At 56.3% G+C, this 69,414-nt stretch overlaps 2 protein-coding genes across 2 annotated transcripts; one reads left to right on the top strand and one right to left on the bottom strand.

The window, feature by feature from the left end:
• Positions 1-15,237: 15,237 nt before the first annotated feature.
• On the top strand, positions 15,238-21,233 carry SLC19A1 (solute carrier family 19 member 1). Its single transcript, XM_062506712.1, has 6 exons — positions 15,238-15,323; positions 17,749-18,048; positions 18,734-19,481; positions 19,739-19,931; positions 20,004-20,145; positions 20,245-21,233. Exons 2-6 carry the CDS (start codon positions 17,836-17,838, stop codon positions 20,431-20,433), a joined length of 1,485 nt encoding a protein of 494 aa, XP_062362696.1. The 5' UTR covers positions 15,238-15,323; positions 17,749-17,835; the 3' UTR covers positions 20,434-21,233.
• Positions 21,234-21,866: 633 nt separating this feature from the next.
• On the bottom strand, positions 21,867-39,873 carry COL18A1 (collagen type XVIII alpha 1 chain). Its single transcript, XM_062506663.1, has 42 exons — positions 38,775-39,873; positions 33,866-34,410; positions 31,134-31,214; positions 30,983-31,042; positions 30,663-30,801; positions 30,460-30,563; positions 30,348-30,374; positions 30,086-30,256; positions 29,962-29,988; positions 29,807-29,869; positions 29,627-29,713; positions 29,427-29,480; positions 29,199-29,348; positions 29,015-29,077; positions 28,794-28,838; positions 27,734-27,874; positions 27,590-27,652; positions 27,451-27,477; positions 27,324-27,368; positions 27,140-27,202; positions 26,752-26,787; positions 26,592-26,681; positions 26,424-26,453; positions 26,288-26,314; positions 26,067-26,129; positions 25,850-25,924; positions 25,722-25,757; positions 25,550-25,603; positions 25,281-25,346; positions 25,043-25,114; positions 24,815-24,848; positions 24,622-24,684; positions 24,492-24,535; positions 24,275-24,397; positions 24,035-24,179; positions 23,804-23,877; positions 23,596-23,724; positions 23,385-23,420; positions 22,835-23,095; positions 22,554-22,751; positions 22,163-22,278; positions 21,867-22,080 (listed from the first exon to the last, which is right to left on the bottom strand). Exons 1-42 carry the CDS (start codon positions 39,781-39,783, stop codon positions 21,867-21,869), a joined length of 4,950 nt encoding a protein of 1,649 aa, XP_062362647.1. The 5' UTR covers positions 39,784-39,873.
• Positions 39,874-69,414: the final 29,541 nt, after the last annotated feature.

Genomic DNA, 69,414 nt, shown 5'->3' with positions numbered 1-69,414 from the left:
ATTGATTGATTTATTTTTATTATTTTTTTAAAGGCCACTGAGCAAATCTGGATGCCTTGAGGCGATGAGGATGAACCAGCCAATGTTTCCAACATGGAGGAGAAGGGATCTCAGCATGAGATGAGCTCCAGTGCGCTGCCGATGGGCAGGGGGAACTTTGGATACATTTTATAGGGTGCCTGCCCACCCAGTGCAGGGCCAGAGGCTCCAGGAGGGACAGGAGGGCTGTGCTAAACCCTCCATCTCAGAGGCAGCAGCACAGTGGGAAGGACCAGGATGAAGCCCTGCCTGCACATCCCAGAGTTCAGCTGGCTCCCTGCAGGAAGGGGATGTGTTACAACTGCTCCAGATGATCTGGTGCCCCAATGTTTCTCCTGACCATTCCTCAGCTGTTCCCATCCTCTGCTGCCCTCCTGGCTAACGCACCAAACAACTGCTCCAAGAGATGACAATCTTCTCCTCTGGAGGCTGCTGGAACAGCTTTCTGAGAAGCTGGACCAAGAGCAGTGGAGGAAGTGTGGCAGGTGGGTGGGTACCACCTCTGGGTGGGTACCACCTGCTCCTACCAGCCCATGGCCACTCCAGGCCCAAAGGGTCTCCTCACAGACACTCACCCAGCCCAAAATACAGCACAGCTCTGGGGATCCCAAAAAGGTCCCTGAGACCTTGTGGAGCATGGAAAGCCAAGTCACTGCTCCCAGTATCTGATTTTGACTGCTGGTGGGGGTGTCCTCCTGTCCCAGCTCTGAGCCACCACATCGTAGATGGCCATGGTCTACAGGCCAAGCATGTCCTGGCCCTTCCCTTGGTAGCCAGGGCAAGTACCAGCCATTCGGTGTCCAGACATTCAGTTTGGGAAAGACAAAAATAACTTTTGGAGTCCTCAGACATCCTCTCATTTTGTCCATCAAAGCTCAAGCCCATTGGTTGCACCAGTTGGAAGCTGCATTTTTCTGGCAACCCAGAAAAATGGCTGTGCCAACCCTTGGCTGTGCCATCTTTCCATGCCAGGGACACACCTGTTCACCTGAAATCTCCAGCAAAATCTACCTTGGGCATCTGCCCTTGGACGTCACTTCTGCAGAGCAGCTGTCCTAAGCCACCCCATCAGCCAAGGGCTGGAGCCCTTCTTATCCAGTGGTGGCACCTGAGGCTCCTTGGAGGACCAGCTGAGCTTGGTGAAACAGCCATGTCCCAAATGCTGGTTCTTCCTTGCAGATGTTCCCCCTCCATGGCTCTGCACAGGGACGGGATGCATCGGGAGTACACCCCCTAATTTCAGATTCTTCCAGAGGCAAGACTGCCTCACCACACTGTTCCCAAAATCACAAGTATGGCCATAAAAGGCCCCAAACAGTGTAGAAAAGTGCAAAGTCGCACCCAAATCCTCTCTGGCTCGGAGAGTCATGCTCCAGCCAAATCATGGGGAACTCAATTCCAATAAATACACATTGAGGGAGAAACTTTTCACACTAAAATTTTCAAATGCAAACTACGGCCACAGCCCAAAGCACCCAGCTCACTGCTTGCCCCTCCCATGTCTTCTGATGGCTACAGAGGAGAAATCTGAGCACCCTGGGACAGAGGAAGGTGTCCCTGCCCACGGTAGGAGGTCAGAACGAGATGACCTCTAAGGTCCCTTCCAACCCAAAGCATTCCATGGTCTGTGATTCCACGAACCCCCGCCCCACCTTTCCACCCCTCCCTCCTTCCCCTGCAAAGCTAAAGCTGGCTCCCCAGTAATCTTCCCAATAATTATATAATAGAGAGGCAGGCGGATAAATCATTTCAGCCCGCTGTGCCGATAGAAAGCAAGCTGGATTAAAAGATCAGACCAAGCAATACTTAGATTAAAATGGTTTGTTATTTTCAGCTGCAGGAAAAAATCTGTGGCTAAAGCACAGAAGACCTGAAATGAAGGCGCATCATCTTCTTTCTCCCCAAAACCCGACCTTTTCACCTATTAGCCAAGACAAGTTCTAAGTTTCCAACCTCAAATCAGGTTTTGCTTCCCAATAGATAAAAAAACCATTTGACAGTTCATATGACATTTTAGCTAAAGACTGAGAAATGCTTCAAGTTGTATTTTACCCCCGTGAAGGTATCAGAGCCCTTAAATTGGGAGAACCAGTGTATGGCTCAGCAGATAGTGTCAGTGCCTACAAAAAATGCGGCTCCTGGCACAATGGGCACCAACTCCTTGGCCTTGTCCCATGCCTCCCCACACCCTTGAGCTCATGGCAGGCAGATGCCAGGCTTACCGACAGTGCAGAGGTGGCAGTGGCAGCTGGGAGAAGCCCATCAGACAGTGGGACAGCTCTCTACAGGGAGCTATATGTTGTTCCCCTGGCCCCCAGCAAGGCCGGTGGCCTGGGGTGCTATGCTCTGACTGATGGCTTTGGAAAGGCGTGAAGGGGAGGCAGGAACAAAAGGGGGAGAGAGGGAGCTGGCGCTGGGGGCTGAGCTCTCCGCAGGGCATGGCACTCATCGGCCCAGTTTGGATCGATGGGTGAGCTCCGCTTGCTCACCTTCAAGTTCAGATCGAGCAGAAGGGTCAAACTGGGAAATGGCTTGGCACTGGCAGACACGTCCCCATCAGCACCCTGCAGCCTCATGTCACAGTTGTTTGCCTTGCTGGAATGTACAAATCCCACTCCACAGCATCCCCAGAACCAGCATTCCCACCTGAGCACATTGCTAACCACATAGAATCTCCATCTTCCAGCATCAGCAGTGACCACTCATCCCATCACCTGGACAGGAGATAGAGCAGCAGTTTTTCCAGCGTCATGTCCCAGAATATGCTGAGTTGGAAGGGATCCACAAGGATCATTGAGTCCAACTCCTGGCTCTCCACAGGACAATGCCCAGAATCCCACCTTGTGCTCTTCCATGTGTCTCTCTCAGCTGTAGTTTTTCTATAAAAACGTCACGGTACCACACACACAGGATCAGCCTTGAGTTCTGAGGATGGAATCCCACAGGGCAAGAGGTCCAAGACACAACCTTGGGGAGGGCTTGGACAGAGACAGGCACCAGGCTCCTCTCCCTCCTGTGGATGTGGGAGAGGGGCTGGGACATAGACCTGGGAGAAGGGATGGGATGGTGGACAGGGAGCATGAGAAGGCAGAAAAATTATGTCAGAGACCTTCCCAGCGAGAGATGGGAGCCATGAGATTTGTGATATTCACCCAAATTTAGCCTTATATTGCAGGAAAGTGTATTCACTAAAGCCAGAGAATAAAACACACTTGCTGGACAGGTGATGGCAGAAACTTCAGACCAGACATAACCAGTACCCACTATATCACCAGAGACCATGGATAAACCTCCTCACACGTTTCTTTTTGCAAGTTCTTTCCTTGCTGCACTTTACTGTGTCACCTGCAGCCCCTCTGGGAAACCTCCATCCCCCTATCCAAAACACACCCTTGTGTTGCAGGTGCAGGCTGTTTGCTCTGGCCTGTCTCTCCCAACCTTTTCTGTGCAGAAAACAGGGATATGTGACACTCAGAAAAGGAATGGGAGAAAAGAGAAATGGGTCTGTCTGTTGCTACAATGCTTCTGCTTTATGGAGCTGTCTTCTCCCTTGGAGATCTGCAACCTCCTCTCCACTAATGGAAAATGTTGCCCTGCCATCCATTCGTGCCAGTCAGTGCCTGGGACAACAGGATGGCCTGGGGGGATTCCGGATCTATTTTAGTCACAAAAGCAGAGTGGCTGATGAAAATCACCCTGTCTCTGTCTCTGCACTTCCCAGCTTAGCTCTTCCGCTGGTTTTAATGGAAAGGCCGGTGTGGCCAAAAGCAGGCAGCGAGGGCGGAGCTGGTGGGATGGGAGACCTGCATGGATGCAGGAGAGAGGCCCCAGCACACTCCCTGCAAGTGTTTTACAGCCGAAGGAACCTGCAAAGACCCCTCCTCCCAGGATTTGGCCAGAGAACCTGTGGCTGCTCCATCCCTTGAAATGTTCTAGGACAGGCTGAATGGGGCCTGTGGAAGGTGTCCCTGTGGAACAAGATGAGCTCTAAGGCCCCTTCCAATCTGAGCCATTCTGGCATTGTATGACCTGAAAAGGACCTTACCTTACCCTACAGGACGGCCTTGGGCTCCAGAGCGATTCCTGGGAGGGTCTGGCTGCACCAGAAAAGGGCATGCTGAGTGCAGGGAGGAGCCCAGCAGTCCACGGCAGGAGCCTGCAGACCAGGACAAGGCAGAGGTTAAGGCATGGCACAGAGGAAAGACCAAACTTAATTAATGTGAACTTCAGACAGAAATCAGACACAGACTGGGCTGGGGGTTGGGGGAGAATGATCAAGAGCATCACCTCCAGGCTGTGTTTGGGGTAGGCAAGCAGAACTTCTATTTTTCTCTGCACTGCAAACAGGTTTGGGAAATCATCCTGTGGAGGAGGGGATTCCTGGGATGCCAGAGAGACTCCTTGGTGACCAAAGCCCAGCAGTCCTCCTCTGTGGTCACCTGCCTCTGGTTGTGCCCAGCTGTGGAGCCAGGAGCCTGCTTCCTGCAGAAATCCAACAGTGGTGGAAAGAACCCAGCACGTTTCAATGCCATGGGTGCCGGATGCCAGCTGGACTTTTGCTGCTGCTCCCAATAAGTTAACTGGGGCGTGCACTACCCATCAATACAATCAATGGAGCAGCCTCAGCCACTAATAAGCCAAGTGCCAGAGGGCAGGAAAACCTCTCCCACTGCCCAGAATATTCCCTAGGCAACAGGGTGGGTGAGCTGCAGACCCCTTGTCTGGACTTGGTGCTGCTCTTAGTGTGCTGGGGCACCTTGTATGTTAACAGGGAAAACCTTCCTCTGCTGGTGACTCAGCAACCTTCGTGCTCATCCCCAGTGACCTGGGCACTTTTCTGCCGTGGGAAGGAACCTGACAGTGAGGGGGGAGCCCATGGGACCTCCTGAGGTCCCCCTTTGGGGCTGAAAACCTCCAAGGATGGAGCATACACAACCTCTCTCAGAAACCAGCTGTCCTCAGAATTCATGTTTTTTCTCTCAATAGTTCCCTCTATGTCCTCCAAGGTAGTGGCTACATCCCCAGCTGGTGTCACCTGCAGGCAGCACAGGTCCCAGGATGGACTCTGAGGGATTTCCTTCCTCTCCACTGAGCCTACACAAGCCAGATAAATTCTAAATCCCAGTAATTGTTGCAGTTGCAACATCCAGTCCCATGGGCTCTGCCAAAGCTAAAAAACTGGAAAGGATGGAAACCCCAAGATGTGACTCACCTTTGGAGGACCCACAGGGACAGGTCAGGGATCCCGTGGAGCTGGTGGTCAGCAGTGCAGGAGGCAGAGAGGGATCTGGAAGACAGCACATCTCAGTAGCCCGAGGAGCTCAGGCAGCCCCTCCCACCCAGAATCCACAGAGTACCCTCCTTGCCCTGCTGCCCTGGCCAAGGGCAACACAGGGAACAGGGAATCCCAGGGGCAAATTAGAGGAGTCCTTGGTAATTGTTTTATTCCAATCAGTACCAGTTGCTGGTCACTGATTCCAGGATTGATAGTAAGAAGGGAAAATCCTCATCACAGCACCAGTCTCATCAGCATACCTATGAAAAGGGAGCTCAGGCAAGGATGTGGGGCTGCTGGAAGGACAAGGGGTTGCAAGGAAACCCCAGTCCTTCTTCCCAGGGCTAGTGTGGGCACAAATCATCAATCCACATCCCACAAATCCATGGGGGAAGAGACTTGCACTTATCTTCCAGGTCCTAGGTTTGAGTTTATCTCAAGGCAAGGCTTAGCATCCAGGGAATGCAACATTAAGGAATTTGTTAGCAGTTTTCTTAATAAAAATCACATCCATCTCTCAGCAGCTCTGCTCCTTGTTATGCCACACCCCTTCCACCCACCTAGCTACACTTGAGCTGGTGGTACTTCCACGTGGGAGCAGCTCCCATGCCTGCTCCCACAGGGCTGTAAATACGTCCTGCTTTTGTTCAGGCAGAGTAGGATGCCCTATCCTACCACCCCAAATACCATATCCTCTACTCCATACCACTCCCCTTTCCCAAAAATACCAAAACCTGCTGCGACACCCCATCCTGCCTCTCCTGCAAACTCTGGACCTCAGCTCCTCCTCACTAATGAGTCTCTGGCTGTTTGTGACCATCAGGAACCTTCATCAGGATGTTTGGAACCGTGGGGCATCTGTGGGAGGTCCAAGCTCTGCAGAGAGTGTGGAGAGCTTGAGAGGTCCTATGGCTTTGCTGTGACCTTCCAGGAAAAATTCAAGGTCTTTTGGAAGACGTGCTGTGCAGTGGTCAGGGAGGGATGGGATGGGATGGGACGGGACGGGACGGGACGGGACGGGACGGGATGGGATGGGATGGGATGGGATGGGATGGGATGGGACGGGACGGGACGGGATGGGATGGGAATGGCTGGGATGGGAAGAGGTGGGATGGTATGGGGAGGAGACAGGATATAATGGAATTAAATGGATAGGATGGGGCAGGATAGGATGGGATGGGATGGGATGGGATGGGATGGGATGGGATGAGATGAGATGAGATGAGATGAGATGAGATGAGATGAGATGAGATGAGATGAGATAGGAATGGGGATGGGATGTTCCACCATACCACCAAACCCTGATCTATAGTACACCCCACAGACAGTGAGGTGTACAGTGTTCCACCCCACAGAAATGTCAGTGAGATGGGTCCACCTCTATTGTCCCCCAGACTGCCAGCCCACTTTGTGCAGGAGGGAACTCCCCTTCCCTCCACTGGGGATGCAGCAGCTCCTGCATCCCCGGGATCCGCTTTGTTCTGAGGCTCTGGGTGCTGCCGCTCCATGTGCAGGGAGAGAAGGATCCTCCCCTGACCTGTGTTCCCATCATCTGCCTGCCCGGGTGTTCCACGCAGACAGAGGCAATGATTTTAATGTCCCAGTGAACAAGCTGTAAGGATGCATCAGCCTCAAAGGGCAGCCTTCAGAGCTGCCTTCTCCTCCCGGGTGCTGCCTGGGCAAGGAAAACCAATTCCAGCTCCGCACACACATACGCATATCCCGTGTCACCAGTGTCTGTGATTTTTCAGCCTTTTAACTAAAAATCCTTTCAAAATCTGCTGCTGAGGAGGGAAGGCAGTGAGCCCAGAGTGGGGGTAGAAGGGAAGGTGCCGCTGAGCTGGCAGAGAGGCAGCCCCAAGGGCAGAGCCCAGTGATGCAATTGGACCACAGCCTGCGGAGCCATCAGGAGCCTGGGCAGGGATAAGCTGAGAAAAGCCATGAGCAGAGCTGACATCTGCCCCCTGGGAGGGTACCTAATGAGCAGACACATTGTCCATTTGCGGAGACAAGGGAACGTTGAAAGATTTCCGAGCTGACACCTGGCAGCCTCCATCAGTGCTCCTGACCAAAGAGCAGGGAAGGGGAACGGAGGTGGGGGAGTAGAACTGGTCAGCTCCGGGCTCCACAGGGGTGGGTGAGGTGGATGGCCTCGGGGTTGACATCTCATCAGCTCATCCACTCTGCCCAAATCTCCCCTGTTTGTAATTTCTGACACCTTAGAAGAGAAACTGGTGCTTTCTGGGAGCTGAGGGAGGTCTGGCAGGGTCCCATTCGGCCCCATGCCTCAGGAAAAGGCAGCAGCGTGACAGGGAGCACACTCCTGGGTCCAGCAGCACACCAGACGTGCTCTAGGCTGGGATCTGGGAACAGGCAAAGGCTCCTTGTGTCCAGTGGTCTACACATCCCGGGAGTAGGACGGCACTCAGCAATGCCCCAGCCCCCAGCATCACCCAGCAGCCCCCTCACGCTTCCACAAACCTAGTTCCGTCAGTCCCTATAAATCCAGCCTCCCTAAGCCCACTTGTCACAAACTCTTCCCTAACTCACCTACCTCCAGCCTCCTCCTTACCCACCACCTTCCATGGTGACGAAACAGAAGCGATGGAGCAGAAGACGAGAGAACCCTGTATCGCCCCTATCACGTCCCAGCTCTCCCCTCGGGAAAACCTGGCTCTAAAAGTACTTGTGAACCACCAAACACCCCCATCCCCCCCAGATGAGATGCTCTTCTCTCCACCTGCCTTGCCTGCTTTCCTAATGGCCACGTGGATTTACAGGAAAATCATCTCCCTGCAACTATCCTGGCTGAAAGGGGATCCTGGAGCATCCTCAAGCCTTTCCACCAGCCTAAAAAGCAGCTTAAAAACATTGACATTACTCCACATGGTTTTCACCAGCTCCATCAGCAGTCTCAGGTCTTAACCCCATTACAAGCATGACTTTCACCTGCCTGGCTCCAGAGATTTTTGTTCCTTTCCATCAAATATAGCCAGAACTACCCAAAAGAAGGGTGCAGTCTTTTCCCTGGGATGCCTGGAAGTGCAAACAGCAGCTGGGCTCAGGCTGCTCCTCCCTGGCACCCGCTGACTTGCTGGGCTCAAGCAGATGGAGTAGCCACAAATTCCCCCGTAAGCCAAGGAAGGGACTAATCTCCTAGAGGACAAATAGGTTGGCAAGGGGGGGGAAGCTCAACATTCAACCTTCTCCTCCCTCCTCTGGCAAATCCAGCAGCACCCAGCATACCCAGAGAGATCACAGCACCCCCGAGGGCAGAGAAGGCACCAGGAATTTGGGTACCTGGTGGGGACCTGGTTTGGGGACAAGCAGATATTTAGGTCACAGCAAGCTAAGCCTTACATGTCCTGTGCAGGCAGCTTACATGTCCAGACATGGCAGCTGGCATCTCTGTGGGGAAAACTACATCTGGTGAGCTCTTAAAACTTCCAAAATGCTCCCCAGCCATGAAAGGCTGAGGCTTCTTCAAGACTAAGAGGTCCTTGGTGGGTATGGGAAGCTGGAGGAGCAGCCACTGGGATGAGGTGGATTACCCACAGTGAAATGGTCCTTCCTCACGGTTGGAGGAGGATTAAGTCCACTGCAGTGGGCTAGTCCAAGTCCATAGGATGGGATCTGGAGAGCCAAACACACTCTGTCCAGAATACAGGCATCCCCAGAAGGATTGGGAATGACAACGCGCCAGTGTCAAAGCAGATCCCACTATGGACATCACCCCCCAGCGACGCCCACCCCATGTCCTTCAGAAAGGTGTTTCTGTCCCAAAGACCCCAAAGCAGAGGTCAGCCCAAGGACTCACAGCCTGGTCCTGCTCCTGGGGCCATCCACCAACCCTCTCCAACTCAATTCCCTCCTGCTCCAGAGGCCATGGAGAGTGAGAAGGTCAGCAAATTTCGTGCCACCCTTCATTCTTCAGGGTTGTGGGTTTTTTTATCCTCTCCTCCTTTCTTTCTTGAGTCCCCTCTTCCCCTGCCTAAAGGCAGGAAAACTCCTCCTGTGTGCTGGCAAGGGACAAATGTCTCACCAGATATTGTCAGCCCTACTCAGAAAACTCTGAGGCAGGAAAGCTGACGAAAACAGGCACAAGAGATCTCAGAAATGCTTGGAAGGAGGAGGCTGCAGCCCAGAGGAGGATGGAAAAGATACAGGCTGGGATGTGTGGCATCCGGGTTTGGATTGCACCCTGCACCTCAGATGGAGGATCATGGATGACCAGCAGAGCCTGGGGAAGCCCTGATGAGGTGAGACACCCATTGGTGTGGCACAGCATCAGTGCCACATCTCTGAGTGCCACTGGCATCCAAAGGAACAGCCTGGGAAAGAGGGTGAGCCATTGGTGTGTCCCTAGGGACCACAGCCACTCAAGCTATGCAGTCAAAACAGGCAATTTCAAGTCCCTCACTAATGCATCCCCATGCCCTGAAGGGGAGATCTGGGGAAAATCCCAAATGTCCCTGAGGGAGTCACAGAAAAACCTGTTTTCCAGGTGAGAAAACTGAGTCACAGACGAAAACCACCATGGACAGGCTTGCCTGCCCCATGGAGCCACACTCCACACTGTCCCAGGGAAGGGCTTCATTCCCCAAATACCCTGGGCTCATGTCATAATGTGCTGCCTTCATGTTATCAGTCAAATAAAAGCTTTTAAACAGGGAATTCTTTTGGTATTTTGAGGAAAGCTTAGAGACACAGAGCAAGTGAGCATCTCTGGAGGTCTCTGGCCCAACTCCCATCCCAAGCAGGGTCACTCCAGAAATGGATTAGGCTGCCTGGCATGAAATGTCTCCACCCTGAAATGTCAAAACTTTTACCAAGTCCTCCATTTTCTCCCTGCACCAAAAGGACATGTTCCCTTGATGCCCTCATGCACTGCCATCACCAAAAGGCCTCACTTTAACTCTCTGCAAAACACAATGGGCAGCAGGAGCCTCATCACAAATCATTACCTGCATGAAAGGGGACCACTCCATGGTGGTGCCCACAGTGATGATATCCCCATACCCGTGGTTGTGATCCCATGCCCAAAGCAGTGCCCAGCCCGGAATGGCCACCAGCCTGCATGACCTGTGTCGGAGGGAGTATGCCACCATAACCCCAAGAGTCCCCTGGACAGCCCCAGGCTGTGGTGGGGCCAGTCCTGCCTCCTCACCTCCAGAGTGTGTTACAGGCACGGCACAATGTGGAGGCACATCTGGCAGTGCTGGGAGGGTGGAGCTGCAGCTGGATGGGTGCCTCCTTCCCTGCGGAATAAAGGGATGAGAGTCAGTTACAGGACAAACGAATCCTCCAAACAATGTGCTCACTACAGCAGATCCCTGTCCTGGGGACACCCACACAAACATTTGAACCTATGCTAGAGATGTCACCACCACAATTCCCTCAGGACAAGCAAGTCCTAGATGCAGCTTTTCCCAGCCCAGCTAGCCAGAGTCCTCTAAGACATGATCAGAGGCCTCTGGGGCACTTGGATTTTCAGGAAATCATCACCTTGTGCTGGGAGAGTAGGGACAAGAGGGTTTGCTCCTTGGTGGCAGGGATGCATGAGTCATCCTCCAGCCTGATGCCCTTGAAACAGAGCCAAAAAAGCTTTTACCCAAAGTCGCCAGCAATAGGATACCAGAGCAGGAGCAGGATTAACCCTTTCCTGGCAGAAGCTGGCTGGCTGCCCTCCCATGCAGATCCTTTCTCCTCCTCTGCTCAGTGCTGGGTTATCCCACTATGTGCACCCACCATGCTGGTGGACACGATGCCAACACTGCCCTGGCAAGGGCAGGGAGGGAGACATGCCATGAGACCCCAGTGATGGGCTGCTGCTGGACGAAATGGGGTAGGAAATGCAGGCCCGCCCCAAATGGGGAACAGCATTTGTCTTCCACATGTCCCACCACAAGGCCTGCCCAGCAAACAGGACAATGTTTCAGGTCCACCAGAGGGAAAACACCACTCAAAAAAATAAGGTGGAAAATTTGAAGCTCTTTATTTTGCTGTTTTGGGGGGAAGGCTCTTGATTCCTGCACTCCCGAGTCCCTGTTTCATCTAGGAACCCACTAACCATCTGCAGCTCTGATGGGATAGTCATTGTCTGGTGTGCCAAGATTTGATGGGCTTTCAACAAACGGGGAAGCAGCCTGCTGGAGAATCCCATATTCCCGCCTTGACAGAAAACAGCCCCTTGTGGACAGGTGGGAATTTCTGTGTTAAAAGGAAGTTTTCCTCCCTGCAGGCAGCAGAGAGATGCCAGCACCCAGCTCTCCTGGCAACCTGATGACAATGGACCTATTTCTGCAGCATGGAAAGGTGGAAGCTTCAAACCATAGGTGTGGCAGTGGGCACAAGCATTACTGAGCTGGGACAGGGCAAGAAGACGGAAGATGATGCTCCTTGCCCAGGGCTGGGAGTGAAGGGACCACCGAGGAGTGGCTGCAGCACTGCAACCTTGTGTACAAGGCCCCAGAACATCCCCAGCCTCTCCTGGGGCCATCAAAAGGAGAAGGGAAAAGGTGCTGGGGGTTATACTAGTACCCATTAACCTGGGCTGAAGCCTCCTGCCACAGCCCCATGGAGCCAAGCATCACTTGCACCACCCCAGCAATCTTGCAGTGTTTTGGTATCTGCATGGACCTGTCCAGGGCATCTAAAGTGAGCTCAGACAGGGATTTCCCTCTCATATCCTTCCACAGGCCTCTATTAAAATGCTTCTTGAAAGCCTGGATTAGGTCACGGAGATTTTGAGTGGCTTGTTCACCTTCCACAGCATTCTCCATCCCCAGTTTGCTTCCTTACAGTCTGCAGCAGGGGCTGATGAGCATCCCCTCCACTCCGGGCATCCCCGTGCCCCTGCCAGCCCACACCAGAGCCTGGGGGCAGTGTCCTGTGTCTCCCACCAGGACCACCCTTGTACTGCATCCCTCAGGATGCACCGATGCTCTCTGCTCTCCCAAGGAGGGCAACGTGAACCGCCCAGGCCTGGAAAGCCTGGAACACATGCTCCATGCCACAGCAGTGGGCATTCCCCACGCCCCCAGCACCATGGCTCCGAGCTGCCCCATCTGCCCTGGCTGCCTGCAGGACTGGGGGAATCCCTGCAGCAATTCCCAGGGAGGTCCTGCAGCATCTGCATGGGGTGGAGATCTCTGCAGTGTCAGAGGATGCTGCACTGGCTGGGCTGCTGCACAGATCCCTCCCCAGGATGGGTCTCACCCAGAACCTGGGAGGACCTGCTGAAAGGAGGTGGGCAATAAATGCTACCCCAGGAGCCAGAGCTGAATAAACTGAGCCCTCTTGAGCCCACTCCATGTGATGAGAGGTAGGGGCTCCAATGGGGAGCAACCCCAGCACAGGACACCCACTGCTCCCTCGAGCCACATGCTGAAGAACCAGCTAAGGGACTGAGTAAGTACCAGCCGTGCCTGTAGCTGGGGCTTAAAATTGCATGGTCTATAAGGTCCCTTCCAACCCAAAACATTCTGTGATGATTCTGATTTCAGAGGAAGGACAGAAAAGTCCTGCCTAGGGAAATGGGTTCCCAGGAGATATCCACCCATCTACACGGGAAGTTTGGAGGCCTGGGACCCCTTTTTTCCCCCCAGCACTGATGCTGTGGCACCACTTGATGACAACCACACCAGGAGCACGGGCTCATAAATGACCACAAGGCTGACACTCATGAGACCCCATGGGTGCTAGCACCCAAAAACCAGCAGCCAGGGCTCAGAAACACACCGTGGAACCCCCTTGGGATGTTCCCACCCAAAGCCATACAGCATCCCCACTGTGACCCATCCCCCTTACACACTTCTTGCAGTGGCGAGTGGGGAAGGTTGGAAAGCCGCTCCCCTTGGAGACCCCTACTCATCCCCGAGCGGGGACAGCACTTTGGGATTATTTCAGCAGAGCCCGGGAACCTCCCAAGGTTGGGAGCCAGAGACCGAAAACTCCCAAGCAGCTTGGCAGAGCCACCCAGCCGGGAAGGTGGCAGCACACGGGGTCACCCCCTGCGGACGGGGGGGACACGGGGACAGGGTCGGTGGGTGCCCGCCCTACGCTCCCCGGAGTGATGCCGCACCGGGAGCCGCCTCGCCCCGACGTTGCCGCCACCACAGCCACCCTCCATCCCCGCTCCAGGTGCCGGGGTGTCCCTGCGGGACCGGAAGCTCCATCCCGGGTCCCCCATGCCCAGAAGACACTCCCCAGAGAAGGCAAAGCCCTACCTGTGTCGGGACGGACGGACGGACCGACGGCTGGGGCAGGGCGGGGAGCGGCAGGGCTGGCTCAGGGGCGGCGGCAGCCGGATCCCAGCGGGAGCGCCCAACCCTACCCGCCACCCGCCCGGTTCTGCCCGGCCCCCCGACTTCCTGCCCCTGCCCCGTCCCTTCCCGTCCCAGACCCAGTCCCTATCCCTGCTCCTGTCTTTACACCGGCTCCTCCCCTGCCCCATCTCCTCCTCAAACCCCTGCTTCTACCCCAGCCCTCCTGTCTTCTCCCTAATACAGCCCCTGCCCCTGTCCCTGTCCTTACACCGGCTCATCCCGTCCTAGCTCCTGCTTTTCCCTCTACTCAGGCACTATTCTTGCCCCTCTCCCTTCACTGTTCTCGCCCTACTACAGCCCCTGCTCCTGCCCCTATCCAGCCCCTGCCGCTGCCCTGCGGTGGTCGGGGACAGTCCCAGGTGACTCTGCCCCAGGGTGGCTCTGCCCCAAGGGGCTGGCATTGCCCAGGTGCCCAGCATCGCCCCGGACCCACACCCTGCGGAGCTCCTGCACCCGAACCCGGCTGCGTTTAAGGGAGGGACATGCCCCTGCCACCATCCTGGCCATAGGAGATGGACAGACAGGTGCCACCTGTCCGCGGGACAGACAGGGTGGAGACAGGGAGGTGGCGGACACGTCTGCTCTGGTCTGGTCACCCTCCCCAGGACCACCTGGGGGACTCAGTGGGGCTGAAAGCCTCTGGGTGGGAATATCCAGGGCTGCCTGTACCTTACAGGCTGGATTGGGTGGGGCGGGTGTGTGTGTGTGTGTGTGTGACAGTCCTCGGACGTCTGGAATCCTGCTGCCGCACTTCCAGGCGGGAACATATAAATATTTCAGCGGAATAGCCGAGCCCTGTCAGCTTACATTTGCTTCTGGCAGGGTGAGCGCTAGGAAAAGGGGGAGGGGGAAAAGACGGAGGGGGAAAAGGCGGGGGGAGAAGATACCCTAGAAGATGCGCTCGGAAGATGCGTCATCTCCCGGTAGATGGGGCACCAGCTCCGGGGCCCGATTCTCGGGGGGCTCCTCCTCCTCCTCTAGGGATGCTCTTCCCTCCGGGAGAAGTGCATGGCCATGCTCCAGCCCCTCCTGGTCCTGGTGGCCGGACTCACCCCATAAGGGCTGCTGCCAGGCTGGGCGGCGGGATGAGAACTTTCCGAAGCTCTGCTTGGAGCACAGTGGGCAACTGTTCGGGACCCTCTGGGATGCGGCACAGCGCAGACTGGAACAAATCCACCCCCAGGAAACAAACGGGGTGCATAAATCAATCCAAACAGCCATGGGTATCATAAATCAGCGAAGGGAGCCAAGGCGGGGGCAGCGCCCCCAGGGCCCGAGCCCGGAGGTCACGGCAGATGGGCGAGGAGTGACCCCGGCTGAGGGCAGTGGGAGACGGGGTCCTTCACGCCCTGCCGATGCTTTCGGAAGGGGATTTGTCCCCGTATGGGACACGCAGGTGCCGGCGCACCTCCGTCCCAGAGGCGCCCGGACTTTTCCTGTTCCTGCTCCTCTTCCCTTTCCTCCCGCCCGCTGCACTGTGGGGTTTGTAGTCCCCGCGCCGCCCCGCACGTGCGGCGCGACTACATTTCCCGAGGTACCCCTACATCCTTCTCCTTCTCTTCCTCCTCCTGCCGCTGCTGCCGCTGCTCCGGGATCGCCGCGGATCGGGGTGGGGTGGCAGTGGGGAGTCCCGGATCCCCGCCGTGCCCCGGCCCGCAGCGCCCATGCCTGCCGCCCACCAGGTACGAGGTGCGAGGCGCGGGTGTCGCCGGCGCGGTGGCCTGCCCAGCGGGGTTCTCTGGGATGCCGGCGATGTTGTTTCCCCCGGGTGCTGGGGATGTGTGCTGGGTGCTGTGTTGTTTCCCCCCGCCCCTATTTCAGGGTGAGCGGGTGCCGCGGGCCCCCCCAACGCCCTCCTCTGCCAAATGCACCCAACACCACCCGCAGTGCCCATCCTTTGGTGCTGGGCGGTGGGAAGCAAAGAGATGCACGCACGGTGGGCGAGGGTGCCCTTGTTTTAGGGAAGGTGCTCCAGGGACTCCCGCGCCCCATTCGGCGTATCAGCTCCCCACAAAATACATGGTACCTTGGCGGCGTCACTTGTATGTCACCGACACGCGGCTGGGGGGAGGGCATTTCCCCGACCCCCAGGGCTGTCCCTTCTGCACCACGGTGGCCCTGGCTCTGCGGGTAGTGTCACCTGTGACCCCGGGCTGAGAGCCGTGAGACAGTGATCTGTGCTGAGGTCACACCCTGATAACCCGGTGATAAACAGGTTTACACGGTGATAATGGACCGGCTCTGCTCCCTCATCCCTCCACTCCCTGGCTTGCACCAGGGATGAAGGATGGAGCATTCCCTGGGATTCGTGCCCACTCGCTTCGAGCAGAGCAGCTCTATGGATGTTCGGGAGAAGGGGAATTAGGCGCAGTCAGGTGGGTTCTGGTCTGGAGTCCCTTTGTGTGTGGGAACACACATGCTGGGAGTTAGGGGCCAGTACTCCTAGGAATGGAGCAGCTTGGTGGATTCAGCTGTGTCCTGGATTTAGTGTGGATGGTTTCCTGTGGGCCAGGGATGCGTGTGTGTATCCCTCCTGGATGGACATGGCAGGAAATGAGGAGCAAGAGGGTGGCAAACATCCCATAGGGGTCATGGTGCACATGGGGGCAAGCAGCTGCTGCAGGTGACATCCACGGCCCAGCCTGGGGACAGGAGGGCTGTGGGGACTGAGGAGCCTATCATGCACAGCTCAGTCATTGTTTCATGGAGGGACAGGCTTTAGGCACGAAAAGTATATGTGCCTCTCCCAGGATTCTCTAGTTTGTATTCAAGTGTACCCCAATTGTCCCTTCCTGGTTGGCCCGTTGGCCTTTGGGCAATGGGGCAGAGTCCAGGCACTCGCAGCTGGCAGTGGCCCCAGCACGGTGCTGGGGTGGGTGTTTGGTGGGGGTTAGCCCTTGCTCCTTGACCCTTGCCCTTCCTGCCACAGCAGGGGGGCAGTGCTCCCGCCATTGCTGGACAGGCTCACTGGGCAGCGAGGGAGTGAGCGCTTGCTTTGGTCCCCGGGCATCTGTTTAGGAGTTGGAGGTGCTTTGCCCAGCCATGAGCTCTGGCACACGAGTGTTTTGGTAATGCTCAGGCACCAGTGCTGAAATCCCACAGGAATGCTGCTCGAGTGGTGGGTCCTCACTGGGGCAAATGGGCACTTGGCTTCCTATAGGTTTAGGTCACCACCAGCTTTCCTCTGCCACCACTGGTGCTCGTATGTGTCCCCATTTGTCCTGTGTTATCTGGCAGCAGTGGGGCATTATCCCCCAATTCCTACCATACAGAATTCAGTGGGACACAGACTGAGACCATTAACTCACTTTTTAATGACTGTGATTAGTTGTTCTGTGGTTATCAGTGTAATCAGGTTTCTAGACCTTGCTCCCATGACGTCTATTGGCATATGTGGAATTTCATAGCATGAAAAGTCACCTCAGTGACTTCTTGTGGGAGTGGGGAGCACTAGGAGGACACCCTGTCCAGGCCTTCTCCTGTCCCTGCCCTCATCCCGTGACTGGTAATCAGGTCTAGCACTGCCAGCTTTCCTGCAGCCAAACCTCAGGATCTGAGCTTTTAATCCCCCTCTGGACTGTGAACCTCATGGCATCTTGCGTTCTCCCTAGGCTGGGCATTGTGTCCCACCGTGAAAAGCCAAGGGGCAGTTGCTTGCCTGTGGCTCAGCTGAGGTCCTGCCAGCCACCCAGCTACTGAGTAACACGGGACATGGGCGGCCCCATGCCCGGTGTGCACATTAACTCATTTCTGCAGCCAGCATATTCCTGTGCCATCACCTCCGGAGCATCCCTCTGCCTCTGAAGCTGAGAGGGAAGCGTTGCTCCAGGAAGCGGCAAAACCCCACTGAGTCTTAAAAGGGAGGAGAAGGAGGTGATGGGAGCTGAGGATGCCCCACTGTGGATCCAGATGCTCCATGCATCCAGGCTCCGGATGCACATGATGTACAAATGCCGCCTGAAATTACTCCCCCTGCTTCTGCACAGTGAGGTGCATGGCTGCTTTTCTTCTTCCCAGAACATATCCTGGGGAGAAAGTAGTGGTATTTATTTGCCTTGCGATTCTGGAGGAATTTTGAGCCGGTGCCAAATGCTGCTTTTTCCACAGAAATTGCAGCGCCCTGGTTTTCCATGCGTCCAAGAGCGCCTGCGGACAGAGAGGGGCTGCGTGGGTCCAGCAGAGCCTGTGTAGCTGATGGCTCCCGGGATAATGCCACTGCCCTGCTGCAGAGCCATGCCCAGCAGTGATGGTGCCAAAAAGACGGTGTCGGAGACGACTCCAGACCAGCGCTGGAAGCTACAAGTCTTCTACCTCTGCTTCTATGGGTTCATGACACAGATCCGGCCCGGGGAGAGCTTCATCACCCCCTATCTGCTAGGGGCCAACAAGAACTTCACAAAGGCAGAGGTGAGCTGGTCCCCCATGCTGGTGTCCCCGTTTATGGCCATGGTCACCATCCTGGGAGTGCCCAGAGCATCCCTCCATGCTTCTGGGGGGCACAGAGGTGTCATGTCCTTGCAGTGTGTGGTGACTCGTGGTGGTGCTTTCTGGGCAGGGGAGGTGCGGTGATGTGTGTTTACGCCCTGTCTCACTTGGCTGTGAGGTCATGCTGTCCCCCTGACTCCCAGGCTCAACTTGCCCTGACATAAAACCTCGTGCCCAGGCTGGCGACTGATTTTAGGAGCAGTGTTTGACCCCTGCCCACCTGAGCAGCCTGTGGGATGGTGGGAGGGTGCTGGACTGGGAGAAGCCATGCCCCAACCCACTGGGGAGACTTTTCCATCATGGCATGGTGCACTGCCAGGCCTCTGGCAACGATGGGGTTAGACAAGGAGGGGCCACAATGTCATCCTCTCCCACCCAAGGGATGCTGGCCCCGATCCCAGCCAGCTGCTGTGCCTGTGGGAACACTGAGTTCCTGGCACAGGAAGGGGCCGAGGTTCAGCCAGACCCCTAGCCGAGCATGCTGCTGGTCACATTCCTCCCAGAGGAGGTGCTGCCATGGGGGTCAGCAGCCAGTGCCCACGCTGTCTGCATCTTGGGGGGCATCCCCAGGGATGTGTGGCTCAGCCCCTCTTTGCCCTTATGGCAGGTGACCAACATGATCACGCCGGTGCTGTCCTACTCTTACATGGCCATGCTGGTGCCCATCTTCCTGCTGACAGACTACCTGCGCTACAAGCCCGTGCTGGTGCTGCAGAGCCTCAGCCACATCTCCATCTGGCTGCTGCTGGTGCTGGGCACATCTGTCCTGGCCATGCAGCTGATGGAGTTCTTCTACGGCATCACCATGGCTGCCCGCATCGCCTACTCCTCCTACATCTTCTCCCTGGTCACCCCATCCCGCTACCAGCGGATGGCCAGTTATTCCCGCTCCGCTGTGCTCCTGGGGGTCTTCACCAGCTCCGTGCTGGGCCAGCTCTGTGTCACCTCAGGCAGCGTCTCCTTCCTCACCCTCAACTACATCTCCTTGGGCTTCGTCAGCTTTGGCCTCATCCTCACCCTCTTCCTCGAGCGGCCCCGGCGCAGCCTCTTCTTCAACCGGCCTCAGGAGGCCGGCAATACCGCTGTGCCCACCGAGCTGGACAGGATGGCTGGGGGGGATGACGGGGGTGGGACAGAGGGCTGGCGGGACATGGTGCTGTGCCGTATGCTGCGGGAGCTGGGGGCACTGGCCAGGCAGCCCCAGCTCCGCCTCTGGTCCTTGTGGTGGGTCTTCAACTCGGCTGGATACTACCTGATGCTGTACTATGCACACATCCTCTGGAACGATATCTCTCCCACCACAGACAATCGCCGTGTATACAATGGAGGCGTAGATGCTGCTTCCACCCTGCTGGGTAACGTGCCTGGGATGGGGACACTGGGGGTGTGGGGGGACACATACATCCTGCTGCCTCCTCTGCCTGGGGACACCAGAAAGGCAGGGGGCAACTGCTTTCCTGCTGCACCCCTTATGAATGGTGGTCCTTAGGGATTTTTTGGTGGTTTGGCATTGGGGATGACGTGATGATCACTGGGATGGGTCGCAGCCTAGGTACCTAGTTAGGGCAGGGGGATCCTTCAGGTGCTCACAGCATTTTTCATCCCTCCTCAGGAGCTGTCGCTTCTTTTGCTGCTGGCTACGTGAAGATCCGCTGGACACTGTGGTCAGAGCTGGTGATTGGAGTGGTGACAGCATTCCAGGCGGGATTGCTCCTGCTCATGAACTCCACCACCAATATCTGGCTGTGCTATGTTGCCTACATCCTCTTCCGTGGCTCCCACCAGTTCCTGGTGCCCATTGCCATGTGCGTGGTGCTCCTCCCACCCTGGTAGTCGGGTCAATGCCAGGGGTTCACCAGTGCTCCCATTTTCCCCAGTTTCCAGATTGCTACCTCCCTCTCCAAAGAGCTCTGCGCTCTGGTGTTTGGGGTCAACACCTTCTTTGCCACCGTGCTGAAGACCATCATCACCATCATCGTGGCTGACAAGATGGGCTTGGGCTTATCCGTGCATCCCCAGGTAGGGATGGGGGGGGCACCTGGGATGGAGGTGGTCCCTGAATGGTCTGGGATGAAGGGAGGGCTCCAAGTGCAGTTCTCCCCTTTTCCTCTTCTGCAGTTTTATGTGTATTTTGGCTACTTCACGCTGCTGGCCGTGGTGTACCTGCTGGCAGCCGCCAGAGTGGGTGTCCAGCACAGCCACCGCAGGCAGTCAGTGGAGCTGGCCTTGGCCAAGAAGCCGTGCCAGCTCCCAGTGGCGATTCCAGCGCAGGAGAAAAGCCCAGAGGGGGGCATTGTGCAAGCCTGAGCACTGGCACTACGACACGTGGCTCTTGGCTCCCGAAGTGAGCGTTGTCATCGCCACCATGCATTTGGTGTCCTGTCTCACTGCTGGTCCTGGGTGCTGTTCTGTCCAGGATGTAACCCTTGGGACAAGTTTTGTGCTCCATGAGGACAGGGCCGCACACCTTCCTCATCCCCAGGCACAGAGAGGGGGCAGGATCCTCATGGTGCTGCCACTGTGTGCCACGTAGGGGTATGGATGGGGACCCCATCCCACTGCATCCCCATCATGGCACCATGCCAGGCTACAAGAGGATGTTTCTTTATTCAGTGCCTTTAGAAAATGGTTTATAGGACACAACTGACAACAACAAAAAAAATAATATAAAGATCCACAGGCTTTAAATTGCATTAATTACACAAAATACAGTAGACTGTAAGAAATAGAGACCGTGTGACTCGCACAGCTTTTATGGTAATAATTTCCATACAATAACAAAAAAAGCTAGTTACAAATTTCTCCTTTTTCCTTTTGTTTTTTTTTTTTTTTTTTTTTAGCACCTTGGATTTGCCCACACAAATTCCAACCAGCTTTGCTGTGCCTTCACCATTCAAGCCCAGCAAAGGTGGCATGGGGAGGGGGGATGGCAGTGCCTGCCCTTGGTACCACACATGCTCAACATGCACACACAGAGAAACACGTGCAAAGGCACAGCTGGCCATGCCATGGGGCCACCTTGTCACCCCAGTGCCTGTGCTGGGCTGGCCGTAGCTGTACTTGGGCTGTGGGGGCACAGCCAGAGGACCCCAGGGTGCATGGATGGGATGGGGGAGACAGGACCCCCACCAGAGCTCTGCTGGCTGGGAGGTGGAGGTGAGGATGATGATGGGATGGTCCTTATCTAGGGAGGATGGAGACCATCTGGGAGAGCCCCAGCATTGCCACGGGACAGTCCCTTGGGTGGGATGCTGGGGTCTTGGCTGGAGAAGACCCCTTGGCCTCAGCAGCAGGGATTTGGGTACAACCCCAGCTCTTGGTGAGGACAGTGTGGGGCCGGTGCGGCTGATGAGAGACACTCCGCAGGCTTTTGGTGGGGACAGCCCGCCTGGCAGCACTGAAATCTCCCGGCCAATCATCCTCCTACCCAGCCACCCCAAAAAGAACATCTGAGCAGGGAGGGGAACAAGCTGAAGTGGTTAAATATTAGGAGTTAGATGAGGAAGAGGAGGATGGCCACCAGCCCCTGGCTGCCCTGCCCCGGGTGGGACCTGAGCCCCTGCCAACCCAGGGCAGGGGCCATGGCAATACTCTTTGGCTTCAGGTCTGTGGGAGAAGGAAACCCTGCGGGGTGAGAGCAGGCGTGTGGAGGGGGCTGAGGGGCCCAGGGGTGCCAGGGTGCAGGCTGGCCCGACCCTCCCCAGGTACATGGGGGGACTCGGGGGGCACCAGGGTGGGAATCACTTTTTGGTGGAGGTCATGAAGCTGTTCTCAATGCAAAGGACGATGAAGGTGTGCTGGCAGCTGCTGGCCACCTGCTCCAGGAGTTTTCCAGAGGCCAGGGAGGAAGCCTGACCGGTGACTGCACGCTCCTCTGTCCGCCATGTCTCGCAGTAGCTTTCAGGCAGGCGTCGGCCCTTGGCATCCGAGCCATGCCAGACACTCTTCTGCGGCCTGGAAGAGTTAAAAGTGGGGGGCTGCTGCTGCCCTGCCATGCTCCAAACCCCATTTGCCCATCACTCAGTCCTGCACTCACCATCCTGCATCCCGCAGGACATCCCGGCCATCGAAGGAGAGGATGCGGGTGCTGGCTCGCAGCGGGGCCCCACTGCCCGTGAAAAGGGCTTCCCAGTTATTGAAGAGCACTTCATCCTGGTGGGAAGGGTGGGAAAATGGAGAAGGAGGGGCATAACCCTGCCTGCACCCCAAAAGCATCCCAGAAGCTCCAAGCCCCAGCAGCCTCTGCGAAGGGGATGCTTCATGATGGATGGGGGCTTTGCTCTGCATTCCAGACTTTGGTGGTGCTGGGTTAACAGTTGGGCTCAATGATCTTAAAGAGATCTTTTCCAACCATGATGACTATGTGATCCTATTCTGTGATCCCTTGGAGCTCAGAAGTGTCGGGAAGGGGATGGGGACACACATACCTGGAGGTTGACGATGGGGACGGCAGCACGGTCAGCTCTGCGCACAATGCTGTAGAGATCCTGCAGGCGCGAGGACAGGAAGGCGCGGAAGGTGCCAGCCAGCCCGACCTGCCGGGCTTGCTGGAAGCACTGGAAGTCGGCGCCCCGGATGCCGCGCATGCTGCCGCTCAGCGGGGTGTTTAGGGCCACCAGGTGAAGCTGCCAAGACGCAACAATGGGGCTTGAGGGACACAGCTTTGGCCGCCCCCATCAGCTCCCCTTGGCCAGCACGTGGCACTCACTGCAGGCTGGAAGTCCTGGTGCACGTGGGCGGCCAGGGGAGCAGGGTCTGGTCTGCGGTGGATGTAGTAGCCATTGATGAGCTCTTGCTGGTGGTGGAGCAGGGGCTGCTCAGGCAGGCGGTGCTGGTTGGCCACCACCTCGTCCCCACGCCAGGGACGGGCGGTGGCCGGGGGGACGTGGTTGCGGAGCGGGTGCAGGGGCCCACGGGGCTGGGGGCCGGCGTAGTGGAGGGTGGGTGGCTTGTCGTACACCTCGTTGTCCTGGGGAGGGGGACATGGCATGAGGGGGGCATGGTGCACTAGGTGGGGATGGGGATGGAGAATGCTTGGGATGGATGGGATGGTTGGGGTTGGATGGGGATGGAAATGGTTGGGGACGGGGACTGATTTGGTTGGGGATGAATGGAGATGGGGATGAAGTTGATTGTTGATTGATAGAGATGGCTGGGGATGGGATGAGGCTAGATGAGGATAGATGAGAATGGAGGATAGGGATGAGACTGGGAAGGAGGATAGGGATGAAGACATGCACGGGGAACAGAGGACTCACCAGAGCTGAACTGGGGATCAGGTTGTGCTCCTCCAGCTGCAAGGGCATGGCACATCAGATCCCAGCTGCCCCCCTCTCCTCTTCATCACGCACGGGGGGACCCCGAGCATCACCAGGAGTCACCACCAAGCCCCAGGGTGGGGCAGTCTGTGCTCCCCTCAGGCTGGGCAGTGCAGCCTTGGCTGGGTGCCCTCCGGTACCCCCCACTCACCAGCACCCTGCGGAAACCCCCTCGCAGGCGGATGTAGAGCTCCTGCCGGTCAGTCAGGAAGATGAGGCTACCCTCAGGCAGCTCCTGCTCGGTGCTCAGCATCGCCTGGTATGTGGGCACAGCCCGGAACTGTGGGCATAGCCCAGGGTGGGGCTCAGGGATCAGCTGCCTGCAACACGGGCAAGCCCTGCCCAGAGCCCCGACTCACCCCCAAGGACATCCTGCTAGTGCCTGGTGGTCCAGGGGGTCCCGGTGGTCCTGGGGGTCCAGGGATGCTAACAGCTGTGGGGAAAGGAAGGAGAGTGACATGGATAAAGATGCAGTACCGGGAGGAATGCAGAGCTGCAAGGAGGGATGCATGGGATATGAGCAGGGATGCTTGGGGTGGCAGGGAGGGATGCAGGGCTGCAGGGAGGGATGCAGTAGAGCAGGTACTCACCTTGTCTGTGGGGACCTGGGAAGGAGGGTGGCCCGGGTGGACCAGGAGGGCCAGGGGGGCCTTGCCGCCCCTCGTATCCGATCCCAGGAGGACCCTGAGGTCCTGGAGGCCCCGGTGGCCCAACAATACTGTCCCCCTTGGGACCCTAGGCAGTGGGAGAGAACATCTGTTGGAGCAAAGCCCCCAGGGATGCTGCCTGCACTGCACCCCCCTTCACTCCCCATCCCATGAGGTACTCACAGGCAGTCCAGGGTATCCCTGGGGCCCTGGAGGCCCTGGAAGCCCAGAGACTCCAGGACCATAGAGTGGGATGCTGCCCGGCTCACCCTTCTCACCCTTGGGACCTGCATCCCCCTTGTTACCCTGTGGAATGGCAGAGCCTTAGGGTGAGCAGGTGAGGCGCACTGGGTACCCCAAATCATGCTGGGTTCCAGCCGCCAGAGTGCAAAGGGCTTACCCGCAGGCTGGTACTGAAGTGACTTGTGTCATAGGGGAACTGGCCTGTGGAGAGGACAGGAGGAGAGAGGAGCTGGGATAGGCATGAGCCACTCCCTGCCTGCCTATCCTAGCAGGGACCAGTCACCTACCTGGGGGTCCTGGGGGTCCAGTGTCACCTTTCTCTCCCTTTTGTCCTGGGAACTGGTGGAAACCTGTGGGGAGCAGCAGAGATGCTATCTCAGAGCTGCAGCTCTAAGGGAGGAAGGGGGTTTCTCCTCAGCCCTGCTTTGCTGAGGTTCCCCAAAATGCCCAGAGAGGGCTGGGAGAGGGACACCCCCTTACCGGGGAATGTTGGATGGCTGGAGTCGCTGAAGGTCTGTGGGGATGCAATGGAAGGGGCTGCAGAGACAGCATCATCCTCGGGGACCCCCCACTAATGCTGGTTACAGTCCCACATGCCAGCCCCAGCCAGGATGTCACCAGAGCATCCTCAGGGCCCTCCAGGCAGGCAGGGGACACTGGGGGCCCAGTCACCAGCATATTCATCATGGTGACCGTGGGGATACTCACATTGCCATTGTTGTAGACTATGCTGCCAGGTGGCCCAGGGGGCCCAGGGGGTCCTGGGGGGCCTGGGGGGCCCTGTGTGGGGTGAGAAGATTTGTCAAGGTCCTGCAAAGCAGACCATGGAGGGGGACAACCAGCCCCTGAGAGGAGACATGCCCTTTGCTTAAGGGATTAGGGTCCTCAGGAAAACTCTTGGCCTGCCTTCCAGGGCCAGCAGCTGGGGGGTCACAGCAGTGCTCACCCGTGAGTCCAGCATGTCTGCGGGGTCACCCTTCTCACCCTTCAGCCCATTCATGCCAGGACGTCCCTGTGGATAAGCAGCACAGAGAGCCTCATCCCCGTCCACCTGCCAGCCCCTACTGTCACATCTGGTGCTCCTAGTGTCGCCCCTGACACCCTGGCAGAGTCCCATCTCTCAGGGACACGGCAGGCTGTGGGTGTAGGACATTCAAATGGGGAGGGGGATGCAGTGGAGGCGATGGACACAAACAAACCAGGAGCAGGTCTTACAGGTCTGCCTGGAAAGCCGATCTCTCCCTTCATCCCTGCTCGTCCTGGGGGACCCTGGAAGGGAGAGAAGATGAGGATGAGGGTGCTCAGTATGGGGGTACCCCCTCTGCCTAGGATCATTCCCATCCCTCCCCATGGGGACACAAGGAGGAGGATGGTAATGGTGACTTACCGATGGTCCCATCGGGCCCCGCAGCCCCGGCTCCCCCTGCAAACAATGGAGAGGGAGAGGGTATCACCACTGGGACCACCTGGCACTTGTCCCATGGGGATGTGCCCCCATTCCTGCCAGGAACTCACCTTTTCTCCTTTCATCTTGGCAGTGACCACAGTCCCGTCGGGGCTGATGATGACGCCAGGCTCCCCCTTCTCCCCCTGCAAGAGAAGAGGAGGTGGGAGGGACACGGAGGAATCAGGCTCCCTCCCGTGACAGGGCTGGTGTCACCTGGTGGCCAGGTAGAATGTGGGACCAGGAATGTGATCACCCCATGGGGTGCAGGTGGCCTGGAGCAGTTACCTTCAGCCCTGGGGCACCCTGGAGACCAGTTGACCCCTGGTCTCCTTTTGGTCCCACTGGACCCTGTGGGAATGACACAGAGCCCATATCATTTCCAATCCACCAAAGACAGGCCCCAAACTCCCCTTCCACCACCACCACTGCAGGAAAATACAGCAGGACTGGCAACCACAGCTGTCACCAGGGCCAACCCATAGTCCCGAGATGTGGCACTGACTCACCGGGAAGCCAGCATGGCCTGGTCTGCCCTGCAGAGAGAAGCAGAGATGCTCCTAAGAACAAACCTCCTCTTTCCAAAAATAGGGTGCTTTCCTGGTACTGTTGAGGGATGGGCACAGGTGGCAGGAGAGCACCTACCTCTGGACCAGGAAAAGCCACCAAGGACTTCTGCAAAAAGAAACAAAATGAGGTTTTTCCCCCTGATCTTGGCTCTGAGGGTCAGAGCTGTTGGCCAGATCTCCCTCATGATAGCTGCTGGAATACCCCTTCCCCTGCCCTGTGCTGAAGGCAGGTGCCACCACTTACATCTTCACTGGAGACAGTGATGATCTGTCCAGGGGGACCAGGTGGTCCAGGCAGGCCAGGCAGCCCCACTCCATCTTGGCCTCGCTCTCCCTGGAAGACACAAGCCATCAGCTCATGGCTACCACTGGCTGGTCCCCATCCCCAGCCTAGTGGCACCTACCTTCTCACCGGTGCTGCCTTTGTCACCTTTGGGTCCCTGCAAAGAGGAGCAGGAGGGAGAGATTACAATATGGAGAAAGACCCTGGCTCACCAGTGCAGACCCACTCCTACCTCTGGCTCAAAAAAATCCTTCAGGCAACCCCACCTCTGCTTCCAGCTCCAGGAAAAGAGCCAGGCTGTGATGATTTTGGGTGGAGGTGATGGCCAGTGGGGCAGCAAGGTAGGGGGGACAGGATCCTAAGGAGTGTGGGCACCCCTGGCACACGGTAAGCCAGGTCCCACAGCAGGGAGGGGGAATTTCAGCTGCTGGGGATGGAACTGCTGCAATCAAGGGTGCCCTGCTTGGAGTGGGAAGGTCTTCTGGACCTGGGGGGGCTGAGGCTCCTACCTGTGGTCCAGGGAAGCCCTCCAGGCCAGGGCGGCCATCCACACCAGGCATGCCAGCATCTCCCTGCAATGGGAGTGGGAAAGGGCAGGATGCAGCCCCAGGCTGGGGAGCACAGGGGTCCTGCCCACTGCCCTGCACACTCAGCTGCTGCCACAAAGCCATCCCAGTCTCCCAGGGATCCTACCTTTGGTCCTGGCAAGCCAGGCTGTCCAGGGCTGCCGACCTGTCCCTGCAAGGAAAGAGGTGTCAGAGGCATCCCTACAGGCACCCTACATGGATGGAGGCAGGAGCAGGTTGGAAGGATTCCTCACCTTCACCCCTGGCAGTCCCGGCACACCCTGCAAGCAAGAAGGGTACCATGAGCACTGGGTGATAGCAGAGGATGTGATGGCAGGGAATACCCCAGGGAGTGCAGGATGGAGAGGAGGGAAAGGGCAGGAACAGCCCTACCTGTGGTCCTTCAGGTCCAGGTGGTCCAGGGGTGAATGGCAGCCCCGAGCCCTCCATGTCACTCTAAATGCAGGGAGAAGGGGCTGAGCTGTGTCTGTCCCTGGCTCCAGCTCATCCCACCCTATCACTGCAGTGACCACTCACAAATCCAGCCTCGTAGCCTGGCCCTGGTGGTCCTGGGGGGCCGGGGGGCCCTGGCTGCCCTTGGGGTCCGATGGGCCCAGGAAGGCCAGCTAAACCCATTTCTCCTGGGGGTCCTGCTGGTCCCATTTCTCCTTTGCTGCCCTGCAAAGGGGACAAGAAGGGGACAGATGGAAGGTGGAAGTGGTTGCTGCCTGGAGCCTGCAAGCAGGAGGCCGAGCATCCCCTCCCAGATCCCCTCTGGGACACGACATGGATACTCTCCCTGATGCTCCCGTCTTGGGGCTTTGTGGGAGGAGGCACTGCCCAGCTCGGGCACCCTTCATCCCACCAGCTCCCCATGTAATGTCCACAGTGGCCACAAGAGGCTCGTCTAAAATCACGAATGGGAATGTTTTTGCACGTGGAGCTGGCTACAGCGCTGTAGCTGAGCTCAGTGCCATGAAGGAATGCTCACAGGCATTCCTGGAATTGCAATGTGTCTGGAAGCAACAGGATTGGACCTTACACCTGCTGCCACCCCATCTGCCCTCTGGGTACTGCAGAAGTGTAGGAAATTAGAATTAAGGTTAAGAAACCTTAATTTTTGAGGTTTTTGTCCCCAGCTCAGGCTGCAGTGGATGGTCGTCCCAAGGGGCAGCATCCCAGCTCTAAGGCACTCCCAGCAAGCTTTTACTTCCACCCTTTGGGATGCAGGGTGGAAAGAAGCTGGAGCAAGCAGGCAGGAGATAGTGATGCACAGAAGCTGGGATGTTTTCCAGTGAGGTGTGGGCACCCCCCACGCAAAGTCTCCTCTGTGTCTTGAAACACTGCCTTTGGTTTTCCTGCCCACTTCCTGATGTGGCAGTGCCTGGAGCAAAGCCAAGGCAGGGTGGCAGGATCCCGGTGAGCATCCTTTGTGGGGTCAGCAGCTCCATGCACCTTTGACCTCTGGCACTGAACTGGGAGGAACACAAATAGCTACACCCCCTCTCCATTCCTGTGCAAGATGGCTCCCCCAGGCAACATCCCTGTGCCCAGTCTGCAATGGAGAACTCAAAAATCCCCACACCAGGCACAGTACCTTGGGTCCCGGCAGGCCAGGGAGGCCGAGGTCACCCACATCGCCCTGGGAAGGAGGAGGAGGAAGAAGAGGGCATGAAGGAGCTGCCCAGCTCCCGGCAGGGGCAGAATGGTGCTCCCCAGCCCAGGAACTGGGCCTCCCAGAGATGTGCCACGGGTGCCAGCTGCCCTGTGGGACAGCTGTGACATGTTCCTGGGGCACATGGGACAGGGTACACTCACCCGCTCGCCTTTGGGCCCTGGCTGCCCGGCCTCCCCGTCTCTTCCTGAAGGACCCTGAGGACCCTGTAAGATCCCAGGAGTTGGTTTCAGCACAGGAAAACCCCGCAGGGCTGGTGGGCACCGAGCCCCCCACCACCACAGAGTGGCCCTGGGATGGGTCCCCATGGCCACCCCATAGACCTACCACTGGACCCAAGGGCCCAGGGATCCCATCCCTGCCCGGCAACCCTGGTGGTCCTGGCAGGTCCGTGCGGTTCATCCCAAACCGTCCCGGCTCCCCTGGCAAACCAGGCACGCCAGGTGGCCCTGGGGGACCAGGTGGCCCTCGTGGACCCTAAAAGAGACATGGGGGGCCATGGCTGAGGGTGTCCCCCACTCCCAGCTGGCATGTCAGGCATTCCGCCCCACTCACCCGCAGGCTCTCCAGGTCACTGCCAAAGCCAGAGCCCTCCATGTCAATGAAGGTCTGGGGGAGAAGAAGCACAAGGGGGATGTCAGGCACTGTGGGCCCTGACACGGTGGCACTGGGGCTTGCCCAGGGGCTGGTGGCAACACTTTCACCTCTATGGCTTGATGGACCGCCCCCCCATCCCTCAAATCCCTGTGACCCACCAGCTTGTCATTCTTGGAGGAGGGTGCTGGCAGTCCTGGAGGGCCAGGTGGTCCAGGGGGTCCCCTCGGCCCCACACCTGGGTCACCCTGGCACAAAGAAGAGAGCATGGTTTGGGGGTGCAGCTGAGCTAAGGGTGGGGGGGGGGGGGGCATGTTCTGCCCCCCAGCACTGGCACTCACCTTCTCCCCCTTCAGGCCTGGCTCCCCTGGCATCCCAGGGAACCCTGGGGGCCCCATTTCACCCTGAAAAGGAGAGCAGTGCAGGATCAGCAAGTTGGGCAAAGCAAGGGAGTGGCTGTCCCCCATCACCCTGCCACCCCCTCGACCCCACTTACGGGTTTGCCGTCCTCGCCAGGATCTCCCTAGGGATGGCAGAGAGGGGACAGGTCAGTGTGCAGGTGGGTATGATGGGGGAACAGGGGACACTCTGTGTGGGGAGTATGTGGGGAATTGGCTCACAGGCTCGCCATCCCTGCCAGGGGCTCCGTCCTTCCCTGGTGGCCCTGGGGGGCCGGTGACCTGCTTCACCACTGAGCCATCAGCATGCCGAGAGAGGGTCCCAGGGGGTCCAGGGTCACCTGGTTCTCCTTTTTGGCCCTTAGAGCCAGGGTAGCCAAATCCAGCACTGCCCTGGGGAGGGAGATGGGGATGGGTGGCAGGTCCCTGAGGTGGCAGCCCAGCTAGGGCATGGCTCTGTGCCAGCTCCCCCTGCAATGCTCACCTTGATGCCCAGGTCTCCTTTCTCCCCCTGAGGATCAGAAACAGAGAGGTGTGTGTCGAACACAAACATGTCACTGGCACCCTTGAGCCCACAGGGACCAGCTCTCACCCACCTTTTGACCCTTGACACTGCCTGGCCCTATGATGCCACCAGTGCCTGAGTCCCCTTTCATGCCACGCTCCCCCTTCTCCCCCTTTTCGCCTTTCCAGCTGGTGCCTGTAGAAAAGGAAATGGACCCAGCCATGTTTGGGGATGGCCACACCACCATGTCCCCCCCTTGTGTGCCCTGGGGAAAGGGAAAGCTGCTGGAATTACCTCCCGTGGAGACCCGCAGTGTCTCCTCCGCCCTGGTCCTCTCAGCCTGCTGCAGGGACCCCCCGCCACTCCTCGGGCCACTGCCCCCAGCCACAGGGGGTGAGGTCACGGGGACAGCATCCACCAGCCCTGGGACAGCCTGGGCCAACAACAAGGGGACACCATGGCACCACTCACCCCTCAGTGCCTTCCTGTGAGGGACAGATGCTGGGACACTATCAAGCATCCCATGACTTCAGCCATGCAGGGCACTCAGCCCTCCTCATCACTCAAATTTTGGGGTCTTGCCCTGAGTGCAACACCTGCGGGCAGCAACTCACCTCGACCTTGCCAGAGGGCTGCTGTCCACCTTCCATCCCGCTGCCAAAATCCCCGGAGACCTGTGTTTGCCCAGGTAAAAGGGGTAAGGGCTGAGCTAGGTGCACGGCGGGGGCACCCCCGAGCCCTGCCGGCTGTGCTGCCAGCACTCACCTCTGCATCATCCTCCTCTTCCTCGCACTGGCGCTCAGCCGCCCGTGGGTCCCCTCGGAGCTTCAAATCTGCAATCACTCCCTGGAAGGAGACCACGGATGGGCGGGGGACACAGACAAGCCACCCTGCTGTGATGTGACTGGCTGTGACACTCAGCCACCACATCCGAGTGGAGTGGGAGAAAAAGGATGGATGAGATCTGCTGTCAGCACTGTGGGCAGCTGGAAGAGGTCACCACCCAAATGCAGAGGCATTTGCTTGTGAGAGGAACTGATACCATTTTTAAATTGATATAATTTTTAAATTATATATGAACAATATATTTATAATATATTTATTATATAACTTAATCTACTTCTGATTCATTCATATTATGTCACAGTCAGCCTGGCTGAACTGTGACTGCCCTGATCCTTATTTTCCTAAGCCCATCACGTTTCCTTGCTTGGAAGTGGTGCACTGTGCTTTCAGGCCAGCACAAATATTATTTTAGGTGTCTTGCCCAAAGAAGAGACACCAAGGGGGAGATATCTCCTCTCTCTGATCTTGCTTCTCAGCATGGTCCCCTGCTCCTCCCCACTGAGATGAGACGGATGGGCAGCATCCCAGCTTGGCAGACGCTCATCCTGACACCATCCCTGTGTCCCACCCTGCAGAAGGACCCAGGCTGAGCTCTGGGATGTGTTGAGTGACCCCGCTTGCAGTGGGAGATCTGAGGTTCTGGCTGGTACCCATACCCCCTCTCCTGCTGAGGCCAGGATGCTATGGGGGTTTGCCTGGAGGCAGCATCCTTAGGAAGGGATTTGTGGTGGTTTCATGTATAAACAAGTGGCCTGGATGCACACGATGCTTGCAAAACACAAATAAATAGTAAGGAAGTGCAGATTATCCCAGGAAGTACAACATGTGGGCTGCAGAACCTGCCAGCTGTCCTTGCGTGGGGCAGGGCAGTTGGCTGTGGCCAGGGAGCCCTCGGGAGAGGAAAAACAATGAGCACAGCCAAAAAATCCTTGTAAATGCTCTGCTGGGTGTCTGGCCAGGTCCTGGCCACTACCTCTGCTCATCCCATGTGGTGCCAACTCTGGCACATGGCTTGCCAAGCCATGCTGGTGGTGCTGGGCAAGGGCTGCAAGGCTGAAACCTGGGGCTTTCCAGAGGCATGGGAAACAAGCCAGTTCCAAGCCCTGAAGCAAGGCAGTCCCACAAGAGATGGTGATAGGGGCCCTTTGCAGCCTCTTTGCTCTGATAAAGAAAGCAGCAGCACCACAGATCTTACAGCAAATCCATAGAATCATGGAATCCTTAGGGCTGGAAAAGCCCTCTAGGACTATGGAGTCCAACCATTAGCGCTGCCATGTCCCCCGTTAAACCATGTCCCCAAGTTCCACATCCAGCTGTAAATGAACCCTCCTGCCCCAGCTGAGACCCCATTTGCTCCCTTGAGAGCTGCTGTCCCAGGGGCTTCTGCATCACTGGCAGGCTTTGCCCCTCCAGGTCTCCTGCCACAGCCACAAAGGAGACTATGGAAGGAGCAGAAGTGCCAGGACACCCCTCTAGCTGCCTCCCAGCAAGTTCATCCTGAGGCTTGACCCAGGGCCAGGCTTTAATCTGCTTGATGCCCCATTAGTTCCAGATAAGGCAAAGCAGGGCTGGACAGTGATGGAAACACCACGAGGCAGTCAGATGTCGCTCCTCTCTCACCCAGCCAAGGCCTCCTGCTCTCCATGGCCAGCTATTCCTCAGGGAAAGCCGGGGGCGGGCAGTGGGATCGGGAGTTGGCAAGGCTGGGAGCATCACCTGCTAAAAGGGTCTGCTCTGTTTCAGGCTGTTGCTGTGCCTTCCATATGGTGCTATACCCCTCCAGCTGGGGAGAGGAACTTCTCCACAGCCATGAGCTGGCCCTCCCAGCACGTTCAAGAGCAAAGAAATTGCTCTTCAAGAGCAAAGAATTGCTCTTCAAAGGATCAGCTCAAATCCTAGTGCAAACAAGTCTGTAGCCCATCAATTATTAACCCCTTCCTGGGGGAGCTTCCCCTGCCCAAAGCAATTCCAAGGGGAATGCGGCAGTAAAGTCAGGATGACATTTAAGCTCAGAAACATGCTTTGCAGAACTCCACAGGAGAAACATTACTCCCCTCAGCAGAGGCTCTGTTGCTGGGCAAATCCTGCTCAGCCCAGGATAAGCCTAGACATTCCTTTCCTCAAATCCTGCAGGGGATTTCCATGTCAGCTGGACATTTTCCTCACACTTTCCACAACCCTTATCTAGAATACAAGTCCAGCTCAAAGTATGGGCTGAACTATCACATCCTTCCTCACTCTCCAAAGTCTTCCTGGAGATACTGACCAACATCAGCTGGCAAAGATATGCTCCAGCCCAAGCATTTTTTCCATGCAAGAGAGGCATTTTCCCAGACAAACCAGCTTCTCCACTAAAGGAGCTGAGTGCTTTTAGGAATGGGGAGATCTTAAGAGGCTCCATATGTTTGCTGGGAAAAGGCAATGGTGGGAGCTGCATGGCAAACCCATGTCCTCCTGCCAGCCTGGGTTGAGAGCTTTGCCTTAGTGAGCCCCAAGACAATAAATCAGTGGCATCTCAAGTCACTTTCCCCTCCATTCAGGTGTCCCCTTCCCCAGGGACACACATGGAGTTGGTTGTCTTCTGGGCATGGGCAGTGTCACATCTCCCCAGGCTTCTGGGAGATGCTCCTTGGGGTGACCCAAGCTCTTACCTGGTATTTATCTGGGTCAGCCCCTCCAGCCTGAGCAACAAAGAGCCCGGAGCCTTCTTCCAGCTCCATCTCATCCGGGGAGCGCTCAAAGCGTACACGCTCATGCTCCTCACAGTCCAAGTAGAGGATAACTTCCTCCTCCTCCACACTGATGGCGAAGCGCGTCCACTGGTTGAGCAGGGTGGGCACAGTGAAGGTGGCGGCCGGGTAGGAGCTGGGCGAGCCGGGCTCCGTGTAGTAGAAGATGATCTGCTGCTGGCCTGCCTGCAGCTCCGAGAGCTTGACACCCACATAGATGATGCTCTGCAAGGAGTCTGTGATGGCAAAGAGCACACCGGCCCGGGGTGTGGTGGGTTGGATGTGAAAGAGCAGCGAGAAGTCCCGGTAGAAAGGGCTTGGCAGGTGATACCGGGCCACTTGGCCCGTGTTGGCATTGGGACCGAAGACATAGCCAGGGTTGTTGTCGGGGCCATAAATTCTGTGGATCTCCTCCGTTGGTGGGTCCCCGATCAGCTCCAGCAGGCTGACCTCGGCACTCAGGCTCTCTGTGAGGAAAAAGGATAGGGCATGGTCTCAACCAGCCAGGCAAGGATGGTCACTCAGCAAGGGCACCCCTGCCTGTGCCTCCCAAATACACTATCCTTCAGTGGCTCCCTTCACTCACCTGCCCCAAGATTTGTGCATTGGCCAAGTCAGTGACCTTGAGCTGCTCCCACCACATCATTCGGATGTGCCTCCCAAAATGCCCCCCATTCTCAGCTGCTGGCCCTCCAGTCACAGCTGGGACAACACAGAATCACAGCCTGACTTGGGTGGGAAGGCACCTTAAAGACCATCTCATTCCAATTTCCCCCTGCCATGAGCAGGAGCAGAATCCACTAGACCAGGTTGCTCAGATTCCCTGAGATGGGATAAAACCAAAAGGGTCTTGCCCATGGTAGGGAGATGCTTCTGGAGCACCAGGGTGCTGAACCACCATGGACCCCCAAGGGAAGCATGTTGCATCCATACTCATTCTGAGATCACAGTGACCCCTCGTGTCATCCCAGGACAAGATCCTACGGTCACCCCAGCTGGGAATAAATCAGAGCCATCCCCTCGCAACACCCTGAGAATGCAGCTCAAGCCAGCTCAGCTTCCCAGATGCTCTCAATTTGGAGGTCACCTCCTTTCCCAACTCCTGTTGAGAATTAGGGAATTGGGGAAGTTCTGCTGGAGACTGTCTCTGCTACCCGGCACAGCTGAACATCTGGTGAGGGCGAGCCAGCACCGTGTCTGCCAGCTCCCGTTGTTCTGGCAGCCAGCACATCCTCATCGCCCACACACCGGGCGCTGGATTCCTCCTCTCCTATGTCAACTGCTTGGGGCCAGTGCCAGTTCCAAAGGAGAGGCTTTTTAACCTCTCCTTTCCTGGGAGGGAGGAAACCAAACCATCCTGGCTCTGAAACTGCTGAGGGATTTGCACTGGGAATGGATACTAAGTGCTAAATTTCGGCTTCATCCTGAACTAGGAGTGGGAGCTGACACAATTTAGTGTCACCAGTTCCATCCCTGATTTTCATGTGAGCTGTGGGGAGTGGGGGGAATCAGAGGTGTATCCTGAGGTATCCCAGGCTGAACCCAGGAGGATCAGCCAGGAACCTCCACCCAGCTCTGGAGCCAGGCATCATCCTCCAAAGCTCTAAAGAAAAGAGAAGAGAAAGAGAAAGAGAAAGAGAAAGAGAAAGAGAAAAAGAAAAAAAGAAAAAAGAAAAAAGAAAAAAGAAAAAAGAAAAAAGAAAAAAGAAAAAAAGAAAAAAGAAAAAAGAAAAAAGAAAAAAAAGAAAGAAGAAAAAAAGAAAAAATAAAGAAGAAAAAAAGAAAAAATAAAGAAGAAAAAAGAGAAAAAGAAAAAAGAAAAAAGAAAAAAGAAAAAATAAAAAAGAAAAAAGAAAAAAGAAAAAAGAAAAAAAGAAAAAGAAAAAATCAGCCCAGCCTTTCCCAGCCCAAAAGGAAAATATGTCTTTTGGGATGGTGATGAAAATCTGGGCGCCTCTTCCAAAATCCGGGAGACATGGAGCATTCCCAGGCTTCCCTGATGCCAAGCCTCAATGCCACAGCGCCAGCCCCATGACAGGGACCCAGCAGTGGGGACATAAGAAGTGCCACCAACTAAAGGTGGGAGCAAAATTTTGCTCTGCCATAGCCACACACACCGATCCTCTGAAACTCTGGCTCTGAAATTGCTCTGTGTCCACCCTGCTCCCGAAGCCCCCAGTCCCTCCCAACCCTGGCACTCCAAAATCGAGCACCTGGCTAGGAGAAAATCTCCTTCCCAGTCTTCTCCCAGTTCTAGCCCCTTCATCTGCCCTGCACTGGGATCAGGCTTCCCCATGGGACATCCCCAGTCTGCTTAGAGGAGAACCTCTGGATCCTGGAGTCCAGCACCCTTACACTCCTAGATATGCACATCCCTACACTAAAACTAATGGGGTAAGTGGGCCTCCCCCAGACTCTCAGCCTGTCATCCACTCTTGAGTCACCCATGCTCAGAACTCCACAAGCAGGTTCCAACTGCAAATGCCAGGTTGCAGGGATTGTGTTTATCTGGGGTTGGAGGGAGCCAAATTCACAGCAGGTTTAAGGAAAAAGGAAACCAGAGCTTCCTCCTGGAGGTCCTCATGGGTGTAAGAGACAGTGCTGCAATTACTGCAGCCAGACAAGTCATTGTGTCCCTCCCAGGGCCCAGGGTGACTGGGGACACACTGAAAGAAGCTTTTGTTAGCAGGGCAATTTGCAGCCATTCTCCCCTTGGAGCTGAAGCCGGCTCTGGGAGTTTCCCTCCTCCTCAAACATGCCACTAGCCCCGAGTCCCGGGTGGGAGCTGGGTGCTAGCACTTCCCAGAGGAAATGGACTTTTTTCCTGCGTGGCACAGGCTGGATGGGGACTGGGGAGCAGAGGGGTAAGGGAAGACCTCTTCAAATGTCTGCTCCCCTACATAAACCAAGTGCCCCTTCTCATCCCCAGGGCATTCAGGCCACACCTGCTTTTTTCAAAGGGCATCCGGAGCCCAAATATCACAGCCCATCATCCCTGTGGCAAACACAGAACCCACCACGGAACATGGAGATGGATTGTGGGGACTGCAGTGGGTTTGGTGCTGGCACAGCATGGCTGTGGGGATGTCTCTGGACACAGTGATTGTGCCATTGGAAACATCCCCAGGGTGCTCCAAGCAACCTTCCCCTCCTGTCATGACCTGGGCCTGAGCCCAGGCTGCCAGAGTGGGATTCAGGGGACACCCCAGCCCACAGCAGCACATCCGTGGGGTGCACCACAGCCCCCACATTCACCACTCATTCCCAACACTGCCCATCCAAGCAACCGCAGTGAGGTCCCACATGGGAATGCACCTCCTCTGAGAGCATCCCCATGATCCCAGTGCATCCCCCCATGAACAGAGCCTCTTTGACACCGAGGGGAGCCTGTGTTCGACCCTGGTTCGCCAGCCCCCAGTCTCGGCATTCCTCCCGGTCATACCCGGAGGGCATAGGGGTGGGGGGGAAGGGGGGGGGAGGAGGGTACACAGCCTCATTCACAGACTTCGGCAGGCGGGGGAAGCTCCAGCTTTCATCCTAACTGCATTTCTCCAAGCACCAGTCACTCCCCGCTCCTGTCTCTCACCCCCCTGCCTTGTCTGGGTCCCTGGAAGGTCACAGCCACCGAATGATGGGGCTGGGGGTGAAGTAACCTCTCCCACATTTCCAAGCATCGGGGATCAAACATTAGCCGCCATCGGGTGAATCATTAACCCCAAAGGGCTGCTCCAGGAAAGGGCAGCGGGCGGGCATGGCTGAGGGTCACCTTGAAACCTCCTCTCCCCCATGGTGCTGAGTCTGGGTGGTCACAGGGGCTGGGTCCTTGCTCCTGCAGGGAGCTGCCAGCACTCCAAGTGCTCTGATCCCAGCCAGGACGGACACCCCAAAGTCCCATGGCACCTGGAAACTGGCCCTTAATGCCAGCACTTGAGGAGAATCCCCTGCGCTGGCCCCGGTGATTCACTGGTAGCGATGCTGGGCCTTGTGGAGGGACCCAAAATCTGCCAGTTCTGTTTGGAAAAGCCAAGGCTGGATGGAAAGCAATTTTGGATTCAGCAGCATTCCATGGGCACAAGGCAGAAGCATCCCCCACTGCCTGGGGGAGCCTGGGGAAGGGGGGACATGTACAGGGATGTCACCACATTACCTGCAGAAGCATTAATAAAGACACAAGAAACCCCTTCATGCTCCTCAGGGAGAACATCGCAAGGCAGAGGCAGGCGCCCACCAGCCAAATGAGTCCAACACAGGTCTCTGACGGCCTCACAAAAACCCTGGCACGGCGGGGGGGTTATGGGGACCGAGGGGGTACAGCCAGGGAGCAGCAGCAGGCAGAGGAACCACTCCAGGTAGCGATGGCACCGCGACTTAAGCAGCCCCCCCCACTCATGCAAAGCTGCCAGAATTTCCTCCTCGCTGCCGTGCTGGAGGTAATTTGGCAATCGGACATGGCTGGTGCCCAACACACTGCAGACGGGCAGGTGGGTCGGGATGGGCTGGCAACGGCCAGCTACTGGCATCAGTCCTGGAAAGAAGGATGCGAGCCCTGTGCCGCCACTCCTGTAGAGCCGCAGGGTAGCGGTTAGTAAATCGAAGTCCATAGGGAGGGAGTTATCGGCAGCAGGAGGATCCACACCCTTATCCACCCTCTGGTCAGGCCAAGGAGGGCGCTGGCTCCCGTTCCTGCTAGCTAGAGCCAGTCCCGGATGGCCGGTGCTATGCCATAGGTTCAGTGATGCTCCATGGAGGTGATGGGGAGATTGCGTAGAGGGGTCCTGGAATGGCACTGCCCGCTCATGGGTACCTGGTGAGAAAGGAAAAGGGGCACTACCTGTCCGGGGACCCGCTGGTCTCTGCAAGGACACCTGTGTCTCAATTGCTGGAGGAGTTCCTGCCCCCAGGAGCTCTAGGTTCTTGGCGGTCACTGTCCTCAGGAGCTGTGGATTCTCAGTGTCCCCCAGGAGCTTTGAACTCTCAGTGGTCATTGTCCTCAAGAGCTGTGTCTCCTCGGTGCTCCTCACTGCCACGACCTGCAGATTCTCAGTGGTCCCCCATCCCAGGAGCTGTGGGTCCTCGGTGGTCCCTGTCCTTAGGAGCTGAGGGTCCTTGGTGTGCCCTGTCACCAGGAGCTGCCGGTATGTGGTACTCATCATCCCTAGGAGCTGTGGGTCCTCAGCGGTGCCCAACCCCAGCAGCTGCAGGTCCTCAGTAGTAGCTGACTCCAGGAGCTCCTTGGGGGTCACTGATCCCAGGAACTCGGGTTCTTTGGTGGTCCTCATCCTCAGAAGCTGCAGGTCCTCAGTAGTACCTGACCCCAAGAGCTGGTGGTCTTCAGTGGTCTCTGACCACAGGAGCTGGGGGTCCTTAGAGGTTTCTGACCCCAGGAGTTGACGGTCCTTGGGGGTCCCTGTTCCCAGGAGCTGGAGCTCATTACTGGGGCTGCTGGCCACCTGCTGACCCAGGGCAGGTGACATGCTGTGGGAAGGAGAGATGCTTGGCCCTGCCGTGCTCTGCAGCAGCCCAGTGGCACTCCTGTCCCACTGCTCCGTGGTTTTGGCTGTGGTTCCCTCACCCACAGGCACTGCTGTAGCAGGATCTGGCTCCTGCCGCTGTGGGGTGGTGACATTCCCTGCACCCTCGCCAACCCACATCACTGGGGACGGGCTGGGAGCTGGAGCTGCTGCCGAGGTTGGTGGCTCAAACGCTGAGATTCCCTTGCTAGGTGCTGCTGGGCTTCCTGTCGTCTTCATGCTGTCCCAAACCCAGTCCAGGAGTTGTGACTCGGAGAGGGAGAAGCAGCAAGCCAGGAGGATCAGAAACCCCAAGCGAGGCGGGGCCATTGAAAAGGGAAAAAGAGCTCCCTTGTTGCTCCCGAGAGCGGAGTGGAGAGGCTGGAGGAAGGAGAGGAGGTAAGAGCCAGGACCTCTGCCCCGGCCAGACTCTCACTTACATTGCTCTCTCCTCCCCAGCTCCGGCACTCGACCCTTCAAATCGGAGCGGAGCAGGGGGAGGAGCCGAGCCCTCCTCTCCCCAGCGCCAGCCTTCCGCTGCCGGCAGGGCCCCCCGGGGACCCCACCGCCGACCTGGGGACTCACCTGAGACCCCAAAACCTCCGGGAGCCAAGCCAGCCTTCAGACGCACCCTACTGCCAGTCCCAGCAACAGCTCCCAGATGTTTAACTTCTTCCTGCCCATGAAATCCTAAATCCTCTCTCCCTGCTCGGTGGCTCCGGTTAAATCAGCAGCATCCGGAGCTGTACATGGTGGGGCTGTGCATGGACATGGTCCTCATGGATGCCCAGCTTTGGTGGGACACTCCACTTCAGGCCTCGGGTAAAGGTTATCATCTCAGAGCAAAACTGAACGAGGAGGGAAACAAATCCCAGAAAGCATTTCCAATATTTCCACTGGCTGGAAACACAAAGCCAAGTGTTTAAACCCTCTTTCCCGGCTCGGTTACAGGGCCAGGACCCCCCAGATGCTGTCGCAGGACAGCCAGGTGGACACTGCAGCTTTCCCACCCCCCCCAAGCATCACGAGCCAGCAATGCTTCAAAGCCAGGTCTGAGCAATCACAAGTTTCCCAATCACAAGTTTTCCTGGAGCCCAGGATGCAAATCTCCCCTGGGCAGCACTGGCACTCTCCCACACCCCAAAAATTTCAATTGTTCTTTGCCTCAGCTTAAAAAAATTACCCCCAAAACCACTTGTTCAGCTCTGGTGATGGTGCCCCTCACTCCTAGGGATGGCTAAGCAGAGATGGAGCATTCCCAGGACCTGCATTGCCATGGTCACACCAGGCAAGTCACTTCCATGGCTTAAGTGTCCCTGAGACACGGTTTTGATAACGAGGTGACAATATTGGCTCCCCTTGGCTGTGTGACCAGGAAAGTCACAGCATGCCATAACATGGTCCTACAGAGCGGAGACCTCCATATGCCAGAGCTGATTCTCCACTTTAAAATTATACAGGAAAATCACCAAGACAAATGCTCAGATGTCCATTGTCTTCATGCAACATTTCCCACACTACTTTTGAAGCAAAACGGGTGAGTTTTCTCCTGAAGATGGGAGCTGGCTGCTGCTGCCAGCAGCTCTCCCCATGACCAATGCTGTTAGAGGCGCCTGCAGTGGAACAGTCCCCCCCAATCCGCACAGGACACGGGGTTTGTCGGGATGGCAGGGCTTCCACACGGCCCCCTCCCGGAGCTCCCGTGCTCCCATCAGCTTGGGGAGAGAGCCAGGTGTCTGCCAACCTTCTCTGGCGAGTCCCGACTGGGCTCGGCTGCCCTGGGGCCAGGGTGCGGTGCAGGACTGACTCCTTGGCACATTCCAGAGGGATAGGAGCGACTGCTGCTTCTATTCCCACTGGTGGGATGGAAAACCTCAGTGTTTCCACAGCCTCTCCCACCCCAGAGCTGTGCAGATCCCAAGGTGGGGAGCATCACATGCCCCCATGAGCTGCCTGGTCTCTGCCAGGAGGATTTGGGCAGCAGCACCCTGCTGGGGTACCCCAAGCGTGTGCAGACAGGATGCCCAGCCAGAAAAATTCCCACTTCTCCCTTCTGCTGGGATTAGGCAGCTCATGACAGCAGAGTGGAGCAGCAGTCCCATGGGACACTCTCATTAAGTCAATGATCTTCGTTTCACTGCACATCTCCTTGCTGGCAGCTCCCTGGAAAGGAGTCAGGGCTGGGGCATCCCCAAAAAAAAGGGGATTTCCAAATTAGGTGCCCTGAGGGTGGGCTGGTGGCACAGGTGGCACTAGAGCATCTTGGCCCAGTGCAACCAGCTCTGCCACTGACCAAGCAGCCAAGGCAGGGACTGGGAAGGCACCAGCTGGTGAAATATTTTGGAGAAGTATTCCCCCAGGGAGAAGTCATGGCAGCTGGTTGCTGGCAGAGCAGAGAAAACTCCTTGTTTTAGCCTCCTCCAGACTAAAGGCTCCCAAAAAGTGCTTTGCACACTCTATGGGATGCTGCTGCCAAGTTGCCATAACCTTGGACTTCTTGAAAAGCAAATAAGGACCCTCACCCTGGTCCCAACTCCCTCTCAAAGAGGCTGGCTGCATCATCCCAAAACTGTCTGGCATGGTTCCTCAGGAAAAGGGGGATTGGGCTGCCCTAAGAAGGCACTGAGGGCTCAGTCCTGGGCCAGAAGTGTAGAGAGGGGGGGAAAAAGGCGGGGGGGAGGGAAAAGACAGGAAAATCTAGAGGTGGGGGGAAAGAGTGGAGATGGAAAGAAAAGGGATTGGGGAAAGAGGGCGGGGGGAAAGAGAGTGGGGAGAAGGGGAAAACGAGAGGGGAGAAAGAGGGAAAGGAGAAAAAAGGAAAAAGAGATTGGGGAAGTCAAGGAAAGAATGGTAAGTGGAGGAAAGTGTGGGGGGGAAGTAGAAGAAGTGGAAAATGGGAGTAGGAAAGGAGAGAGAAGGAAAGAGAAAAGAAGGGAGAAAGGACAAAACAGAGAGAAAAAGAGGAGGGGGAAAAGAGGGGGGAAAGAACAGAGAAAAGAACAGAAAAAAGAGAAGAAGGGGAGGAAAAGAGAGGGGGACAAGGTAAGAGGGGGGGAAGGAGAGTGGAACAGAAAGGGAAAAAGAGATGAAAGAAAGGACTAAAAGAGAGGAAAAAAAGGAGGTGAAGAAAGGAAACTGAGAAAAAAGGGGGAAAAGAGGGAAAAATACATAAAAAGCAGGAAAAATAAAGAGCCTGTCATTCAGACCTGCAGCCTTTCAGCCGTGGTCAAAGCACACCGATGTCTCTCTCCGGGGTTGCTCTCCCTGCAGGATTTTTGGAGAGAACAGGGAGCCTGCCCCAGCCCAGCTCAGCAATAACTCCTGCACAGCCCAAAGATTCCCCGGCAAGCGTCGGGCAGATGGACGGACCGACGGACAGCAGAGGGAGCCTCGGGCTGAGTGGAGCACGAACGCTTCCTCAGGAGACCCCGATTTGCTGGACCCCTGAGATCACAGAGCTCCAGACAGGGACTGGAAGGGAGCACGGGTGGGCACAGCCCTCCTGGAACGAAGGGGAAGGGGAACCCTAACACCAGCACAACCAGAAAGCCAGAGGCAGGAGCACTCAGACTGAGCAGAAAAACTCAGGGACTGAAAATTCAGGGTCAGCAGCAGATGGTATCCATAAATCCTATTGACATTTGGGATTCTAATCTGTTCCCCATCTAAAAGCCCCAAACAGCAGTTGAAAGGCCCTCCTGGGGACAGAGGCTGAGGATGTTGCCACATCACATTGCTGACCTCCCCTGCTGAGACAGTCCCCAGAGAGGCAGCAGCATCCTGCCCATGGTGGGCACTCAGCCAGGGAGATGGGGAGACAGGAGCCAAGGATGCACAGGAGCCAAGCAGGCAGGAGTGACAGCAGCCAGCACAGCCCCAGAAATGACACAGGTGCCACTCTGCCAGGCTCTGCCTCTGGGACAGCGTTTCCCCCCTGCCTCCGGCTGTGCATCACCACAGAGCCCTGGGACTGGAACCGCAGCGTTCCTAAACATTTACTCATGGAGAGCCAGAAACATCCTCCCAGCAAATTCCTCGATAAGATAAACCGTGAAAATGTCACGACTGCCCTGGGGGAGACACCACATATCCTCAGGAGGAGAAGAAGGACTATGCCCAGACCCCTGTCATTACCTGCATCCCCCTCCTGCTCCTGAACCCAGGAACTGCTCATGAAATGAGCATGGCTAGACAAGGCAGAGCCAAGAGCTGCTGGTGTCCCACTCCGCCCTATCCACACTGACAAGGGGACACGGCAGCAGAGAACTGGGGCTGGAGTGACTTCAGCCACCCCATGAGACTTCCTGGGGAGAATGGAAGGTGGAGAGGGACCATCAGTATTTGGGCACAGCCAAACACAAGGGAGGTGTATAAAACACAAGGTGAGATTTGGGTGAGCTGTAGCCCCCAGTCTCCCCTCATCCTGCCTCAACTGGGGCCATGTCTCTGCTTCCAATCTTCCAATCACTCAGCACCCCCCGCGGGGCCAAGACAACCCAGAGATAAGGCAGGGAAGGCAAGGTGAGGGAAGGAATGCGACCCCCTGGATCATCCTCCTCCACGTTAATAAATCACCTTGCAGACTAATTGCTCCCTGGACAAGGGAAGACTCCGCTCCTCACCTCCCACCAAGGTTCTGGCTCAGCCGGGGAGCCCCAAATTTCAACTGAGTTCCTGGCATTCCTGCCTCAGCATGAAGCCGTGGGGCTCCAATAGCACCATGACCACCCTCGGGACGGGCAGTTGGAGGAGGGGGGTTGGTTGCTGTCTCCCTGAGGGACAGGGAGGAAGTGCATTCCCATTCCCAGGCACTTCTTTCCTGGGGATACACTGAGATCAATGCGCCTGGCAGCCTGGTTAGCATTGTGAACAAATGCTGTGTGGCAGGATGAGGGGAGATAAGGGATGGGATGGGAGGTTTATGATCCAACTCGATGCCATCCCAACCGGAAAAATCATAGGAGGACAAGGCACCCAGGTGGGGTATATGTCCCCAGAGCGCAAACAAAACTTTCCAAGCCAACGGTGCTCCTCAAACATGCCAGGATTTTAACCCTCCAGTGAGATGGAGCAACAAAGCACTGTCAGCAGGTAAACCAGCACCAACTTTGAAGCCTACACAACAAAAAAATGCGACTTGCCCATTCCTGGCTGTTTTCCAGGACTTCAGAAGCTAAGAAAATACCATCACAGTTTGAAAATTTCAATTCATCAAACGAAATACAGAATAGCTTCCAAGCAATGTCATACCTGAAGCTACAATGGTGCATCTCAGCCTCCGTCCTGTGGAACAACATCCATCCTGCACCCACCTCATCCAGGGATGTTTGGTGCCAGCTGGTCCGTGCTGCTGCAGGAGGCAACTGCCACAGCTCATGGATGCTATACAGAACCTTGCCATGGGTTTTCAGGGAGGAAACCACCCGGCAGGTCATTAACCTCATCCTCAGCACAGCGTGCAGCAGAATCGAAGCTCACGCGCTTGCTGCCGAGCCAGGTGGTGAGAAATGCTATTTTCTTAGAGAATGGACAGGAAAAGGGGGAACCGGGGGGGGGGGGGGGGGGGGGGGAGGGGCTGATTATTTTGGGATTTCAGCTGCAATCTCCAGGTCACCAACCAGCCTGGCTCTTGTCAGCGCTGCCCTCCTGCAGCGCAGAGGACTTTGTTTGGCTTGGAAGCCCCTGGCTGTGCTCGTAATAAGACTCCATGTCTGCTCTGTGGTCCTTCCACCTCTTTGCACTCCTCAGACAATAGTTCGCCTGTGCCACTGACTTTGGCAGCACTTCCAAAGTTTTGGCTCCTTCTGAAGCTTACTCTGCACCAGACAGCCGACCATGGTGCTTTGTTGTCACATCCCATTGCGTCCCACCCCAGGCTGTCTGTGGGGCACTGTGCTCCACGCTGGACCTTTTGGGCCCCCAAATTGGGGACATGACAGGGACAGGCACCCGGCTGACCCTTTGAGGGTGGACACCGGCGTCATGAACAGCCTGGTTGAGGGGCCACTGGGACAGGCAAAGCATCACCCAGGCCTTGAGCCCACCCAGCTGCGCACGTCCCAACACCACAGTGAGAAATCAATCAACTGAACACCTTGAAACCAAGCTGAGCGATGGCAACATGACATCAGCCAAGGCTGAAATCCCCCACTCCCTGCCATGTTTTCACAAGTATTTAAGCAGGAAAACTTAGGTCTTTTGAGGAAGTCCAGACAGCCTTGGAGATGGATAGTAACAGGGTGAAACAGGTGGGTGATCCTTTGCTGCTCTGTACAAGTGCTGAGGAAGGCCAGGAGCTGGATGGGGCCAGAACACACATCATCCCTTTCCAACCAACAACCAGAGCCAGCATTTGACCAATTAGTCCCTTTTTCTGCAAGTAACTTGGTTTTAAAGCAAAACACAAAGTCAATAAACAGCCTTAATGCACTGAAGCTCACCACCTGTAACAGGACAGGTGCCAAGAACAAGGAGGAGTGTAAATTGTGTTCCTGCTTGGACGAAGATTGAGATTCCAGATAAGGTTTTCCCCCTCCTGAGTGCAGGGATGATGCCACAGCCGGGCACCATCCCAGGTTTCAGTATCCCAAATCAAAGCTGCCCAGCCCACGGGCACAATGCCATGGGCCAAGGGCATCCCTGCAGCACAATACCACCAAGATGGGTACCCACAAGCTATTTCCTGGGATGATAAGGGGTTAAAAAAAAACCCCAAACCACACAAAAAAAGCCCAGCAGGCATGCCTGAAGGGGAGGATTAGAGAGAATAGGGCCATTTCTCAGCAAAGACTATGGCAACCTAAATAGAAAAGTAACATTAGCCCAAGACGGGGGCCCTTTCCCTTTGCTCCTGCCCTACAATGCCACTATTGTTTTGCTGACAACTGGTAATTATCCCAAGCTGCACACTCTGGTATTCCCACCCCTTAACCCGGAGGGATTTTGCAGCCGCCCGACCCTCTGACACCAGCAAAAATTCACATACCAGAGGGTTCAAAGGGGGGGCGGGTTGGGGAGGCTGGGCAGCTTTGCAGGGGATGGGAGATGTCATTCCCAGGGTCCTGGAGTGCTGGGGCTGGGACGGGACCTCTGGAGACCAGCAAATCCAAGCCCTGGTGAAGCAGGTTCACATACAGCTGGGTGCACAGGACCATGCCCAGGTGGGGTTTGAGCACTGTCACAGAAGGAGCCCTCAGAGCCCCTTCCAGAGCCTGAGAAGGACTGGGGACAAGGAATGGAGGGACAGGACACAGGGAGTGGCTTCCCATTGCCAGAGGGCAGGGATGGATGGGATATTGGGAAGGAATTGTTCCCTGTGAGGGTGGGCAGGCCCTGGCACAGGGTGCCCAGAGAAGCTGTGGCTGCCCCTGGATCCCTGGAAGTGTCCCAGGCCAGGGTGGACTTTGGGGCTTGGAGCAGCCTGGGACAGTGGAAGGTGTCCCTGCTCATGGCAGGGGGTGAAAAGGGATGGACTTTAAGGTCCCTTCCAACCCAAACCTGGGATTCTGGGATTTGGGATGATTTTGTTCCTGATGGCCACACTTTGGGTTCAAGGTGCCTCAAAAATCAGGGGGTCTCTTTTCCCCCATCACCATCCCATCTGAAAAATGCTCACCTCTCAAATATGCAAGTCTAAGCAGTGAATCCTTTCTGGAAACAAACAAACAAACCCAAACCAACGCCACACCAAGCCAACCCCCCACCTCCCCCGAAAAAAAAACCCCAACCAAAACCAACCAAACAAAAAACCTCCAAAAAACAACCCCCCAAAAATAATCCTGTGGAAGCAGAGTTTCCCTTCCCTGCTTAAAATTTCTGGGGAGCTGGGACCCCCATGATGAGACCCTGAAGGCTACTGCTGTCCTACTGCTAGAGGATGGGGATGAGTCAAATCCGTAATTTTTCATTTATGGGATGCAGGAATCACAGTCCCAACATTCCCTGCCTGACAGGAGTTCATCCTGGTGCCAGCTCCAGCTCAGATAAGGTGATAAAAAACTCTGGAAACTGCCTTAAAATGGATTTAAACATTCCCATGGTCAAAATGTAGATTTTTTTTTTTCCCCCTGCTTTTGCAGGCTGGTGCAGGATACAGAAAGCCCAGAAAAAAAGTGCAAAAAAAGCCCTTTTTTTTCCCTGCCACAGGCTGCAAGCAGCATAGCCAAGGTCAAAACAAGGCAGAGGACACCCACAGCCTCCAAAGGACCCAGCTACGAGCACCAGCTCCTCTGGCACCTACTTATATAGTGCTTTACATAAGTAGTAGCTTTTTAAATTTATTTTCTTCTGCATTTTAATTCCACAATCCCAGAAGTTTCTTCCTAATGGGAATGCTGGAAACCAGTTTTTTCCTGCAGCAGAGCCAATTCCACAAATGCTAGCAGTGACCTGTAAAGTTTACAAAAAAAAAAATCCCCATAAATCAGCAGAGCAACATCTTCCCTTCCTTGAAGCAGCAGCAGCAGTGTCACTCATAAGGCTGGGATTTTATCTATTGTTGTTTTAAGCACCCAGGAGAAAAGAAAACGCCTCTAAAACCCCACTTAACCCACTCCAGCTGCAGGAGAAAACAAAAATCCCATGTAGGCAGGAGCTACACTCTGGGACTCTGGGCAAGCTGCAGCCTGTCCCCAGAGCACCCAGCTGGGATGTGGGGGAATGAACCCCCCCTTTCTCACAGGCTGCAGCCCCGCCAGCTCCTCATTAAAGCATGTAGCCTCTTGCAGGGCACAGAGCTGGAGTGATGAGGCTCCAGCAGCTTGGAGAGAGCCCTGCCCTGGGGCCAGCACCCCACTCTGGGGGATGCTGGAGCCTGCAGGAGTTGCTGGGGCTGCCCTGGGAACCAGCTCCCGGCTCCTCTCCACAGCAGCAGCAAGGATTAAACCCACACTGTGCTCTTCAAACCCCTTTTGGTTCGTTTGCAGCCTGCACTTGGGGACATCAGAGCTCACTGGCATGGGGGGAATAGCAAGGCTTGCACAGCTCATAGGAGAAGCCCTGGCTGGCCACTCCACAAGGAAAGAAGGCAGGAGAAAGCCTGGAAAGGGGCCACAGGGAAAGCAGAGGAAATGCTGAAAAGACCGAAATGGGACAATGTTAGCAGGTAGCTGTGCCACGGATGTGGGGGCTCCGGATGTGCAGCACCTGCTGGAATGTTTGGGTGCTGAGCTCTGGCACCAGCTGCACACAGGCAGGAAGGTTCCACCAGTCACACCTGGAGGCAAACTGGGGCCATCAGGTGACTGAGCAGCAACAGCGAGATGAAAAAATTAAACAGCTGAATGAAGGAAATGGGAAATATTTTTGCTCCTGACCCAGACAGACATTTCTACCGGTGTTGCTGCCATTGAGGCTGGCCCCGAGGCCAGAGGGATGTCAGGGGTTAACAGCCACACCTGCACAGCTGGAACAGAGGGAGGGATATCCAGGGAAACACGGGCGCTTCGATACAGGGGATGTGGTGGGAGACCAGAGCACTGGGAGGCAAGGGATGCTCTGGGGAGGGGGGGGGCGCAGAGATCAGAGCATTTAGATCGGGGCTGCACTGGGAGACCCATTTCCACAGTGAGTGAGATTTACAGCAACACAAGCTGTCCCACGGTGCTGGTGTGGAGCATCCCACTCCAGTGTGGTCCCCAAAGCAGGCCTGGTGTCCTTCTTGGGGCAGAAGTGCTTCACCACGGCCCACCCACCCCTGGGCTGGATCAAACATCCACAAGCCTGTTCTACCAGCAGCACCCTCAATTCCCCTGCCGCTGGACTGATGTTTGGCACGGAAGCCACTGGCAGAGGCCAGGGCAGGTGCAGGGAGCAGGGCTGGAGCCCAGTCCAGCTGTGGGGCTACCTGGACATGCAGAGCAGCACATCTGGAGCAGCGACCCGGCAGGGAGCGGAATCCCGCCCGTGTCCGCCCCAACCGCTCCTTAATCCCGTTGCTAGAACACCCGCTGGCAAAAAGATACAACACTTGTCGGATTGGAGTCTAGACGGGATGACCTTTCCCTCCATGGCCGAGGTGGAACCGGCCGAAAATCAGGCCCCGTTGGCTAAAAGGAGGGATTTTTGTCTCTGTTTAGGTGTTTGGTTTTGTTTCAGATGGGAGCCAAGGAGGGAAGGACATCGCTGTCGCTGAAAGAGTCATTTCAGGACCTGCCGCCGGAGAGGGATGTGCAGGAGACAGCCCGGGGCTTGCAACCTGCTGCCAAACCCGGGCTTTGCCCAGCAACTCGGCTGACAAAAGAGCCTTTCAAGAGAAGGGACGATGTCAACTCCACAATTAGAAGGGGAAAAAAGAGCCGAAGGAAGATTATTACCTCCAGCAGTTGCCTCTTGGGGCCCCTCTCCAGTGGCTTCCTTAACTCTTTCAGCTGAGCCCAAGAAGGTGGGAGAGGAACCATCAGTGTCAGCATCAGCCAGGGGCTGGCTGGGGTCGGGCTGGCAGCCCAGCCCTAGAGGATGCCATGAGGATTCCCATCCCCCCAGCACGCAGAGGGAGACAGGCCCACCACCCAACTGAGAGGGAAGTGTCTGATGTCTCCATCCAGCCCCACACTGGGAGAATCCTGGTGGGATTAGACTCTGACCAAGAGCCCAGCCCAGCCCACTGGGTACCATACACAGGCATGGGGGATGGCAGGACCCCCACATGCCCTCCACCTTCATGGCCTGACATCGCCATCTCTGCACCAAAAGGATATGCCCAGAGCAGCTGCAGAAGTAACAACTGGTTAATCAGATCTGAGCTACCTGGGATAGTGGAAGGTGTCCCTGCCCATGGCAGGGGGTGGAATGAGATGGGCTTTGAGGTCCCTTCCAAGCCAAACCATTCAAAGAATCTACAGTAAAAGCCAAAAATCACAGGCGTGCTGCTGCCACATGCCTCCCTCCACCCACTGAGGGGACTTAGTGCCACCTGAAATCACTGCAGGTTTCTACTTTGCCCAGTCCTCACCCATCAATGCCCCCCTGAGCCTCAGCTCTCATGATGACAGTGCACTTCTCCAGTTTTGAAACCCAGCTGGGAAGACGCTGGCTTCACTGATAGGGTCACACGAGGTGTCCTGGGGCTCTGCATCACTCACACGTCCTGGATCCCCAGGATAAGGGTCCTGGCCCCTCTGGAAAGCATTTTAGGCCCCCAGGGGAAGGACTAAGCTGTATAGATGCCCTCCCACCACACCATAAGTGAGCACTGCCAGCTTATCTGGGGGTTATCAAAAAGTTGCTGTTTATCCAAACGTCAACAATCTCCAACTCAATTAAGTTACAGACTAACGAGGGGGGTGGAAAAGAATAGATTGGTTTGATTACCGTGTTTCTGAGAGGGAAGGCAAGTGGCTAATTTAGGAATCATAAACTCAGAGAGAGCTTCAAGGACCATTGGGCTGTTAGAGATTTATGCCAGTGGTGACAGTGGGAAGAGCATGGGGATGGTGCTGCTGGGTTGCAGGTGCCCCAGCTCCTATTCCCACCCTGTGCTGGTTGAGCAGCCTCCCACAATCTGGAGACAGGGTCAGAGGACCGGCCAGATCTTGCAGTCCCCAGGGGAGGAGGAAACCAGCAGAATGAGCTTGGGAATAAAATAAAACTACAATAAAATCCACTAATGACCAATTTCCATCTTAGAAAAGGGCTGGGAGGCAATGCCAAAAAAATAAGCAATAAAAATTCCACAAAAGCAACCTTTTTAAGACACTGGATGTTCCGGACCACATGTTGCTTGCTGAGAAAGCCCCAGTGCCAGGGTCGCTGCTGCTGGTCAGAGCCAGGAACACAGCAAGCCTCTGGAGCCTCCACCCTGGAGCAGCCCCAGCCCACAGCCCAGAGGATGTCGGTGTCCTGCTCCAGCAGGAGCCCCAGTACTCTTAGGAGGTCAAAGCCACCCAGCTTTGGTGGGTGGGAACCACCCCTTCACCCCCAAAGGGCTGATTAACCATGCTCACACCTCAAAGGTGTGGAGGTTTTTTGCCCTCGAGCCTGCTCCAGCTCTCCCTCTGTCTCTCCCAGCAGCTCCAGACCCATATTAAGGCAGTATCAGAACCCCTGTTAGCTGTACAAATTTCCAAACCATTTTCTAACTCTGTTTAGCTCCTTGTTCTTCAGCAGTATCTTTGGCAATGAGCTCCCCAGGCTAAGCGAGCCTGACACTAAAAGCCACACATGCTGCTACCATGTCCCTTCCTCTGTCCACAAAGTCAGGGACTTGTTCCCAATCCCCAGGATTTAAGGGGATTTAGCACCAGACAGGGCACACCACCCTACCTCCCCACCCCCCAAGGGCCAACCCAAAGGATGAGGGATGTGGCTGGAGGACAGGAGAGCCAGGGAGAGCACCCCCACAGCTGGCAGAGAGGAAACCGGGATCTGGGGTGAGGTGGGGCTCAGCCATCATGGAAAATCACTGAGTGGTTTGGGTGGGAAGGGACCTTAAAGCTCATCCAGTCTCACCCCTTGCTATGGGCAGGAACATCTTCCACTGTTCCAGGACGCTCTAAACCCCCTCCAACCCAGCCTTGGACACCCCCAGGGATCCAGGGGCAGCCACAACTTCTCTCATCAACCTGCACCAGTGCCATGACACCTTCAGAGGGAAGAATTTCTTCCTAACATCCAAGATACTGCCTCCAGGCTGCACACTGAGTCAGAGAGATGCAGCATGCTCCTGGAAAAGATTCCTCTCCAGTGCTTTCCCAGACGTCATCAGATATACCAGAAGAATTGTTAGAATATTTTATTAATCCCATACCTCTGGGCTGCTGATACACATCAATACTTAATCCCAGATGTCTCCTTCAGCACTTTGAACTCTCTACTGAAATGCCAGAATTAATTCTTTTCTTGGTAAACTATCAAGAGTTTGGGGAAAAAAGACAGTGTACTTGCTGGGATTGTTATTCCAGGGTTTAGAGTATCATCCCTAACAGTCACAGCAGGCCAGAGTGGTGCAGGAGACACACGGCATCCCGGTCACAGAACATGGGGTGGGTTGGAAAGGACACCAAACCTCGCCTTGTTCCACCCCCTGCATGGACACAGGGACACCTTTCATTCACCCAGAGTGCTCCAAGCCCCAGTGTCCAAACTGGCCTTGAACACTTCCAGGGCTCCAGGGGTAGCCAGTTTCTCTGGGGACCCTGTGCCAAGGCCTCACTGGGAAGAATTCCTTCCCAATACCCTACCCAACCTTCCCTTCTATCAATGTGAAGTCCTTTACCCTTGTCCTGTCACTCCAGGGTCACGTAAGAAGTCCCTCTCCCTCTTTTTTACCAGAGGATACAGCCTTGGATGAGTCCTCACCCCTCCTCCTGCCTCCTTATAAAGAAGCGGTAACATCCCCCCCAAGAGCAAAGCCAGTTTCCCAGCAGCACAGTTTTTTCTGCCCAGGGTTTTTTTTTAAGCCAGGCAATGACGCTTGAAGCAGGATTGCAAAATGTTTTCTCCAAGGGCTCAGATTTGCTGTTTAACAGCACCCAAGTTTTGTGGCCATAAACACTGGAAGGAGAGGTTACTCCAGCTGCAGGCCAAAATAAATAGGGAGCAGTGTCACTGAGAGGCTGGTCTTCAGAGCAAAAACAGCCTGCTTCTCCAGAATATGGGAGTGTATGGGCAGGGTTTTCCAGTGACCACAGGGAAGAGCAGCTCAGCTCTCCATCCCTCCAGGGATACACAGCAGTGGGGAGGGAGCTCCCAGGCACTCACAGCCACACTGGGCCAGAAGATACTACATGGAAACCAAAGATCAAAGCAAGAGCTCTGCGAGAATGGATGCTGTGGATGCACCAAGTTCAGGTACAGAGCTGGAGAAGTAATAGAAAGACTGGGATTAGCGCTTGAGAAGGTTGTGTGCTTTGGTGGAAGCCTGCTCCCTGGCCAGGGAGCACAGTCACTCTGCAGAAATAACTCTCAGTCTCTTTTTAAACCTAATTTCCAGCCCCAAAGCACCATCCAAGCACAGCCACTTCACCCCTGCCACCATCTTCTTGGGACAGGCAGGAGGGATGGGATCCACCTGCCAGGGTGATGGACCAGGAGCCCAGGGAGATGCCTGCAGCCTCAGCTCCTTCCAGCTGCTGGCAGCCCATGGCAGCTCCCCCTCCCCAGCAGCAGCTCCCATGGCACAGATAAGGTTTTGCAAACAGCTGTCCTGCCAGCCAGCAGATAAGGAATTGAGGAGCCTGAGGAGCTTCTGGAGCACAGCATCCTCCCTAGTTCCTCTGGCCCCTTCTGGGAACCTCAGCAGTCAAATGACACTGTCAGAGCAGAGAGGTGCCAATCCTGCCCAAGCCAAACCCACGATGCTGGGTGCTGCACACAGACAATTCCCACATTTTTTGAAGAAATTTCTAAAATAATGCTAGGAAAGCTCTGATCCACTTGTCAAACCCCCCCAGGTGCTGACGCCAGAGCAGTTGTGTCACAGGCTATAAATTGCTTTGCACAGCACCTCATGTTTGTGAGGAATACCAGCCAGCAGGACCCACAGCCCACTGGGGATGGAAATTATCAGGAATGAGCCTCTTCACCTGCAGCTCCATCACCTGTCCATAACAGTGAGAGGGGCCAGGTTGAATTCCCATGTGCCACTTGCACCCTCAGCAGCAGCATGACAGAGAGCTGGGGCTGCTTTTGGGGCTCCTCCCAGCCCCAAACTGATGCACAGAAATTCAGTGTGAGGGAAGATTACAGAATCATGAAAACACTGCAGTTGGAAAAAACCTCCAAGATCACCAGATCCAACCACTAACCCAGTACAGCCAGGTCCACCATTAAACTATGTCCCCAAGAGCCACATCTACACATTTTTCAAACACTTTTAGGGATGGTGATTCCATCACTTCCCTGGGCAGTCTGTTCCAATGCATGGTTGCTTCTACCATCAGAATGGGGAGGCCTGGCCACCTGATCACTCCTATCCAGGGGCCTGGCACAGGATTTCCCACCTGGGAATGGGGATTTCCCCCCTGGGAATGGGGATTTCCCCAGTGTCTGACCCAACCCATACTTGGGGTCATTCACAGCCATATTTGTGATTCCCCCCAGACCAGAGGTGTGGCAGCATCCCTACACTGCTCCTCATGGCTACGTGTCCTTCCTGAGGAATCCCAGAGATCCAGTGATAAGACGCCAGCCCAGCTTGGGGCAGCTAAGCCCCCAAATTTGCAAGGTAGGCAGATAAACAAAACTGTTATCTCCATGCCAGGACAGCCTTTGGAGCAAACATTCCCCAGGAGCCATCACAAAGGCAGGCTGGCAGAACAGGCTCTGCAGTCCTTGGACATTGAACCAAGGGAAGTGGGGGGAAAGAAAAAAAAAAGGAGGAAAAAAAAAACCACACCAACCCGCTGAATTCCTTTAAAACCCGATCCGCACAGCCTGCCTTTGGGAGACGGCCAAGTCAGCTGGGTAAGACAGGCACCTCCCTGCCGGTGGTGACCGGTGTCGGCTGCGCTCCCCCGGCACTCATCCCCTCTGCACTCCGGCAAACCTCCTGGGGGCCCCCCGTGTGGCTGCTCAATGCTGAAGCGTGCACCTGCAGCTCAGCAGAGGGTCCTGGCCAGCCCTGAGTGCCCAAGGATGCTGATGGAGAGACGGTGGGAAGGGCACAGATAACTCTGAGTACCCACTATTAAAGCAGCTCCCAGCCCTCCAGCTTGGCTCATCCGCACTGGACAGTCTCCAGGGACCAAAAATAGCCAATTCAGGATTTCACATGGGAACGAGGTTCCCATCTCTGCAGATCTCCAAGGGGAGCTTTGTTCCGCAGTCCCTAGGGAGGCACCCACGCCACAGAAAGCAGCATCACAAATGCAGCCCGGGGCACTTGGAGAGCTTCTCCCAGTGCTCCCAGACATGCTCTCTGAGTGCTGGGCATGCCCACTGCCCCAGCGAGTCTCCTTCCCTCCACAGCTGACCCACTGCCCATGGAGAATGCCACAGCTGTTCCTAGACGACACAAGGCCTTGTGTCAAGCTGACTTCCAGCTCACCTGTACCTGGGGATGCCACTAGCAGAAACATTGTGCCCAGCCTGTGACAGAAGAGAAGTCACAAGTGATGCTTCACACCATGCTGGCACAAGCCAAAGACAGCCAAACCACTACCCCAGAGAAAATCCATTCTACCCTGTTTTTTGAATTGTCCTTTGCAGCTCAGCTGCTTTGGCAGTTGGGGTTCCTGGGATCCAAGTGGGGGCTCCCTGTGTCAGCCATGGCTGTTCCCACTTCCGGGCACTGGGCACGCATCCAGAGACCGGCTGCAAGGGCAGGAGGGCTTTCATCCCGCCTGGCAGCCGGCAGGGCAGGAAGCAGGGAGGTAAAGTTCACCAGAAACACAGGCAGTGAGAGAACCGGCTAGTGTGCCTCGTGGGGAAAGAAGGACTGGAGAGCTGAGTCAGCACTGAATTCCCCTCTCCCTGCGTACCAGCAGCTTGAAAAGCGGGATGTTACACGGAGCCACGAAGGCAGGGAAAAGCCCAGAAGGGTGTGGGAGGTGTTGCATCCCCAGGGCACACGCTCGAGGCTCCCGACCGCTCACAACACTTCCAGGGAAGTGCAGCTACGGGGAGGACTCGTGGGAAAACCGCTACCGCATGGAGCACGGCCACTTCGGGGCAAGGCTATCCCGTCTGTCCCACAGCCAGCATGGGCCTGACCTACCGCTCTCCTCCCAGAGAACTGCAGCCAGGGATTTCCCCAGCATCCCTGGCCGCTGATGGGATGCAGCATACGGGACCCCCCCGGGCTCGGCAGCCACGAGGGACGTGGCCATTGAAGGGATCGCCCCCAGCTTCGGGAAATCACGAATGGGTGCAGCATTTGGCCCGAGGGGAGACTCCACCGCCATTCCTGCTGAGAAGAGCCTCCCAGGGGATGGGGGGCTTCAGGACAGGGAGGCAGTATGAGACCCTGGGACCCACAGCAGGCACACGGCCCCTCCCCCCAGAAAGCATCCCATTCACGTTACCCGGCTCCTGGGAAGCGGCGGGGACCAGCAGGACAAAGAGCCCGAGTAGCAGCCGCGGCGGGGGCCACCTGCGGGAAGGGGAGAAAGAGGTCACCCACCCTCCTGCCGAGCGCGGGGCGCGCCCCGACCCCCAGCCCTACCCCCAGCCCCTCCCGCGGTCACAGCGGGGACCCCCAGCCCCGGCGGCTCCAGGGTCCCGGTGCCCCCCCGCACCGGTGCCCTCGTGTCCCGGCGCACCGGGCTTCCCGCGCTACCCGTGCCCTCCACCCCGGCGGCTTCCCGGCCCTGGTGCCCACCTTCCCCGGTGTCCCCGCGGTACCGGTGCACCTGGGACCCCCCGTCCCCAGGGTACTCGTCCTCTCTCCCTGGCGCTTCGTCCCTCGTCCTGTCCCAGGATGCCGGTGTCACCGGCGCCGCCTCTCCACGGCGGCTATGTGCTTCCCGCACTACCTGTGCCCCCCCATCCCCGGCGGCTCCAGAGTCCCGGTGCCCCCCGCAGCCCCGGCGCTCACCCCGTGCGCATGGTGCCCGCTCAGTGCCGGCAGCGCGCCTCGGCTCAGTTCAGCTCGGCTCGGCTCGGAGCGGCGGGATCGGCACGGCCCGGGGGGCGGGGAGGGGAGGGGCGGCAGAGCCGGCCCGCCCCAGGCGGGTGACCGGGGCCGGGGCTCAGCCCACCCCTAGCCCCCGGGAGTGGGGCTGTCATAGCCGTCGGTCTCCTGCAGCGGGGAGGGGGTCGGGGGTACGCCCCGGGGAGCGGGAGAGGCACAACTCTGCTCCCCGGGGAGCATCCCTCCCGAGAAGCATCCCTCCTCGAGGAGCATCCCGCCTCTGCCCGGGGCACCAGGGAGCACCCTCACCCCCAAAGGGCACCCACCGCCCGCAGGACCTGCCCTGGCACTTCCAGGGGGCTTCGGCTCGCAGGCCAGGTCTGGTCTTGAAGGAGGGAGTGAATCAGCGAGATGAGCTCATTCCCTCTACCAGCACTTATCCGAGCCCCGGGGCACGGAGCAGAGCTGGGCGCTCCCAGCGTGGCCCCCGCTGTTCTCCTTTCCTGGCCCTTCGCTCACCCTCACTGTGTACGTGGGGCTCGGGATCTCCACGGTCCTGCCTCCTTCATGGTGCCGTGAACTCAGCCCAGCCCGGCAGGTTCCGGCACACCCTCCCGGGGCACCTCTAGCTGTGGGCTGCAATGCCAGAGGTTGAGCAGCAGTGCCCCGCACCTCACCCTGCCCAGAAAGGGGTTAAATTAAAGGTGGGGCGGCTGCCCATTGTCACTCCTCCCCATACCCCATCTTTCATCTTCCTCCAACCCCAGGATTATCCCAGCGGGATAATCCCCACAAAACCTGCTGCCACACCTTGCTTTGTCTTCCACAGCATTTTAGTGCCCCGCGGCAGCAAAAAGTTTCTGAAATCCAAACCCTGGAAGCTTCGAGGGGACGTAGAAGTGATTCACTAATGATGGCAGAGGCATGTTTAGTCTAAGGCAGAGCTTGGATCTAGCAGGATAAACCACGACGTCCAGCTGCTCGGCTCTGTGCTCGCACAGGGGCACGCTAGCGCTCTACGAATTTTGGCTGTAAATCTTTCAACGGCACCAAAGGCAGGCAGGCCCTCAGCACAGCCCTGGTCTGGGGGCCATGAATACACAAGAAAGATGCCTGTTGTTTGGCTGCAGAATGTTTCCATGTGGTCAGGACTCTTAAATTTATGCTTTCTCAGCTGGATGCTGAATGATTTACCAGCCCTTTTTTCTCCTGCAGCTGGATTCCTTCCATCCAGGTAGAGGTTGGAGCACCTGAGCTGCACAAAAGGCAACACGTGGCAGCCCTGAATCACCGGGCTGCCCTTCTGAGAAGGGATTTTGGAGGGGTGGATGGGCTGCAGGGCCTGGACTGCATGGAGCAAGGGGGAGGAGAATGCTGGGGCAAGGATGGTGCTTGGGAAAAAAGTCTTGAAAATGGTGAAAGATCCTGCCTGATAGAGAGGCCTGTTCAAAGTGACCTGGCTTTACATTGTCTGGACCAGAGCAGGTGGATAAGTGCTCTGCTGGGGTGGGAGAGCCTGTGGGCAGCTCTGGGAAGGCTGCTTGGCTCCACGGGGGAATTCTGGCCCTTCCGACGTTATCAGCGCTGCTGGGACCAGGAGGTGCAAACACCCGGGGCTACACTGACCGCCTGCCCGGACCTTCCCACACCTGGAGCACAGCGATGTTATCACTGCTGTGGGTGAACGTGGAGCTGGATTGCATCCTGCACTTCCTCCTCGCTGCACCTCTGGACTCTGCCTGGCCTGACTGCACTTGTTCTAGTGCATCGCCTTCTGCCATCCTTCTGTCTTGCCTGTCCCTCAGCCCTGGTGCTGTCCCCACTGCCGCAGCGGGGCCGTGGTCCCCCCCAGCAGACCTCCATGCAAATCCTGCCTGACACCAGGGCAGTTTCCCATTATAAAATCTCCTCCTGCTGAGATTTAAAGTCCGAGAGCCACAGAGGACAAATAATGGGGCTCATCTTTTCCCAAGCAAACAAACACTGCCTGCTGCAGGAGGGGGGACACCCACGCTGCCAGTGGAGGCAGCTCTTTCGAAAATCGACCAAATGGAAACCAGCAGTGCTCTGATGGTGGCTCTGCAGCTCACAGCCCAGACTTCCCAAAGCCCCAGCCAAAAAAGGCTCTCCTACCCTGCAGGCTCCCAGCTCCAGCAAAGCTTTGGCATTTTTAATCTGAGTGGCTCCTCCAGTGCCCTGCTGTCCCCCCACCCCTTCACCTGGCTCCCACCTGCATCCCGTGGACGCTGGTCCCACGCTGCTGGGCGGCCCCGGACAGTCCCACCCCAGTGCAAGGACAGAGGGGTTGTCCCACCTCTCTGCACACAGGCCCTGCCAGCTCAGCGGCCGCGACAAAAAATGTCACCCTGGCAACCCTGCGGGACACTGGCCTGTTTTCGCTCCTTCGGGCAGAGAGGAGGGGTTGTAAACTCTGTCTGCTGCGGCCCAGGGGCGTCCCCAGCAGTGGTTCTGGCGCTGGCCCGCATGGCCAGGACCCATGTCCCTTCTCCCAGCTCGGCTGGCCCGGCGCTGGCCCGAGAAGCCGTGGCGGGGTGCCAGCAGGCACCGCGAGCTGTCTGTCACTAGGGCCCGAAAATGTGCCTTGTGGATGGCTGCCTTTGGAGGCTCCTCTGAACTGCTTAGTCCCACTGCCACCACACTGAGTGAAGAGGCTGGGGAGCTGTGGAGAGCATAGGAATTGGGTCAGAGGGGTAATAAAGGACAAGAAGGCGGAGTGTCCCTGCAGAAAAACAAAGGCTGAAGCAGACAGAGGGAGCAGAAAACCACCACCAGGCAGGGCTGTCCCATTTGGGACAATCCCCAAGGAGAGGCTGTGGCTGGCGCTGCCACTTTGATGTGCCATTTGTCCGTGTTACAGCCACTTCCACCCGGGGCAGCCTCCGGGTGTGAGTGCTCAGGACCATAAGGAGCAGCTGTTTTTGCGTCTTGCTGCCACATCTATTGCTCTGGCTCAGAAGTCTGTGTCTGCTGATGGCCCAGGACCTACCAGGATGTTCTCAGGAAAGGGCAGCATCATGCCCTGCCTTCAGCTGACACCTTTGGCAAGGATGTAGCGAAGGATGACATGAAAACCATCCCTCCTTTCCAGAGGTGAAGCATGCACAGCCACAACGGTAGGCTTTTGGGAAGGACCCAGGCAGCACAGGCAGGGAGTGGGAACAATTGGAAATCCAGATAATCCCTCGATGAGGAAAGCTGGCAGGCACAAGGGCTTGGCTGAGTCGGGAGCACGTTACCTGTGGGGGATGAGCTCAGCCAGGCCGAGTTGCAGGGGCTGGGAGTTGGGTAGCACCACACCTGTCCCTGGCAGCCAGAGCTTCTGGATGGGTTAGCAATGGGCTACAGAGAGCACGAGGTGTTCCCGGGGTGGCTGGAGACCTGGCCGACAGCAGAAATGCGGCAGGATCTGGAGCCCAATCTCACCCCACCCATGGATGCGAAGAGGATGGGATAGGATGGCACAGATTGCTGAGGCTCAGCAGGGAGGTGAGCGGGGCTGGGGAACCACCACACCATCACCTCCTGGCGATGCAGCAAGGGCAGGACAGGTTGCAGGTGGCACAGTTCACAGCCCTGAACCCTGCACATAGAGCTCCTGGGTAGGGGACCTCAGCCGTGGCCACATCCCACAGCTCCTGCTGTGGAGAGCTCCCATCTGGCAGAATCCTGACAGGACAGAGCTGGCCTGGTGTGTTCCCAAGGTGGACATTGCCAATTAAATTGCCTAGAGAGAAGAGCAAGTGAGAGCTCTGGGGAGCCAGCAGGGACACAGCCACTCACTCAGCAGAGGGACAGCTGGGAGCTCACCCCTACACAGTGACCTCCTCCCCAGGGAAGGGTGAGGGGGGACTAAGAGAGGGACCCCACTTCCTCTCCCAGAACTGGGGAGTTCTGTGCGGTGTCGGCAGCGATACAGCCAGCCCCAGCTCCTCGGTTCCCTGCCCTCTGCTCGCATCCCTCCCACACAGCCTTCCCAGTGGACCGGGCACCTGGGATATCCGGGCAGCCCCCGCTCCCTCCCGACTTTCTCCGTGACTCATCCATTCCAGAGGAAAACTAATACTTCAGCACACATCAGAGAAAGGACCGGGAGAAGTATTCCATGGGAAAGGGGACGCGGCGGATGCTTCTCGAATGCCTCATCCCAGCGGCTCGGCCTCAGGACCCTGCCTCTCAGCTGGCTGTGGGAAATGGCACTTGTTTCCCTTCTCGCTCTGCAGTCACGGGCCACCACTGCAAGAGGAGGAGGGCAGAGCTCTGCAGCCACCTCAGACCTCGGGGCATCCACACCCCAGGTGCAGGTTTGGTCCCCCCAAACTTCCGAGGGATCTGTTGGAGAGGATGGAGAGACCACCCCTTTCCCCCATCCCACTGCATACCCTGCTCAAAACTCCCATCCTCCTGCAGGGCTGAGGATTTGCTGGGAACAAGAGCTGTTCCTCACCTCTGCCAAACTCAGAAGGTTGGGAGAGCTCCCAAAACCTTCTGTGATGCCTGAATTGCTCATGCAAGGGAGGAGTCCTCCTTCCACACTAGAACACCCTGTCTGCCAGCTCCAGCCCCTCAACATCCCCCCTATGGCCAGCGGGGGCTATCCACAGCCTCCGAGTCCTGGCTGGGATGGGTTTCCCAGGATCTCTCTGCTTTCCATGGACTGTGCCTCTGGCACCTTCATGTTTTCCCCCCAAAGTGCAGTTCAATTCAATTCAATTCAATTCAATTCAATTCAATTCAATTCAATTCAATTCAAATAATCACTGACTGCCTTCCCTGATGGGTGTGACTCAGGGCCAGCAGCCACAAAGCCAGGAAACTCATATGGATTTCTGCTTACCCTCACCAGTCCTTCTAGAGGGACCACTTGAAAAGCAGTTCATTTTTAACTGGAGGAAAATAACATGTTCCTCCTCCTTTCTGCATTGCCAGACAGGTGCTTGCTCAAGGGAGAGCTTTGAAATCCAGCCAGCAAGACAAAGAGCTCCAGGAAGGAGTAACAGGGCTGAGCCCAGGTTGTCACCTGGGGGACAGACCTGAAAGCATCCCTGTCACCTTGGCAGGCACAGCAGTGACGTGGTTCTCTGGCCTCACACAGAGCTGGATGTGGACAGGGCACAGGCTGCAGTGCAGGGTGCTGGCTGGATGAGGGAGCAGCAGCGCCCAGGGGATGCTGTGGGTCCTGGAACATACCTGGGCTTTCCCTGTGTGCAGGTAACACAGAGGAAACAGCCCCAAAATGGAACATCCTAGTGGTTTCCTGCTGCTTCCTTGGGGATTGTCCCAGTAGCCTCGAGGCTGTCACCTGTTCTCTTACATGCTGCACTCAGCATGTCCTCTGCAGAAGAATGGTCAATTTTGACTCATCTAGGAAAAAAAAAAAAAAAAAAAAAAAAGAGAAATCAACGTCCTTTGCTCCAGCAAGACTCAAAATAGGAGCTGTTTCCTCCCTGGAAAAAGGAAATTCCCAGCTCCCCACTGACTGCTCCAGGCTGCTCAGCAGCTGAATGCCCTGAGGTTCTGCTCCAGTTCCCTGTGCTGGGATACACAGGTTCCCTTCTGGGGAGGGGGAGTTGCCCCAAGGAAGGATTGCTCCTGTGAGGATCCTCATACTCCCGTAGGAAAAGATCAGTGTCCCCATCCTGGTGGTGGCCACTTCCAAACTGTGCGGAACATTTAGCTTGTCCCTCCAGGATAACCCCACCAGGATTTCTTTTCCAGTTTAAGACCCTTTCCCACCTTGAAGGAAAAAAATGGGTGGGAGTGTGAATGCCCCCAGGGGAAAGCCCTCTTGCTGTGTCCATCCCACCCCTATACACCCTTCCCACCTCTCAGTCCCTGCAGAAGACTGGCTGAGATGGTCACCACTGGTTTGAGCACATTTAGCAGGACAAGCCTCCAGCTTGCTCCTAGTCATCTTGCTTCCCTATTTATTTCTGATTTGATGTGTTTTTTCAGCTTTCCTGATCTTATGGAAGATTTTCTACTCCTCAGCATCACTTTTACTTGTACTCCCCCTTCTTTCCCATCAGCTATGTGAGGACTTTACAGGATTGCCCTATTTGCCCTTTGCTCCACACTTTACTCAGACTCTTAATTTTTTAATATATTTTTAAAAATTTTTTTTGGTGTGGGATTGGTGTGGTTTTTGGTTTTTTTTTTACACATTTCCTCATTTTCAGAGCACAACCACTTTTTCTGGTGGTTCTCAGACTGTTTCTGGGGGAATGATACCATGTACTGCATTCAAAAGTTTTATCCTTACATATTACTCCCTGACACTTCAATCCAGTCTGCAAGTTGAAGTGTCCCCTTATTGAAAATCTGTGAGTAGCTGGTTTAGGTGTCTGGATTTGATGTAGGAACACATTTAGGCTTGCCCTTGCTCTGTTGTCCAGGCAAAGGAACATGGAATCATGTAATCATAGAACTCCAGAATGGTTAGGGTTGGAATGGACATTTAAACACCATCTCATGGGCAGGGACACCTTCCACTAGACCAGGTTGCTCAGAGCCCCATCCATCCTGACCTTGAATGCTCCCAGGGGTAGAGCATCCACCACCTCCCTGGGCAGCTGCGCCAGTGTTCCACCACTCTCATCCTAAAAAAATGCTGCCTTATATCTAATCTAAATCGATGCTCTGTTAGGCACACACTGGCTGCTCTCCTGGCACTGCAGGAGGTCGGATTTGCCTCCCATATTTATTGCAGTTACACTGTTGTTTTTCCTGCTAGCATTTTCAGAAGTGAGCCTGAGGTGTGTTTTCCACCTCAGTCCCTCCATGCCCTCTCCCCCAGCCACCTGCTGCTGGTTTAAATCCTCTTTGACACCGCAGTGAGCAGTGTCCCGTGCAAGTCCCTGGCATCCCAAGCTGTGCTGAGTCAAACCATAGCTAAATGCCCCCTCCCTAACCTACTGTCTCACCCCAACCCCGAGATTTCAGTTCTCCAGGTGTCCCCTGGGTCTCACCCTGGGAATGGTGGGGTTTTCCTCGGCCCCAGTGTCTGGATGTAGCTGCCAGGTCACCTCTGATGCTGTCATGGCGTGCCACCAGCAGCCTCTGTGCTGTATGTAGTTAGATCATCTCTCTGGAGGCGTGTGCAGCCAGGGAGATTGGGACTTCCTTGTGGGCTCCCTTATGGCACACAAAACCACTGTCCTCAGGCACCAGTTCCCCCAGAGAGCCTGACCTACTGCCTAACCCTGGTGACGAGCAAACTGGGCCATTTTTTCCCAGCACTTACAAGCTGCCTTTGGCTCGTCTTCACTTGCTCAGCAAACGCCCCCGAACAGGTCAGCACTTCTTTCACAGCAAAGCTATGAAAGGAATTTCTCTCCTAAGGCAGCTGGACCCTTTCCAAAGAAGGAGAGCTGCCAAGCTGCCACCCCCCAGCCCCTAGCAGCGAAACAAGGTGTAAATTTGGCCTCTGGAGGCTTTCTGTTCGCTTCCACTTCTGCCCTTGCTGTCTGCTGGAGGTGGGGCAGAAGGGGCCCTCTGCACTGCCCTCTGTTCCAGGGTTGAGTGTCCCAGAGAGAACTCGAGGTGTTAGCTCTCGCAAATGCAGCAGATGGAAGCCACAGGTATGTGCTTGCAGCCCCCCTCATGGTGGCTGCTGGGCAGTGGGCACCGCTCTGCTCCCGACATGCTCCACAGGGCTGGGGACTCTTGGGCAGTTGCCTCCTGTGATTTATTTATTTTTTTATCTCAAATTGCTGCTCCATACTTCCTGTTATTTATGAGCATGGCTGTTGCTGCAGGAAGGAGGCTGCTAATCTGGGCTGTGGGTTCACAATTTTTCTGCCTCCCACTCCACCTCCCCAAGGCCTCTGCAGAAGTGCAGCTCCCCCACCCTTGCCTGGCCCCCAGCCCCTGGCAGAAATTGGCTTTCTGGCACATCACTCCGGCGACACAGCTGGACACTCATCTGCTTAATTTCTCTGGCTACAATTCATGGATAGGAAAGTTGGGGCTTTCTCTGCTGCCCATCTGCTGGGAAGGGCAAAGAGCATCTCCAGGGGATGAGACTCCTCTGTGCACATTCACATTCTAAGTGCCAAGGACCTCTGAAAGTCAAGCGCCCAGGAGATCACGAGCAAGTCAGCCTTGGGCAGCCAATGACCCTTTCCAAGCTCAGTGACCCAGGTGCTCCTGGGATTTCACAGAAGCAAAGGTACCAAGTGGTGGGGGTACTCTGGGCTCTGGCAGAACTTCTTTACAAACATAGTGCCTCGCTCTTCCCCCTTTCCTGAACCAGCAGGTGACCCCCAAAAAATCTGTAAACTCCTGTCCACACAGGAAAAGGTTACAGGGAGCTGGCCACCACCAGCCATGGGGATGGGCATCACCATCATGCAGCTTCCCTCAGCCCCCATCCTGAGGAGCAGCCCCAAGCAGAGATGTGCCCTCGAGGCCCTCACTGTTCCCCTCTCAAACCTTAGGCCAACCCAAGTGCTGGGTCCCTGAGGGGTCTTCTGGGCTCCCCTGGGGTCCCCACCCACACATCCTTCAGTCACAGCCCCAGATACGTGAATTCAGTGCTGGCTGAGCTCTGTGGGAGGGTGTGTTTATTGATGCCTCTGTCTCCAGGTGGACCTTGCACTTGTGCAACAGGTAGCTTATCTCAGCTGCTGCTTCCTGGGTGGACCCTCACACTGCTGTGATAGACAGCTTGTTCCCTTGTCTCCCAAGGGATGCTGAGAAGGAACTCTGGCACCTCCAAGAGCACTTTCACTAGCACCCTGTCTATTTTCTTTCAGGGACCCTGCCCAGCTGGCTGCACCTTCCCTGGGGACCGGGCACCCCGGCCTCCTCTTCATCGTATGCTCTACCTACGGCACTGCAGTGGGACACCGGCTCCTGGGAAATGTCCTCGTCCATCCTTTGGTGGGACTGCCCTGCCCTCTGCCGATCTTCTAGCACATGGGCAGGACACAGGTGTCGGCTCCTGGCTGGGAGAATGTGGCCATCGCCAAGGACGAGTTTCCCAGGGATCCCCACACAGACAGCCACGTTCACACAGTCTGCAGTCAGGACTGGAGCCGGAGGACACCCCGCTTGTTTGAAACCAGCCTAAGCTGTAAAATAGGAGATTTTCCCAGTGGAACACACGGCGAGATCATTACCCTGCTGCCAGTGCACTAACGAGCTGCACCTTTAGTGTTGTCAGTGCTCACCTGGAGCCAGCACTGAGGCACACCGTTAGTGATTTAAAAGGAGGGGAAAAAATATTCATAGCAAAACTTCCTGTGAATTTTAGTAAGACTGAAATGCCAGGGTCTGTCCCTGGAGAGGCACTGGTCATAAACATGAATTCATTGATGGAGAGGTCATGTTCATCCAAAGGGTGATGGGAATTCATCCAAAGGATTGTGGGGATGTGTTGTTTTGACGATGGCCCTGCACAGACACCCCAACAATCCCAGCCTCTGCCTGAGAGCATCGTACAAACACGAAGCTCTGGCAGCCTCAGGGCTGTGCCCATTCCCTGGGGAGCCTGGGCAGTGCCCAGCACCCTCTGGGGGAAGAACCTTTCCTAAAATCCAACCTAATCCCCCTCTGCCGCAGCTCCAGGCATTCACTTGGGTGCTTTCTCTGGTCACAGAGAGCAGAGATGGGACCTGTCCCTCCACTGCTCCTCATGAGGAGAGGATGCAGACCCTGATGAGGTTTCTCCTCAGTCTTCAGGGTTTTCTTTTTGTCCCAAAGGGTCAGACTGCAACCTCGACACAGGCCTCTCATCCTACAGGAGAAAGAGACAAAGAGATATATCAATCAACAAAAAGGGCAAACAAGCAGGCTGTAATAACCAACACTAGATCTGCCTAGGTCACGGGCACAACGTGAAGATGGGCTGGCCTGTAGGCAACCTCAGCGGCAGTGGATCCTTTTCATTGCTTTGTACAGGATCATCACCCTTTGGAACCTGTTAAGGCGGAACACTGATTTTTGGGGCTTCTATATGTCCCCCAGTGGTTATGGAGGGTAAGAACTGTCTGTCCAGTTGTGTGTCCAGTGGGGTCAGGAGACATCAGCGTGTCTTTTATTCCTGTAGAGCTCCTTCAGAGCTGCCCCACAGCAGAGCAGGTTGGCTGGGGTGGAGGAGGCCCCAGGGCACGTGGCACTGTGTCACAGGACCCTTTGTGATGGTAGGCACTGTGGGAAGGAATGTGGCCATGTGTCACAGGGCCCTTTGTAACACATCTCAATACAGCTGCTGGCGGGGCAGCAGGGTCAAGAGGAGGCAATGGAATAGGGTGATGCTACAGGGAGGCCCTGTGCAGCCACCTTATTCCTTACTGTCCCCAGGCTTTAACCATTTTTCTGCCATGTGCCCTTAGGGACAGATCTCAGTGGGACACAGGACCTTCCAGCACGGCCTGGAGAAGAAGGAGGATGCAAACCCTGACATCACACCGACCACATGGCCAACACTGACATCACAGCCACTCAAAGCATGGCAAACGCAAAGGATTCTGCCCCCAACCTGGATTTTTTTGGGGAGAGAGTTGTTTCCCACCCAAATGAAGTAAGCAGCCTGTGGCCAGGGCTGGATCCCCCCAGGAATTGTGCGGCTCCTCAAGCTGGGTCCACTGGGGCCCCTTCAGCCTTTGAAGCCACCACAGTGTGGTGGGATGGGAAGCACTTCTCAGAGGAAGCTGGGGAAGTTGCTGTTCTGGCAACTCTCCAGCTCTCCCTGTGCCTCCTCCAGGTGCCGGACTTTGTGAGAAACATGCACCAGAGACTTGTATCCAATGCACCTCCAGATGACAGGATGTTAATGGACATCCTGAGGCTGACCGAAGCACACTCTACTGATGTCGCAGTCACCCTCCTGTGCTGTGCCCCATCATGTGACAGGTACCTGATCCACCTTCCTTGTGGCCTCAGGGCTCACCAGCTTTTAGGACCCGTCACCCTGTACAGACACTCCAATGTGCTTTGATAGGCACAGAGTTCCAGGCCCTCTGTTTCTCAGCTGTGGCATGTCAGCTGCCCAGCACACTGCCATGTTCCCTCCCTACCTCTCAGGGCACCAAGGCTCTTTCACCCGGGCTCCCACAGTTGCCCAGGCCATGGTGCTGTGGTTGAGATCCTCCTGACACACAGATCTGGTCCCACAGAGCTGCTACAATCATGTGGAGGACAATAGCCTCATCAGGAAACGCAGTGGAGAAAGTGCTGCCAACACTGCTCTGCGTGCTGGAGGACTGGCCACTGCACAGAACATCCACCTCTGACAGGGACGACATGGAAATCTTTGCCCTGGCTGTGAGTTTCTGGAACTGGCCTTTGCTCATCCCAAGGCCACCTCTCCAGCAGATCTCCACCCTCCTTCCCCAACTGCATCTCCCTACCTCAGGTGCTGGGCTGAATCCTGGCCTAGGGGCAGCTTCAGGGCCACCAGGCCCCATGCTCCCCTTTGCGTCTCCCCCGGCTTCTCCCTGCCACGCTCGGGCCCTGCCGCACGCCCACCTGGGCACTGAGCGCTGTCTCGGGGTGCTTTGTCCTTTGTAGGCAACCAGGGTGGTTTGGGAGATTCTCCACCTGCCCTGGTGCCCAGCACCATTTATGGAATATTCCCCCCGCCTCCTGGTGGCTCTGCTCTTCCAAGTTTTTGTCAGCACATTAGATATGCCAGAGGAGGTCAATACCTTCTGGAAGGGATGCCAGGAGCAACTCAGCCTTCCCATCAGCGTCAACAGGTTCTCCATCTCATTTCTCCCATGTCCCCAGGGCAGGAGCCAGTGATCCCAGCATGACCTGGGCTTTGCTCTGCACACAGGTTTGCAGTGCAGACCATGAGGGCACTGTTCCGCCATCTGCAGTATCTGGATTTACTGGTGGCAGTGGAGCGCAAGCGTGGCTGGGACACACTGCTGTGTGCTGACACCCACCACTATGCCGTGGGTCTGCTGGCCAGGTGAGATCCCCTGCTCCCCACTGCCCCCAGCATTTGTGCTCTGTGCCCGGGGTGCCCCACACAGTCCCTGTGGTCATGGGCCACAGGGCCTTGTCACCGAGAGACAGCCAAGCACACTGGAAAAGGCTGGGAGAGGAGGGTGCTCAGGAACAGCCACGTCTCAAAAGGCCCAGGTCCCTCATAGGATGGTGGGGAAAGAGAGAACTGTGTGAGTCAGTCCTGGGAGACATTTGCCCCCACTGGCTCAGGGTCTTAGTGCCTTTTTCCACCTTCCAGGGAGATGCACCATACCTCGAACCCCTTGTGCTCCTGCATTGCACTCCGCCTGCTGGGGCTGCTCGGTACACAGGAACCACACTGGGATCTGCCTGCCCTGGCATTCCTTGTGGAGGTGAGCTTGATGGCCAGGGCTTCCTCCCTGAGCTGCCTTCCAGTTCTCTGCCCTCTTGCAGCCACAGCTGCCTGGGACGGTGCCCGTTGCCCTGTGCTGCAGTCTGGGCCCAGCCCTGTGTGG

Source organism: Cinclus cinclus, chromosome 21, assembly GCF_963662255.1.
Source record: "Cinclus cinclus chromosome 21, bCinCin1.1, whole genome shotgun sequence".
NCBI classification, from domain to species: domain Eukaryota; kingdom Metazoa; phylum Chordata; class Aves; order Passeriformes; family Cinclidae; genus Cinclus; species Cinclus cinclus.
The sequence above is the reverse complement of the archived record's forward strand: the minus strand, read 5'-3'. Positions and strand labels throughout refer to the sequence as shown.

Excerpts from the sequence above, each read along its gene's own strand:
- COL18A1 (XM_062506663.1), bottom strand. The coding sequence starts at position 39,783 with ATGGCCCCGCCTCGCTTGGGGTTTCTGATCCTCCTGGCTTGCTGCTTC. Across the intron at positions 31,043-31,133 it reads AAGAGGAGGATGATGCAGAG|GTCTCCGGGGATTTTGGCAG; the intron begins GTGAGTGCTGGC and ends GGGCAAACACAG. Across the intron at positions 27,478-27,589 it reads CTGGACCTGAAGGACCACAG|GGTGTGCCGGGACTGCCAGG; the intron begins GTAGGGCTGTTC and ends TCTTGCTTGCAG.
- SLC19A1 (XM_062506712.1), top strand. The coding sequence starts at position 17,836 with ATGGCTCCCGGGATAATGCCACTGCCCTGCTGCAGAGCCATGCCCAGC. Across the intron at positions 19,482-19,738 it reads TGCTGCTTCCACCCTGCTGG|GAGCTGTCGCTTCTTTTGCT; the intron begins GTAACGTGCCTG and ends ATCCCTCCTCAG. Across the intron at positions 19,932-20,003 it reads TTCCTGGTGCCCATTGCCAT|TTTCCAGATTGCTACCTCCC; the intron begins GTGCGTGGTGCT and ends CATTTTCCCCAG.